Here is a 72,089-nt window from a genome sequence, read left to right as displayed (position 1 = left end):
TTTCTTTTTTTATTCCAAATCTTTTGTCTTTTCATTTTTATTCTTTTCTTATTTTTTTCACAAATTTCCTTTCATTTCTTATTTGCATTTTTAAATTATCAGACTTTTTTTGCGCACTTTCTTTTTGTTTTTATTTATATTTTTTATTAACTTTTATTTTATTTTTTTATCTTTGATTTTTTATATCTTTTTCCTATATTTGTTATATTTTTGTTGTTTTTCTTTGTATATTCTGAACTAAAAGTTTTTTTCTATTTTGTATTTGAAATTTTTATTCATTTTGTCTTTTGTATTTTTTTATTCGCTAATTTTTTAATATCTTACTTTTTTATTTTTTGCTTTTTTGGTATTTTATTTAATTTTTTCTTCCATATTAATATTTTATCTTAATTTATTTTTCCATTTATTTTTATTTATATTTTAAAAATTTTTATAAAGTTCAAAATTTTTTATTTTTATTTTTTGAATCTTTTTTATTTTATTATTTTTCTTGCTATTTTTGTCCTACTTTGTAATTTTTTAATAACTTTTTCCCTTCAAAATTTTCCTTCTTTTTACTTTTTTTTCATATGCTTTCATTTTTACTTGTTTTAATTTTTTCGTTATTTTAAAAATTTTTATTTTTCTGTTTTTTTTTTTCCAAATCTTTTGTCTTTTCATTTTTATTCTTTTTTCTTTTCTCACAAATTTCCTTTCATTTCTTATTTGCGTTTTTAAATTCTCATACTTTTTTTATTTTGCATTAAATTTTCTCTTTTTTAATTTTTTGTCGCACTTTTTATATTGTTTTATTATTAGGTCTTATATGTTTTTCAATTTTTTGTTCCTTTTTAAACTAGTTTTTTTTCATTTTGTCATTCCATTTCATTTTTGAAATTTTTCTTCAATTTTTGTCCTTTTTTATTTTCTTACTTTTTATAATTTCTTGTTTTTTTTTGTGCTTTATTTATCTTTTTTCTTTTGCTTTAATTTTCTTTCTTTCTTTTTTTATAGTTTCATAAATTTTTATTAAGTTTTGACATTTTTTATTTTTCTATCTTTTTTTCTTTTCTTTTTTTATTTTATCATTCTCGGTTATTTTTTATTGCATTTTTATAATTTTTCATTAACTTTTTCTCCTTTCAAAATTTTCTTCTTTTTTTTTATGTGCTTTCGTTTCTTTTTTCTTCACTTTTTTCTTTGTTTTAAAATTTTCTATAAATTTTTTTCTTTTTGTTTTATTTCATATTTTTGCCTCTTCATTTTTTATTTTTTTTCTCAAATTTTATTTTATATATTTTGTGTTTTCATTTTTTATTTTTTTCTTGCTTTTTCTTAAATCTTTTTGTTTGCACTTTTTTTTTTTTTATTTCTTCTTTATAATTTTAAAACCTCAAACTTCTTTTTTTGTGCACATTCTTTTATTTTTATTTATATTTTTTATTAACTTTTATTTTATTTTTCATCTTTCGTATTTTATATCTTTTTCCTTTATTTGTTGTATATATTTTTATAATTTTTCATTAATCCTTTTTTTCTTTTTCTTTTAACTTATTTGTTGATTTACTTTCATTTTTTTCTTGCTTTTTATATATTTTGTTTTTTTTATTTTTTTTCTTGCTTTTTCTTATATCTTTTTTTTCACACTTTCTTTTTATTTCTTCTTTACAATTTTAAAACCTCAAACTTCTTTTTTTGTGCACTTCCTTTTGTTTTTGTTTTATTTTTTTCTTTAAACTAAAAGTTTTTTTCTATTTTATATGTCAAATTCTTATTCATTTTGTCTTTTTATATTCTTTTCATTTGCTAATTTTTTATTTTCTTACTTTTTTTTATCTTTTTCCATTTTTTGGTATTTTTTGGTTTTTTTTTTCTTTTATATTACTATTTTTTATTTGTTTTTTATTCGTATTTTTATTTTTTGAATCTTTTTTATTTTTTCATTTTCATTTTTTTTGTTCTATGTTCTAATTTTTCAATAACTTTTTCCCTTTGAAATTTTCTTTCTTTTGCTTTTTTTTTTTTTCATATGCTTTCAGTTTTACTTGTTTTAATTTTTTTCGTTGTTTTAAAATTTTTTACATTTCTTTTTTCTTTTTTTATTCCAAATCTTTTGTCTTTTCATTTTTATTCTTTTCTTATTTTTTTCACAAATTTCCTTTCATTTCTTATTTGCATTTTTAAATTATCAGACTTTTTTTGCGCACTTTCTTTTTGTTTTTATTTATATTTTTTATTAACTTTTATTTTATTTTTTTATCTTTGATTTTTTATATCTTTTTCCTATATTTGTTATATTTTTGTTGTTTTTCTTTGTATATTCTGAACTAAAAGTTTTTTTCTATTTTGTATTTGAAATTTTTATTCATTTTGTCTTTTGTATTTTTTTATTCGCTAATTTTTTAATATCTTACTTTTTTATTTTTTGCTTTTTTGGTATTTTATTTAATTTTTTCTTCCATATTAATATTTTATCTTAATTTATTTTTCCATTTATTTTTATTTATATTTTAAAAATTTTTATAAAGTTCAAAATTTTTTATTTTTATTTTTTGAATCTTTTTTATTTTATTATTTTTCTTGCTATTTTTGTCCTACTTTGTAATTTTTTAATAACTTTTTCCCTTCAAAATTTTCCTTCTTTTTACTTTTTTTTCATATGCTTTCATTTTTACTTGTTTTAATTTTTTCGTTATTTTAAAAATTTTTATTTTTCTGTTTTTTTTTTTCCAAATCTTTTGTCTTTTCATTTTTATTCTTTTTTCTTTTCTCACAAATTTCCTTTCATTTCTTATTTGCGTTTTTAAATTCTCATACTTTTTTTATTTTGCATTAAATTTTCTCTTTTTTAATTTTTTGTCGCACTTTTTATATTGTTTTATTATTAGGTCTTATATGTTTTTCAATTTTTTGTTCCTTTTTAAACTAGTTTTTTTTCATTTTGTCATTCCATTTCATTTTTGAAATTTTTCTTCAATTTTTGTCCTTTTTTATTTTCTTACTTTTTATAATTTCTTGTTTTTTTTTGTGCTTTATTTATCTTTTTTCTTTTGCTTTAATTTTCTTTCTTTCTTTTTTTATAGTTTCATAAATTTTTATTAAGTTTTGACATTTTTTATTTTTCTATCTTTTTTTCTTTTCTTTTTTTATTTTATCATTCTCGGTTATTTTTTATTGCATTTTTATAATTTTTCATTAACTTTTTCTCCTTTCAAAATTTTCTTCTTTTTTTTATGTGCTTTCGTTTCTTTTTTCTTCACTTTTTTCTTTGTTTTAAAATTTTCTATAAATTTTTTTCTTTTTGTTTTATTTCATATTTTTGCCTCTTCATTTTTTATTTTTTTTCTCAAATTTTATTTTATATATTTTGTGTTTTCATTTTTTATTTTTTTCTTGCTTTTTCTTAAATCTTTTTGTTTGCACTTTTTTTTTTTTTATTTCTTCTTTATAATTTTAAAACCTCAAACTTCTTTTTTTGTGCACATTCTTTTATTTTTATTTATATTTTTTATTAACTTTTATTTTATTTTTCATCTTTCGTATTTTATATCTTTTTCCTTTATTTGTTGTATATATTTTTATAATTTTTCATTAATCCTTTTTTTCTTTTTCTTTTAACTTATTTGTTGATTTACTTTCATTTTTTTCTTGCTTTTTATATATTTTGTTTTTTTTATTTTTTTTCTTGCTTTTTCTTATATCTTTTTTTTCACACTTTCTTTTTATTTCTTCTTTACAATTTTAAAACCTCAAACTTCTTTTTTTGTGCACTTCCTTTTGTTTTTGTTTTATTTTTTTCTTTAAACTAAAAGTTTTTTTCTATTTTATATGTCAAATTCTTATTCATTTTGTCTTTTTATATTCTTTTCATTTGCTAATTTTTTATTTTCTTACTTTTTTTTATCTTTTTCCATTTTTTGGTTTTTTTTGGTTTTTTTTTTCTTTTATATTACTATTTTTTATTTGTTTTTTATTCGTATTTTTATTTTTTGAATCTTTTTTATTTTTTCATTTTCATTTTTTTTGTTCTATGTTCTAATTTTTCAATAACTTTTTCCCTTTGAAATTTTCTTTCTTTTGCTTTTTTTTTTTTTCATATGCTTTCAGTTTTACTTGTTTTAATTTTTTTCGTTGTTTTAAAATTTTTTACATTTCTTTTTTCTTTTTTTATTCCAAATCTTTTGTCTTTTCATTTTTATTCTTTTCTTATTTTTTTCACAAATTTCCTTTCATTTCTTATTTGCATTTTTAAATTATCAGACTTTTTTTGCGCACTTTCTTTTTGTTTTTATTTATATTTTTTATTAACTTTTATTTTATTTTTTTATCTTTGATTTTTTATATCTTTTTCCTATATTTGTTATATTTTTGTTGTTTTTCTTTGTATATTCTGAACTAAAAGTTTTTTTCTATTTTGTATTTGAAATTTTTATTCATTTTGTCTTTTGTATTTTTTTATTCGCTAATTTTTTAATATCTTACTTTTTTATTTTTTGCTTTTTTGGTATTTTATTTAATTTTTTCTTCCATATTAATATTTTATCTTAATTTATTTTTCCATTTATTTTTATTTATATTTTAAAAATTTTTATAAAGTTCAAAATTTTTTATTTTTATTTTTTGAATCTTTTTTATTTTATTATTTTTCTTGCTATTTTTGTCCTACTTTGTAATTTTTTAATAACTTTTTCCCTTCAAAATTTTCCTTCTTTTTACTTTTTTTTCATATGCTTTCATTTTTACTTGTTTTAATTTTTTCGTTATTTTAAAAATTTTTATTTTTCTGTTTTTTTTTTTCCAAATCTTTTGTCTTTTCATTTTTATTCTTTTTTCTTTTCTCACAAATTTCCTTTCATTTCTTATTTGCGTTTTTAAATTCTCATACTTTTTTTATTTTGCATTAAATTTTCTCTTTTTTAATTTTTTGTCGCACTTTTTATATTGTTTTATTATTAGGTCTTATATGTTTTTCAATTTTTTGTTCCTTTTTAAACTAGTTTTTTTTCATTTTGTCATTCCATTTCATTTTTGAAATTTTTCTTCAATTTTTGTCCTTTTTTATTTTCTTACTTTTTATAATTTCTTGTTTTTTTTTGTGCTTTATTTATCTTTTTTCTTTTGCTTTAATTTTCTTTCTTTCTTTTTTTATAGTTTCATAAATTTTTATTAAGTTTTGACATTTTTTATTTTTCTATCTTTTTTTCTTTTCTTTTTTTATTTTATCATTCTCGGTTATTTTTTATTGCATTTTTATAATTTTTCATTAACTTTTTCTCCTTTCAAAATTTTCTTCTTTTTTTTATGTGCTTTCGTTTCTTTTTTCTTCACTTTTTTCTTTGTTTTAAAATTTTCTATAAATTTTTTTCTTTTTGTTTTATTTCATATTTTTGCCTCTTCATTTTTTATTTTTTTTCTCAAATTTTATTTTATATATTTTGTGTTTTCATTTTTTATTTTTTTCTTGCTTTTTCTTAAATCTTTTTGTTTGCACTTTTTTTTTTTTTATTTCTTCTTTATAATTTTAAAACCTCAAACTTCTTTTTTTGTGCACATTCTTTTATTTTTATTTATATTTTTTATTAACTTTTATTTTATTTTTCATCTTTCGTATTTTATATCTTTTTCCTTTATTTGTTGTATATATTTTTATAATTTTTCATTAATCCTTTTTTTCTTTTTCTTTTAACTTATTTGTTGATTTACTTTCATTTTTTTCTTGCTTTTTATATATTTTGTTTTTTTTATTTTTTTTCTTGCTTTTTCTTATATCTTTTTTTTCACACTTTCTTTTTATTTCTTCTTTACAATTTTAAAACCTCAAACTTCTTTTTTTGTGCACTTCCTTTTGTTTTTGTTTTATTTTTTTCTTTAAACTAAAAGTTTTTTTCTATTTTATATGTCAAATTCTTATTCATTTTGTCTTTTTATATTCTTTTCATTTGCTAATTTTTTATTTTCTTACTTTTTTTTATCTTTTTCCATTTTTTGGTATTTTTTGGTTTTTTTTTTCTTTTATATTACTATTTTTTATTTGTTTTTTATTCGTATTTTTATTTTTTGAATCTTTTTTATTTTTTCATTTTCATTTTTTTTGTTCTATGTTCTAATTTTTCAATAACTTTTTCCCTTTGAAATTTTCTTTCTTTTGCTTTTTTTTTTTTTCATATGCTTTCAGTTTTACTTGTTTTAATTTTTTTCGTTGTTTTAAAATTTTTTACATTTCTTTTTTCTTTTTTTATTCCAAATCTTTTGTCTTTTCATTTTTATTCTTTTCTTATTTTTTTCACAAATTTCCTTTCATTTCTTATTTGCATTTTTAAATTATCAGACTTTTTTTGCGCACTTTCTTTTTGTTTTTATTTATATTTTTTATTAACTTTTATTTTATTTTTTTATCTTTGATTTTTTATATCTTTTTCCTATATTTGTTATATTTTTGTTGTTTTTCTTTGTATATTCTGAACTAAAAGTTTTTTTCTATTTTGTATTTGAAATTTTTATTCATTTTGTCTTTTGTATTTTTTTATTCGCTAATTTTTTAATATCTTACTTTTTTATTTTTTGCTTTTTTGGTATTTTATTTAATTTTTTCTTCCATATTAATATTTTATCTTAATTTATTTTTCCATTTATTTTTATTTATATTTTAAAAATTTTTATAAAGTTCAAAATTTTTTATTTTTATTTTTTGAATCTTTTTTATTTTATTATTTTTCTTGCTATTTTTGTCCTACTTTGTAATTTTTTAATAACTTTTTCCCTTCAAAATTTTCCTTCTTTTTACTTTTTTTTCATATGCTTTCATTTTTACTTGTTTTAATTTTTTCGTTATTTTAAAAATTTTTATTTTTCTGTTTTTTTTTTTCCAAATCTTTTGTCTTTTCATTTTTATTCTTTTTTCTTTTCTCACAAATTTCCTTTCATTTCTTATTTGCGTTTTTAAATTCTCATACTTTTTTTATTTTGCATTAAATTTTCTCTTTTTTAATTTTTTGTCGCACTTTTTATATTGTTTTATTATTAGGTCTTATATGTTTTTCAATTTTTTGTTCCTTTTTAAACTAGTTTTTTTTCATTTTGTCATTCCATTTCATTTTTGAAATTTTTCTTCAATTTTTGTCCTTTTTTATTTTCTTACTTTTTATAATTTCTTGTTTTTTTTTGTGCTTTATTTATCTTTTTTCTTTTGCTTTAATTTTCTTTCTTTCTTTTTTTATAGTTTCATAAATTTTTATTAAGTTTTGACATTTTTTATTTTTCTATCTTTTTTTCTTTTCTTTTTTTATTTTATCATTCTCGGTTATTTTTTATTGCATTTTTATAATTTTTCATTAACTTTTTCTCCTTTCAAAATTTTCTTCTTTTTTTTATGTGCTTTCGTTTCTTTTTTCTTCACTTTTTTCTTTGTTTTAAAATTTTCTATAAATTTTTTTCTTTTTGTTTTATTTCATATTTTTGCCTCTTCATTTTTTATTTTTTTTCTCAAATTTTATTTTATATATTTTGTGTTTTCATTTTTTATTTTTTTCTTGCTTTTTCTTAAATCTTTTTGTTTGCACTTTTTTTTTTTTTATTTCTTCTTTATAATTTTAAAACCTCAAACTTCTTTTTTTGTGCACATTCTTTTATTTTTATTTATATTTTTTATTAACTTTTATTTTATTTTTCATCTTTCGTATTTTATATCTTTTTCCTTTATTTGTTGTATATATTTTTATAATTTTTCATTAATCCTTTTTTTCTTTTTCTTTTAACTTATTTGTTGATTTACTTTCATTTTTTTCTTGCTTTTTATATATTTTGTTTTTTTTATTTTTTTTCTTGCTTTTTCTTATATCTTTTTTTTCACACTTTCTTTTTATTTCTTCTTTACAATTTTAAAACCTCAAACTTCTTTTTTTGTGCACTTCCTTTTGTTTTTGTTTTATTTTTTTCTTTAAACTAAAAGTTTTTTTCTATTTTATATGTCAAATTCTTATTCATTTTGTCTTTTTATATTCTTTTCATTTGCTAATTTTTTATTTTCTTACTTTTTTTTATCTTTTTCCATTTTTTGGTTTTTTTTGGTTTTTTTTTTCTTTTATATTACTATTTTTTATTTGTTTTTTATTCGTATTTTTATTTTTTGAATCTTTTTTATTTTTTCATTTTCATTTTTTTTGTTCTATGTTCTAATTTTTCAATAACTTTTTCCCTTTGAAATTTTCTTTCTTTTGCTTTTTTTTTTTTTCATATGCTTTCAGTTTTACTTGTTTTAATTTTTTTCGTTGTTTTAAAATTTTTTACATTTCTTTTTTCTTTTTTTATTCCAAATCTTTTGTCTTTTCATTTTTATTCTTTTCTTATTTTTTTCACAAATTTCCTTTCATTTCTTATTTGCATTTTTAAATTATCAGACTTTTTTTGCGCACTTTCTTTTTGTTTTTATTTATATTTTTTATTAACTTTTATTTTATTTTTTTATCTTTGATTTTTTATATCTTTTTCCTATATTTGTTATATTTTTGTTGTTTTTCTTTGTATATTCTGAACTAAAAGTTTTTTTCTATTTTGTATTTGAAATTTTTATTCATTTTGTCTTTTGTATTTTTTTATTCGCTAATTTTTTAATATCTTACTTTTTTATTTTTTGCTTTTTTGGTATTTTATTTAATTTTTTCTTCCATATTAATATTTTATCTTAATTTATTTTTCCATTTATTTTTATTTATATTTTAAAAATTTTTATAAAGTTCAAAATTTTTTATTTTTATTTTTTGAATCTTTTTTATTTTATTATTTTTCTTGCTATTTTTGTCCTACTTTGTAATTTTTTAATAACTTTTTCCCTTCAAAATTTTCCTTCTTTTTACTTTTTTTTCATATGCTTTCATTTTTACTTGTTTTAATTTTTTCGTTATTTTAAAAATTTTTATTTTTCTGTTTTTTTTTTTCCAAATCTTTTGTCTTTTCATTTTTATTCTTTTTTCTTTTCTCACAAATTTCCTTTCATTTCTTATTTGCGTTTTTAAATTCTCATACTTTTTTTATTTTGCATTAAATTTTCTCTTTTTTAATTTTTTGTCGCACTTTTTATATTGTTTTATTATTAGGTCTTATATGTTTTTCAATTTTTTGTTCCTTTTTAAACTAGTTTTTTTTCATTTTGTCATTCCATTTCATTTTTGAAATTTTTCTTCAATTTTTGTCCTTTTTTATTTTCTTACTTTTTATAATTTCTTGTTTTTTTTTGTGCTTTATTTATCTTTTTTCTTTTGCTTTAATTTTCTTTCTTTCTTTTTTTATAGTTTCATAAATTTTTATTAAGTTTTGACATTTTTTATTTTTCTATCTTTTTTTCTTTTCTTTTTTTATTTTATCATTCTCGGTTATTTTTTATTGCATTTTTATAATTTTTCATTAACTTTTTCTCCTTTCAAAATTTTCTTCTTTTTTTTATGTGCTTTCGTTTCTTTTTTCTTCACTTTTTTCTTTGTTTTAAAATTTTCTATAAATTTTTTTCTTTTTGTTTTATTTCATATTTTTGCCTCTTCATTTTTTATTTTTTTTCTCAAATTTTATTTTATATATTTTGTGTTTTCATTTTTTATTTTTTTCTTGCTTTTTCTTAAATCTTTTTGTTTGCACTTTTTTTTTTTTTATTTCTTCTTTATAATTTTAAAACCTCAAACTTCTTTTTTTGTGCACATTCTTTTATTTTTATTTATATTTTTTATTAACTTTTATTTTATTTTTCATCTTTCGTATTTTATATCTTTTTCCTTTATTTGTTGTATATATTTTTATAATTTTTCATTAATCCTTTTTTTCTTTTTCTTTTAACTTATTTGTTGATTTACTTTCATTTTTTTCTTGCTTTTTATATATTTTGTTTTTTTTATTTTTTTTCTTGCTTTTTCTTATATCTTTTTTTTCACACTTTCTTTTTATTTCTTCTTTACAATTTTAAAACCTCAAACTTCTTTTTTTGTGCACTTCCTTTTGTTTTTGTTTTATTTTTTTCTTTAAACTAAAAGTTTTTTTCTATTTTATATGTCAAATTCTTATTCATTTTGTCTTTTTATATTCTTTTCATTTGCTAATTTTTTATTTTCTTACTTTTTTTTATCTTTTTCCATTTTTTGGTATTTTTTGGTTTTTTTTTTCTTTTATATTACTATTTTTTATTTGTTTTTTATTCGTATTTTTATTTTTTGAATCTTTTTTATTTTTTCATTTTCATTTTTTTTGTTCTATGTTCTAATTTTTCAATAACTTTTTCCCTTTGAAATTTTCTTTCTTTTGCTTTTTTTTTTTTTCATATGCTTTCAGTTTTACTTGTTTTAATTTTTTTCGTTGTTTTAAAATTTTTTACATTTCTTTTTTCTTTTTTTATTCCAAATCTTTTGTCTTTTCATTTTTATTCTTTTCTTATTTTTTTCACAAATTTCCTTTCATTTCTTATTTGCATTTTTAAATTATCAGACTTTTTTTGCGCACTTTCTTTTTGTTTTTATTTATATTTTTTATTAACTTTTATTTTATTTTTTTATCTTTGATTTTTTATATCTTTTTCCTATATTTGTTATATTTTTGTTGTTTTTCTTTGTATATTCTGAACTAAAAGTTTTTTTCTATTTTGTATTTGAAATTTTTATTCATTTTGTCTTTTGTATTTTTTTATTCGCTAATTTTTTAATATCTTACTTTTTTATTTTTTGCTTTTTTGGTATTTTATTTAATTTTTTCTTCCATATTAATATTTTATCTTAATTTATTTTTCCATTTATTTTTATTTATATTTTAAAAATTTTTATAAAGTTCAAAATTTTTTATTTTTATTTTTTGAATCTTTTTTATTTTATTATTTTTCTTGCTATTTTTGTCCTACTTTGTAATTTTTTAATAACTTTTTCCCTTCAAAATTTTCCTTCTTTTTACTTTTTTTTCATATGCTTTCATTTTTACTTGTTTTAATTTTTTCGTTATTTTAAAAATTTTTATTTTTCTGTTTTTTTTTTTCCAAATCTTTTGTCTTTTCATTTTTATTCTTTTTTCTTTTCTCACAAATTTCCTTTCATTTCTTATTTGCGTTTTTAAATTCTCATACTTTTTTTATTTTGCATTAAATTTTCTCTTTTTTAATTTTTTGTCGCACTTTTTATATTGTTTTATTATTAGGTCTTATATGTTTTTCAATTTTTTGTTCCTTTTTAAACTAGTTTTTTTTCATTTTGTCATTCCATTTCATTTTTGAAATTTTTCTTCAATTTTTGTCCTTTTTTATTTTCTTACTTTTTATAATTTCTTGTTTTTTTTTGTGCTTTATTTATCTTTTTTCTTTTGCTTTAATTTTCTTTCTTTCTTTTTTTATAGTTTCATAAATTTTTATTAAGTTTTGACATTTTTTATTTTTCTATCTTTTTTTCTTTTCTTTTTTTATTTTATCATTCTCGGTTATTTTTTATTGCATTTTTATAATTTTTCATTAACTTTTTCTCCTTTCAAAATTTTCTTCTTTTTTTTATGTGCTTTCGTTTCTTTTTTCTTCACTTTTTTCTTTGTTTTAAAATTTTCTATAAATTTTTTTCTTTTTGTTTTATTTCATATTTTTGCCTCTTCATTTTTTATTTTTTTTCTCAAATTTTATTTTATATATTTTGTGTTTTCATTTTTTATTTTTTTCTTGCTTTTTCTTAAATCTTTTTGTTTGCACTTTTTTTTTTTTTATTTCTTCTTTATAATTTTAAAACCTCAAACTTCTTTTTTTGTGCACATTCTTTTATTTTTATTTATATTTTTTATTAACTTTTATTTTATTTTTCATCTTTCGTATTTTATATCTTTTTCCTTTATTTGTTGTATATATTTTTATAATTTTTCATTAATCCTTTTTTTCTTTTTCTTTTAACTTATTTGTTGATTTACTTTCATTTTTTTCTTGCTTTTTATATATTTTGTTTTTTTTATTTTTTTTCTTGCTTTTTCTTATATCTTTTTTTTCACACTTTCTTTTTATTTCTTCTTTACAATTTTAAAACCTCAAACTTCTTTTTTTGTGCACTTCCTTTTGTTTTTGTTTTATTTTTTTCTTTAAACTAAAAGTTTTTTTCTATTTTATATGTCAAATTCTTATTCATTTTGTCTTTTTATATTCTTTTCATTTGCTAATTTTTTATTTTCTTACTTTTTTTTATCTTTTTCCATTTTTTGGTATTTTTTGGTTTTTTTTTTCTTTTATATTACTATTTTTTATTTGTTTTTTATTCGTATTTTTATTTTTTGAATCTTTTTTATTTTTTCATTTTCATTTTTTTTGTTCTATGTTCTAATTTTTCAATAACTTTTTCCCTTTGAAATTTTCTTTCTTTTGCTTTTTTTTTTTTTCATATGCTTTCAGTTTTACTTGTTTTAATTTTTTTCGTTGTTTTAAAATTTTTTACATTTCTTTTTTCTTTTTTTATTCCAAATCTTTTGTCTTTTCATTTTTATTCTTTTCTTATTTTTTTCACAAATTTCCTTTCATTTCTTATTTGCATTTTTAAATTATCAGACTTTTTTTGCGCACTTTCTTTTTGTTTTTATTTATATTTTTTATTAACTTTTATTTTATTTTTTTATCTTTGATTTTTTATATCTTTTTCCTATATTTGTTATATTTTTGTTGTTTTTCTTTGTATATTCTGAACTAAAAGTTTTTTTCTATTTTGTATTTGAAATTTTTATTCATTTTGTCTTTTGTATTTTTTTATTCGCTAATTTTTTAATATCTTACTTTTTTATTTTTTGCTTTTTTGGTATTTTATTTAATTTTTTCTTCCATATTAATATTTTATCTTAATTTATTTTTCCATTTATTTTTATTTATATTTTAAAAATTTTTATAAAGTTCAAAATTTTTTATTTTTATTTTTTGAATCTTTTTTATTTTATTATTTTTCTTGCTATTTTTGTCCTACTTTGTAATTTTTTAATAACTTTTTCCCTTCAAAATTTTCCTTCTTTTTACTTTTTTTTCATATGCTTTCATTTTTACTTGTTTTAATTTTTTCGTTATTTTAAAAATTTTTATTTTTCTGTTTTTTTTTTTCCAAATCTTTTGTCTTTTCATTTTTATTCTTTTTTCTTTTCTCACAAATTTCCTTTCATTTCTTATTTGCGTTTTTAAATTCTCATACTTTTTTTATTTTGCATTAAATTTTCTCTTTTTTAATTTTTTGTCGCACTTTTTATATTGTTTTATTATTAGGTCTTATATGTTTTTCAATTTTTTGTTCCTTTTTAAACTAGTTTTTTTTCATTTTGTCATTCCATTTCATTTTTGAAATTTTTCTTCAATTTTTGTCCTTTTTTATTTTCTTACTTTTTATAATTTCTTGTTTTTTTTTGTGCTTTATTTATCTTTTTTCTTTTGCTTTAATTTTCTTTCTTTCTTTTTTTATAGTTTCATAAATTTTTATTAAGTTTTGACATTTTTTATTTTTCTATCTTTTTTTCTTTTCTTTTTTTATTTTATCATTCTCGGTTATTTTTTATTGCATTTTTATAATTTTTCATTAACTTTTTCTCCTTTCAAAATTTTCTTCTTTTTTTTATGTGCTTTCGTTTCTTTTTTCTTCACTTTTTTCTTTGTTTTAAAATTTTCTATAAATTTTTTTCTTTTTGTTTTATTTCATATTTTTGCCTCTTCATTTTTTATTTTTTTTCTCAAATTTTATTTTATATATTTTGTGTTTTCATTTTTTATTTTTTTCTTGCTTTTTCTTAAATCTTTTTGTTTGCACTTTTTTTTTTTTTATTTCTTCTTTATAATTTTAAAACCTCAAACTTCTTTTTTTGTGCACATTCTTTTATTTTTATTTATATTTTTTATTAACTTTTATTTTATTTTTCATCTTTCGTATTTTATATCTTTTTCCTTTATTTGTTGTATATATTTTTATAATTTTTCATTAATCCTTTTTTTCTTTTTCTTTTAACTTATTTGTTGATTTACTTTCATTTTTTTCTTGCTTTTTATATATTTTGTTTTTTTTATTTTTTTTCTTGCTTTTTCTTATATCTTTTTTTTCACACTTTCTTTTTATTTCTTCTTTACAATTTTAAAACCTCAAACTTCTTTTTTTGTGCACTTCCTTTTGTTTTTGTTTTATTTTTTTCTTTAAACTAAAAGTTTTTTTCTATTTTATATGTCAAATTCTTATTCATTTTGTCTTTTTATATTCTTTTCATTTGCTAATTTTTTATTTTCTTACTTTTTTTTATCTTTTTCCATTTTTTGGTATTTTTTGGTTTTTTTTTTCTTTTATATTACTATTTTTTATTTGTTTTTTATTCGTATTTTTATTTTTTGAATCTTTTTTATTTTTTCATTTTCATTTTTTTTGTTCTATGTTCTAATTTTTCAATAACTTTTTCCCTTTGAAATTTTCTTTCTTTTGCTTTTTTTTTTTTTCATATGCTTTCAGTTTTACTTGTTTTAATTTTTTTCGTTGTTTTAAAATTTTTTACATTTCTTTTTTCTTTTTTTATTCCAAATCTTTTGTCTTTTCATTTTTATTCTTTTCTTATTTTTTTCACAAATTTCCTTTCATTTCTTATTTGCATTTTTAAATTATCAGACTTTTTTTGCGCACTTTCTTTTTGTTTTTATTTATATTTTTTATTAACTTTTATTTTATTTTTTTATCTTTGATTTTTTATATCTTTTTCCTATATTTGTTATATTTTTGTTGTTTTTCTTTGTATATTCTGAACTAAAAGTTTTTTTCTATTTTGTATTTGAAATTTTTATTCATTTTGTCTTTTGTATTTTTTTATTCGCTAATTTTTTAATATCTTACTTTTTTATTTTTTGCTTTTTTGGTATTTTATTTAATTTTTTCTTCCATATTAATATTTTATCTTAATTTATTTTTCCATTTATTTTTATTTATATTTTAAAAATTTTTATAAAGTTCAAAATTTTTTATTTTTATTTTTTGAATCTTTTTTATTTTATTATTTTTCTTGCTATTTTTGTCCTACTTTGTAATTTTTTAATAACTTTTTCCCTTCAAAATTTTCCTTCTTTTTACTTTTTTTTCATATGCTTTCATTTTTACTTGTTTTAATTTTTTCGTTATTTTAAAAATTTTTATTTTTCTGTTTTTTTTTTTCCAAATCTTTTGTCTTTTCATTTTTATTCTTTTTTCTTTTCTCACAAATTTCCTTTCATTTCTTATTTGCGTTTTTAAATTCTCATACTTTTTTTATTTTGCATTAAATTTTCTCTTTTTTAATTTTTTGTCGCACTTTTTATATTGTTTTATTATTAGGTCTTATATGTTTTTCAATTTTTTGTTCCTTTTTAAACTAGTTTTTTTTCATTTTGTCATTCCATTTCATTTTTGAAATTTTTCTTCAATTTTTGTCCTTTTTTATTTTCTTACTTTTTATAATTTCTTGTTTTTTTTTGTGCTTTATTTATCTTTTTTCTTTTGCTTTAATTTTCTTTCTTTCTTTTTTTATAGTTTCATAAATTTTTATTAAGTTTTGACATTTTTTATTTTTCTATCTTTTTTTCTTTTCTTTTTTTATTTTATCATTCTCGGTTATTTTTTATTGCATTTTTATAATTTTTCATTAACTTTTTCTCCTTTCAAAATTTTCTTCTTTTTTTTATGTGCTTTCGTTTCTTTTTTCTTCACTTTTTTCTTTGTTTTAAAATTTTCTATAAATTTTTTTCTTTTTGTTTTATTTCATATTTTTGCCTCTTCATTTTTTATTTTTTTTCTCAAATTTTATTTTATATATTTTGTGTTTTCATTTTTTATTTTTTTCTTGCTTTTTCTTAAATCTTTTTGTTTGCACTTTTTTTTTTTTTATTTCTTCTTTATAATTTTAAAACCTCAAACTTCTTTTTTTGTGCACATTCTTTTATTTTTATTTATATTTTTTATTAACTTTTATTTTATTTTTCATCTTTCGTATTTTATATCTTTTTCCTTTATTTGTTGTATATATTTTTATAATTTTTCATTAATCCTTTTTTTCTTTTTCTTTTAACTTATTTGTTGATTTACTTTCATTTTTTTCTTGCTTTTTATATATTTTGTTTTTTTTATTTTTTTTCTTGCTTTTTCTTATATCTTTTTTTTCACACTTTCTTTTTATTTCTTCTTTACAATTTTAAAACCTCAAACTTCTTTTTTTGTGCACTTCCTTTTGTTTTTGTTTTATTTTTTTCTTTAAACTAAAAGTTTTTTTCTATTTTATATGTCAAATTCTTATTCATTTTGTCTTTTTATATTCTTTTCATTTGCTAATTTTTTATTTTCTTACTTTTTTTTATCTTTTTCCATTTTTTGGTATTTTTTGGTTTTTTTTTTCTTTTATATTACTATTTTTTATTTGTTTTTTATTCGTATTTTTATTTTTTGAATCTTTTTTATTTTTTCATTTTCATTTTTTTTGTTCTATGTTCTAATTTTTCAATAACTTTTTCCCTTTGAAATTTTCTTTCTTTTGCTTTTTTTTTTTTTCATATGCTTTCAGTTTTACTTGTTTTAATTTTTTTCGTTGTTTTAAAATTTTTTACATTTCTTTTTTCTTTTTTTATTCCAAATCTTTTGTCTTTTCATTTTTATTCTTTTCTTATTTTTTTCACAAATTTCCTTTCATTTCTTATTTGCATTTTTAAATTATCAGACTTTTTTTGCGCACTTTCTTTTTGTTTTTATTTATATTTTTTATTAACTTTTATTTTATTTTTTTATCTTTGATTTTTTATATCTTTTTCCTATATTTGTTATATTTTTGTTGTTTTTCTTTGTATATTCTGAACTAAAAGTTTTTTTCTATTTTGTATTTGAAATTTTTATTCATTTTGTCTTTTGTATTTTTTTATTCGCTAATTTTTTAATATCTTACTTTTTTATTTTTTGCTTTTTTGGTATTTTATTTAATTTTTTCTTCCATATTAATATTTTATCTTAATTTATTTTTCCATTTATTTTTATTTATATTTTAAAAATTTTTATAAAGTTCAAAATTTTTTATTTTTATTTTTTGAATCTTTTTTATTTTATTATTTTTCTTGCTATTTTTGTCCTACTTTGTAATTTTTTAATAACTTTTTCCCTTCAAAATTTTCCTTCTTTTTACTTTTTTTTCATATGCTTTCATTTTTACTTGTTTTAATTTTTTCGTTATTTTAAAAATTTTTATTTTTCTGTTTTTTTTTTTCCAAATCTTTTGTCTTTTCATTTTTATTCTTTTTTCTTTTCTCACAAATTTCCTTTCATTTCTTATTTGCGTTTTTAAATTCTCATACTTTTTTTATTTTGCATTAAATTTTCTCTTTTTTAATTTTTTGTCGCACTTTTTATATTGTTTTATTATTAGGTCTTATATGTTTTTCAATTTTTTGTTCCTTTTTAAACTAGTTTTTTTTCATTTTGTCATTCCATTTCATTTTTGAAATTTTTCTTCAATTTTTGTCCTTTTTTATTTTCTTACTTTTTATAATTTCTTGTTTTTTTTTGTGCTTTATTTATCTTTTTTCTTTTGCTTTAATTTTCTTTCTTTCTTTTTTTATAGTTTCATAAATTTTTATTAAGTTTTGACATTTTTTATTTTTCTATCTTTTTTTCTTTTCTTTTTTTATTTTATCATTCTCGGTTATTTTTTATTGCATTTTTATAATTTTTCATTAACTTTTTCTCCTTTCAAAATTTTCTTCTTTTTTTTATGTGCTTTCGTTTCTTTTTTCTTCACTTTTTTCTTTGTTTTAAAATTTTCTATAAATTTTTTTCTTTTTGTTTTATTTCATATTTTTGCCTCTTCATTTTTTATTTTTTTTCTCAAATTTTATTTTATATATTTTGTGTTTTCATTTTTTATTTTTTTCTTGCTTTTTCTTAAATCTTTTTGTTTGCACTTTTTTTTTTTTTATTTCTTCTTTATAATTTTAAAACCTCAAACTTCTTTTTTTGTGCACATTCTTTTATTTTTATTTATATTTTTTATTAACTTTTATTTTATTTTTCATCTTTCGTATTTTATATCTTTTTCCTTTATTTGTTGTATATATTTTTATAATTTTTCATTAATCCTTTTTTTCTTTTTCTTTTAACTTATTTGTTGATTTACTTTCATTTTTTTCTTGCTTTTTATATATTTTGTTTTTTTTATTTTTTTTCTTGCTTTTTCTTATATCTTTTTTTTCACACTTTCTTTTTATTTCTTCTTTACAATTTTAAAACCTCAAACTTCTTTTTTTGTGCACTTCCTTTTGTTTTTGTTTTATTTTTTTCTTTAAACTAAAAGTTTTTTTCTATTTTATATGTCAAATTCTTATTCATTTTGTCTTTTTATATTCTTTTCATTTGCTAATTTTTTATTTTCTTACTTTTTTTTATCTTTTTCCATTTTTTGGTATTTTTTGGTTTTTTTTTTCTTTTATATTACTATTTTTTATTTGTTTTTTATTCGTATTTTTATTTTTTGAATCTTTTTTATTTTTTCATTTTCATTTTTTTTGTTCTATGTTCTAATTTTTCAATAACTTTTTCCCTTTGAAATTTTCTTTCTTTTGCTTTTTTTTTTTTTCATATGCTTTCAGTTTTACTTGTTTTAATTTTTTTCGTTGTTTTAAAATTTTTTACATTTCTTTTTTCTTTTTTTATTCCAAATCTTTTGTCTTTTCATTTTTATTCTTTTCTTATTTTTTTCACAAATTTCCTTTCATTTCTTATTTGCATTTTTAAATTATCAGACTTTTTTTGCGCACTTTCTTTTTGTTTTTATTTATATTTTTTATTAACTTTTATTTTATTTTTTTATCTTTGATTTTTTATATCTTTTTCCTATATTTGTTATATTTTTGTTGTTTTTCTTTGTATATTCTGAACTAAAAGTTTTTTTCTATTTTGTATTTGAAATTTTTATTCATTTTGTCTTTTGTATTTTTTTATTCGCTAATTTTTTAATATCTTACTTTTTTATTTTTTGCTTTTTTGGTATTTTATTTAATTTTTTCTTCCATATTAATATTTTATCTTAATTTATTTTTCCATTTATTTTTATTTATATTTTAAAAATTTTTATAAAGTTCAAAATTTTTTATTTTTATTTTTTGAATCTTTTTTATTTTATTATTTTTCTTGCTATTTTTGTCCTACTTTGTAATTTTTTAATAACTTTTTCCCTTCAAAATTTTCCTTCTTTTTACTTTTTTTTCATATGCTTTCATTTTTACTTGTTTTAATTTTTTCGTTATTTTAAAAATTTTTATTTTTCTGTTTTTTTTTTTCCAAATCTTTTGTCTTTTCATTTTTATTCTTTTTTCTTTTCTCACAAATTTCCTTTCATTTCTTATTTGCGTTTTTAAATTCTCATACTTTTTTTATTTTGCATTAAATTTTCTCTTTTTTAATTTTTTGTCGCACTTTTTATATTGTTTTATTATTAGGTCTTATATGTTTTTCAATTTTTTGTTCCTTTTTAAACTAGTTTTTTTTCATTTTGTCATTCCATTTCATTTTTGAAATTTTTCTTCAATTTTTGTCCTTTTTTATTTTCTTACTTTTTATAATTTCTTGTTTTTTTTTGTGCTTTATTTATCTTTTTTCTTTTGCTTTAATTTTCTTTCTTTCTTTTTTTATAGTTTCATAAATTTTTATTAAGTTTTGACATTTTTTATTTTTCTATCTTTTTTTCTTTTCTTTTTTTATTTTATCATTCTCGGTTATTTTTTATTGCATTTTTATAATTTTTCATTAACTTTTTCTCCTTTCAAAATTTTCTTCTTTTTTTTATGTGCTTTCGTTTCTTTTTTCTTCACTTTTTTCTTTGTTTTAAAATTTTCTATAAATTTTTTTCTTTTTGTTTTATTTCATATTTTTGCCTCTTCATTTTTTATTTTTTTTCTCAAATTTTATTTTATATATTTTGTGTTTTCATTTTTTATTTTTTTCTTGCTTTTTCTTAAATCTTTTTGTTTGCACTTTTTTTTTTTTTATTTCTTCTTTATAATTTTAAAACCTCAAACTTCTTTTTTTGTGCACATTCTTTTATTTTTATTTATATTTTTTATTAACTTTTATTTTATTTTTCATCTTTCGTATTTTATATCTTTTTCCTTTATTTGTTGTATATATTTTTATAATTTTTCATTAATCCTTTTTTTCTTTTTCTTTTAACTTATTTGTTGATTTACTTTCATTTTTTTCTTGCTTTTTATATATTTTGTTTTTTTTATTTTTTTTCTTGCTTTTTCTTATATCTTTTTTTTCACACTTTCTTTTTATTTCTTCTTTACAATTTTAAAACCTCAAACTTCTTTTTTTGTGCACTTCCTTTTGTTTTTGTTTTATTTTTTTCTTTAAACTAAAAGTTTTTTTCTATTTTATATGTCAAATTCTTATTCATTTTGTCTTTTTATATTCTTTTCATTTGCTAATTTTTTATTTTCTTACTTTTTTTTATCTTTTTCCATTTTTTGGTTTTTTTTTTCTTTTATATTACTATTTTTTATTTGTTTTTTATTCGTATTTTTATTTTTTGAATCTTTTTTATTTTTTCATTTTCATTTTTTTTGTTCTATGTTCTAATTTTTCAATAACTTTTTCCCTTTGAAATTTTCTTTCTTTTGCTTTTTTTTTTTTTCATATGCTTTCAGTTTTACTTGTTTTAATTTTTTTCGTTGTTTTAAAATTTTTTACATTTCTTTTTTCTTTTTTTATTCCAAATCTTTTGTCTTTTCATTTTTATTCTTTTCTTATTTTTTTCACAAATTTCCTTTCATTTCTTATTTGCATTTTTAAATTATCAGACTTTTTTTGCGCACTTTCTTTTTGTTTTTATTTATATTTTTTATTAACTTTTATTTTATTTTTTTATCTTTGATTTTTTATATCTTTTTCCTATATTTGTTATATTTTTGTTGTTTTTCTTTGTATATTCTGAACTAAAAGTTTTTTTCTATTTTGTATTTGAAATTTTTATTCATTTTGTCTTTTGTATTTTTTTATTCGCTAATTTTTTAATATCTTACTTTTTTATTTTTTGCTTTTTTGGTATTTTATTTAATTTTTTCTTCCATATTAATATTTTATCTTAATTTATTTTTCCATTTATTTTTATTTATATTTTAAAAATTTTTATAAAGTTCAAAATTTTTTATTTTTATTTTTTGAATCTTTTTTATTTTATTATTTTTCTTGCTATTTTTGTCCTACTTTGTAATTTTTTAATAACTTTTTCCCTTCAAAATTTTCCTTCTTTTTACTTTTTTTTCATATGCTTTCATTTTTACTTGTTTTAATTTTTTCGTTATTTTAAAAATTTTTATTTTTCTGTTTTTTTTTTTCCAAATCTTTTGTCTTTTCATTTTTATTCTTTTTTCTTTTCTCACAAATTTCCTTTCATTTCTTATTTGCGTTTTTAAATTCTCATACTTTTTTTATTTTGCATTAAATTTTCTCTTTTTTAATTTTTTGTCGCACTTTTTATATTGTTTTATTATTAGGTCTTATATGTTTTTCAATTTTTTGTTCCTTTTTAAACTAGTTTTTTTTCATTTTGTCATTCCATTTCATTTTTGAAATTTTTCTTCAATTTTTGTCCTTTTTTATTTTCTTACTTTTTATAATTTCTTGTTTTTTTTTGTGCTTTATTTATCTTTTTTCTTTTGCTTTAATTTTCTTTCTTTCTTTTTTTATAGTTTCATAAATTTTTATTAAGTTTTGACATTTTTTATTTTTCTATCTTTTTTTCTTTTCTTTTTTTATTTTATCATTCTCGGTTATTTTTTATTGCATTTTTATAATTTTTCATTAACTTTTTCTCCTTTCAAAATTTTCTTCTTTTTTTTATGTGCTTTCGTTTCTTTTTTCTTCACTTTTTTCTTTGTTTTAAAATTTTCTATAAATTTTTTTCTTTTTGTTTTATTTCATATTTTTGCCTCTTCATTTTTTATTTTTTTTCTCAAATTTTATTTTATATATTTTGTGTTTTCATTTTTTATTTTTTTCTTGCTTTTTCTTAAATCTTTTTGTTTGCACTTTTTTTTTTTTTATTTCTTCTTTATAATTTTAAAACCTCAAACTTCTTTTTTTGTGCACATTCTTTTATTTTTATTTATATTTTTTATTAACTTTTATTTTATTTTTCATCTTTCGTATTTTATATCTTTTTCCTTTATTTGTTGTATATATTTTTATAATTTTTCATTAATCCTTTTTTTCTTTTTCTTTTAACTTATTTGTTGATTTACTTTCATTTTTTTCTTGCTTTTTATATATTTTGTTTTTTTTATTTTTTTTCTTGCTTTTTCTTATATCTTTTTTTTCACACTTTCTTTTTATTTCTTCTTTACAATTTTAAAACCTCAAACTTCTTTTTTTGTGCACTTCCTTTTGTTTTTGTTTTATTTTTTTCTTTAAACTAAAAGTTTTTTTCTATTTTATATGTCAAATTCTTATTCATTTTGTCTTTTTATATTCTTTTCATTTGCTAATTTTTTATTTTCTTACTTTTTTTTATCTTTTTCCATTTTTTGGTTTTTTTTTTCTTTTATATTACTATTTTTTATTTGTTTTTTATTCGTATTTTTATTTTTTGAATCTTTTTTATTTTTTCATTTTCATTTTTTTTGTTCTATGTTCTAATTTTTCAATAACTTTTTCCCTTTGAAATTTTCTTTCTTTTGCTTTTTTTTTTTTTCATATGCTTTCAGTTTTACTTGTTTTAATTTTTTTCGTTGTTTTAAAATTTTTTACATTTCTTTTTTCTTTTTTTATTCCAAATCTTTTGTCTTTTCATTTTTATTCTTTTCTTATTTTTTTCACAAATTTCCTTTCATTTCTTATTTGCATTTTTAAATTATCAGACTTTTTTTGCGCACTTTCTTTTTGTTTTTATTTATATTTTTTATTAACTTTTATTTTATTTTTTTATCTTTGATTTTTTATATCTTTTTCCTATATTTGTTATATTTTTGTTGTTTTTCTTTGTATATTCTGAACTAAAAGTTTTTTTCTATTTTGTATTTGAAATTTTTATTCATTTTGTCTTTTGTATTTTTTTATTCGCTAATTTTTTAATATCTTACTTTTTTATTTTTTGCTTTTTTGGTATTTTATTTAATTTTTTCTTCCATATTAATATTTTATCTTAATTTATTTTTCCATTTATTTTTATTTATATTTTAAAAATTTTTATAAAGTTCAAAATTTTTTATTTTTATTTTTTGAATCTTTTTTATTTTATTATTTTTCTTGCTATTTTTGTCCTACTTTGTAATTTTTTAATAACTTTTTCCCTTCAAAATTTTCCTTCTTTTTACTTTTTTTTCATATGCTTTCATTTTTACTTGTTTTAATTTTTTCGTTATTTTAAAAATTTTTATTTTTCTGTTTTTTTTTTTCCAAATCTTTTGTCTTTTCATTTTTATTCTTTTTTCTTTTCTCACAAATTTCCTTTCATTTCTTATTTGCGTTTTTAAATTCTCATACTTTTTTTATTTTGCATTAAATTTTCTCTTTTTTAATTTTTTGTCGCACTTTTTATATTGTTTTATTATTAGGTCTTATATGTTTTTCAATTTTTTGTTCCTTTTTAAACTAGTTTTTTTTCATTTTGTCATTCCATTTCATTTTTGAAATTTTTCTTCAATTTTTGTCCTTTTTTATTTTCTTACTTTTTATAATTTCTTGTTTTTTTTTGTGCTTTATTTATCTTTTTTCTTTTGCTTTAATTTTCTTTCTTTCTTTTTTTATAGTTTCATAAATTTTTATTAAGTTTTGACATTTTTTATTTTTCTATCTTTTTTTCTTTTCTTTTTTTATTTTATCATTCTCGGTTATTTTTTATTGCATTTTTATAATTTTTCATTAACTTTTTCTCCTTTCAAAATTTTCTTCTTTTTTTTATGTGCTTTCGTTTCTTTTTTCTTCACTTTTTTCTTTGTTTTAAAATTTTCTATAAATTTTTTTCTTTTTGTTTTATTTCATATTTTTGCCTCTTCATTTTTTATTTTTTTTCTCAAATTTTATTTTATATATTTTGTGTTTTCATTTTTTATTTTTTTCTTGCTTTTTCTTAAATCTTTTTGTTTGCACTTTTTTTTTTTTTATTTCTTCTTTATAATTTTAAAACCTCAAACTTCTTTTTTTGTGCACATTCTTTTATTTTTATTTATATTTTTTATTAACTTTTATTTTATTTTTCATCTTTCGTATTTTATATCTTTTTCCTTTATTTGTTGTATATATTTTTATAATTTTTCATTAATCCTTTTTTTCTTTTTCTTTTAACTTATTTGTTGATTTACTTTCATTTTTTTCTTGCTTTTTATATATTTTGTTTTTTTTATTTTTTTTCTTGCTTTTTCTTATATCTTTTTTTTCACACTTTCTTTTTATTTCTTCTTTACAATTTTAAAACCTCAAACTTCTTTTTTTGTGCACTTCCTTTTGTTTTTGTTTTATTTTTTTCTTTAAACTAAAAGTTTTTTTCTATTTTATATGTCAAATTCTTATTCATTTTGTCTTTTTATATTCTTTTCATTTGCTAATTTTTTATTTTCTTACTTTTTTTTATCTTTTTCCATTTTTTGGTTTTTTTTTTCTTTTATATTACTATTTTTTATTTGTTTTTTATTCGTATTTTTATTTTTTGAATCTTTTTTATTTTTTCATTTTCATTTTTTTTGTTCTATGTTCTAATTTTTCAATAACTTTTTCCCTTTGAAATTTTCTTTCTTTTGCTTTTTTTTTTTTTCATATGCTTTCAGTTTTACTTGTTTTAATTTTTTTCGTTGTTTTAAAATTTTTTACATTTCTTTTTTCTTTTTTTATTCCAAATCTTTTGTCTTTTCATTTTTATTCTTTTCTTATTTTTTTCACAAATTTCCTTTCATTTCTTATTTGCATTTTTAAATTATCAGACTTTTTTTGCGCACTTTCTTTTTGTTTTTATTTATATTTTTTATTAACTTTTATTTTATTTTTTTATCTTTGATTTTTTATATCTTTTTCCTATATTTGTTATATTTTTGTTGTTTTTCTTTGTATATTCTGAACTAAAAGTTTTTTTCTATTTTGTATTTGAAATTTTTATTCATTTTGTCTTTTGTATTTTTTTATTCGCTAATTTTTTAATATCTTACTTTTTTATTTTTTGCTTTTTTGGTATTTTATTTAATTTTTTCTTCCATATTAATATTTTATCTTAATTTATTTTTCCATTTATTTTTATTTATATTTTAAAAATTTTTATAAAGTTCAAAATTTTTTATTTTTATTTTTTGAATCTTTTTTATTTTATTATTTTTCTTGCTATTTTTGTCCTACTTTGTAATTTTTTAATAACTTTTTCCCTTCAAAATTTTCCTTCTTTTTACTTTTTTTTCATATGCTTTCATTTTTACTTGTTTTAATTTTTTCGTTATTTTAAAAATTTTTATTTTTCTGTTTTTTTTTTTCCAAATCTTTTGTCTTTTCATTTTTATTCTTTTTTCTTTTCTCACAAATTTCCTTTCATTTCTTATTTGCGTTTTTAAATTCTCATACTTTTTTTATTTTGCATTAAATTTTCTCTTTTTTAATTTTTTGTCGCACTTTTTATATTGTTTTATTATTAGGTCTTATATGTTTTTCAATTTTTTGTTCCTTTTTAAACTAGTTTTTTTTCATTTTGTCATTCCATTTCATTTTTGAAATTTTTCTTCAATTTTTGTCCTTTTTTATTTTCTTACTTTTTATAATTTCTTGTTTTTTTTTGTGCTTTATTTATCTTTTTTCTTTTGCTTTAATTTTCTTTCTTTCTTTTTTTATAGTTTCATAAATTTTTATTAAGTTTTGACATTTTTTATTTTTCTATCTTTTTTTCTTTTCTTTTTTTATTTTATCATTCTCGGTTATTTTTTATTGCATTTTTATAATTTTTCATTAACTTTTTCTCCTTTCAAAATTTTCTTCTTTTTTTTATGTGCTTTCGTTTCTTTTTTCTTCACTTTTTTCTTTGTTTTAAAATTTTCTATAAATTTTTTTCTTTTTGTTTTATTTCATATTTTTGCCTCTTCATTTTTTATTTTTTTTCTCAAATTTTATTTTATATATTTTGTGTTTTCATTTTTTATTTTTTTCTTGCTTTTTCTTAAATCTTTTTGTTTGCACTTTTTTTTTTTTTATTTCTTCTTTATAATTTTAAAACCTCAAACTTCTTTTTTTGTGCACATTCTTTTATTTTTATTTATATTTTTTATTAACTTTTATTTTATTTTTCATCTTTCGTATTTTATATCTTTTTCCTTTATTTGTTGTATATATTTTTATAATTTTTCATTAATCCTTTTTTTCTTTTTCTTTTAACTTATTTGTTGATTTACTTTCATTTTTTTCTTGCTTTTTATATATTTTGTTTTTTTTATTTTTTTTCTTGCTTTTTCTTATATCTTTTTTTTCACACTTTCTTTTTATTTCTTCTTTACAATTTTAAAACCTCAAACTTCTTTTTTTGTGCACTTCCTTTTGTTTTTGTTTTATTTTTTTCTTTAAACTAAAAGTTTTTTTCTATTTTATATGTCAAATTCTTATTCATTTTGTCTTTTTATATTCTTTTCATTTGCTAATTTTTTATTTTCTTACTTTTTTTTATCTTTTTCCATTTTTTGGTTTTTTTTTTCTTTTATATTACTATTTTTTATTTGTTTTTTATTCGTATTTTTATTTTTTGAATCTTTTTTATTTTTTCATTTTCATTTTTTTTGTTCTATGTTCTAATTTTTCAATAACTTTTTCCCTTTGAAATTTTCTTTCTTTTGCTTTTTTTTTTTTTCATATGCTTTCAGTTTTACTTGTTTTAATTTTTTTCGTTGTTTTAAAATTTTTTACATTTCTTTTTTCTTTTTTTATTCCAAATCTTTTGTCTTTTCATTTTTATTCTTTTCTTATTTTTTTCACAAATTTCCTTTCATTTCTTATTTGCATTTTTAAATTATCAGACTTTTTTTGCGCACTTTCTTTTTGTTTTTATTTATATTTTTTATTAACTTTTATTTTATTTTTTTATCTTTGATTTTTTATATCTTTTTCCTATATTTGTTATATTTTTGTTGTTTTTCTTTGTATATTCTGAACTAAAAGTTTTTTTCTATTTTGTATTTGAAATTTTTATTCATTTTGTCTTTTGTATTTTTTTATTCGCTAATTTTTTAATATCTTACTTTTTTATTTTTTGCTTTTTTGGTATTTTATTTAATTTTTTCTTCCATATTAATATTTTATCTTAATTTATTTTTCCATTTATTTTTATTTATATTTTAAAAATTTTTATAAAGTTCAAAATTTTTTATTTTTATTTTTTGAATCTTTTTTATTTTATTATTTTTCTTGCTATTTTTGTCCTACTTTGTAATTTTTTAATAACTTTTTCCCTTCAAAATTTTCCTTCTTTTTACTTTTTTTTCATATGCTTTCATTTTTACTTGTTTTAATTTTTTCGTTATTTTAAAAATTTTTATTTTTCTGTTTTTTTTTTTCCAAATCTTTTGTCTTTTCATTTTTATTCTTTTTTCTTTTCTCACAAATTTCCTTTCATTTCTTATTTGCGTTTTTAAATTCTCATACTTTTTTTATTTTGCATTAAATTTTCTCTTTTTTAATTTTTTGTCGCACTTTTTATATTGTTTTATTATTAGGTCTTATATGTTTTTCAATTTTTTGTTCCTTTTTAAACTAGTTTTTTTTCATTTTGTCATTCCATTTCATTTTTGAAATTTTTCTTCAATTTTTGTCCTTTTTTATTTTCTTACTTTTTATAATTTCTTGTTTTTTTTTGTGCTTTATTTATCTTTTTTCTTTTGCTTTAATTTTCTTTCTTTCTTTTTTTATAGTTTCATAAATTTTTATTAAGTTTTGACATTTTTTATTTTTCTATCTTTTTTTCTTTTCTTTTTTTATTTTATCATTCTCGGTTATTTTTTATTGCATTTTTATAATTTTTCATTAACTTTTTCTCCTTTCAAAATTTTCTTCTTTTTTTTATGTGCTTTCGTTTCTTTTTTCTTCACTTTTTTCTTTGTTTTAAAATTTTCTATAAATTTTTTTCTTTTTGTTTTATTTCATATTTTTGCCTCTTCATTTTTTATTTTTTTTCTCAAATTTTATTTTATATATTTTGTGTTTTCATTTTTTATTTTTTTCTTGCTTTTTCTTAAATCTTTTTGTTTGCACTTTTTTTTTTTTTATTTCTTCTTTATAATTTTAAAACCTCAAACTTCTTTTTTTGTGCACATTCTTTTATTTTTATTTATATTTTTTATTAACTTTTATTTTATTTTTCATCTTTCGTATTTTATATCTTTTTCCTTTATTTGTTGTATATATTTTTATAATTTTTCATTAATCCTTTTTTTCTTTTTCTTTTAACTTATTTGTTGATTTACTTTCATTTTTTTCTTGCTTTTTATATATTTTGTTTTTTTTATTTTTTTTCTTGCTTTTTCTTATATCTTTTTTTTCACACTTTCTTTTTATTTCTTCTTTACAATTTTAAAACCTCAAACTTCTTTTTTTGTGCACTTCCTTTTGTTTTTGTTTTATTTTTTTCTTTAAACTAAAAGTTTTTTTCTATTTTATATGTCAAATTCTTATTCATTTTGTCTTTTTATATTCTTTTCATTTGCTAATTTTTTATTTTCTTACTTTTTTTTATCTTTTTCCATTTTTTGGTTTTTTTTTTCTTTTATATTACTATTTTTTATTTGTTTTTTATTCGTATTTTTATTTTTTGAATCTTTTTTATTTTTTCATTTTCATTTTTTTTGTTCTATGTTCTAATTTTTCAATAACTTTTTCCCTTTGAAATTTTCTTTCTTTTGCTTTTTTTTTTTTTCATATGCTTTCAGTTTTACTTGTTTTAATTTTTTTCGTTGTTTTAAAATTTTTTACATTTCTTTTTTCTTTTTTTATTCCAAATCTTTTGTCTTTTCATTTTTATTCTTTTCTTATTTTTTTCACAAATTTCCTTTCATTTCTTATTTGCATTTTTAAATTATCAGACTTTTTTTGCGCACTTTCTTTTTGTTTTTATTTATATTTTTTATTAACTTTTATTTTATTTTTTTATCTTTGATTTTTTATATCTTTTTCCTATATTTGTTATATTTTTGTTGTTTTTCTTTGTATATTCTGAACTAAAAGTTTTTTTCTATTTTGTATTTGAAATTTTTATTCATTTTGTCTTTTGTATTTTTTTATTCGCTAATTTTTTAATATCTTACTTTTTTATTTTTTGCTTTTTTGGTATTTTATTTAATTTTTTCTTCCATATTAATATTTTATCTTAATTTATTTTTCCATTTATTTTTATTTATATTTTAAAAATTTTTATAAAGTTCAAAATTTTTTATTTTTATTTTTTGAATCTTTTTTATTTTATTATTTTTCTTGCTATTTTTGTCCTACTTTGTAATTTTTTAATAACTTTTTCCCTTCAAAATTTTCCTTCTTTTTACTTTTTTTTCATATGCTTTCATTTTTACTTGTTTTAATTTTTTCGTTATTTTAAAAATTTTTATTTTTCTGTTTTTTTTTTTCCAAATCTTTTGTCTTTTCATTTTTATTCTTTTTTCTTTTCTCACAAATTTCCTTTCATTTCTTATTTGCGTTTTTAAATTCTCATACTTTTTTTATTTTGCATTAAATTTTCTCTTTTTTAATTTTTTGTCGCACTTTTTATATTGTTTTATTATTAGGTCTTATATGTTTTTCAATTTTTTGTTCCTTTTTAAACTAGTTTTTTTTCATTTTGTCATTCCATTTCATTTTTGAAATTTTTCTTCAATTTTTGTCCTTTTTTATTTTCTTACTTTTTATAATTTCTTGTTTTTTTTTGTGCTTTATTTATCTTTTTTCTTTTGCTTTAATTTTCTTTCTTTCTTTTTTTATAGTTTCATAAATTTTTATTAAGTTTTGACATTTTTTATTTTTCTATCTTTTTTTCTTTTCTTTTTTTATTTTATCATTCTCGGTTATTTTTTATTGCATTTTTATAATTTTTCATTAACTTTTTCTCCTTTCAAAATTTTCTTCTTTTTTTTATGTGCTTTCGTTTCTTTTTTCTTCACTTTTTTCTTTGTTTTAAAATTTTCTATAAATTTTTTTCTTTTTGTTTTATTTCATATTTTTGCCTCTTCATTTTTTATTTTTTTTCTCAAATTTTATTTTATATATTTTGTGTTTTCATTTTTTATTTTTTTCTTGCTTTTTCTTAAATCTTTTTGTTTGCACTTTTTTTTTTTTTATTTCTTCTTTATAATTTTAAAACCTCAAACTTCTTTTTTTGTGCACATTCTTTTATTTTTATTTATATTTTTTATTAACTTTTATTTTATTTTTCATCTTTCGTATTTTATATCTTTTTCCTTTATTTGTTGTATATATTTTTATAATTTTTCATTAATCCTTTTTTTCTTTTTCTTTTAACTTATTTGTTGATTTACTTTCATTTTTTTCTTGCTTTTTATATATTTTGTTTTTTTTATTTTTTTTCTTGCTTTTTCTTATATCTTTTTTTTCACACTTTCTTTTTATTTCTTCTTTACAATTTTAAAACCTCAAACTTCTTTTTTTGTGCACTTCCTTTTGTTTTTGTTTTATTTTTTTCTTTAAACTAAAAGTTTTTTTCTATTTTATATGTCAAATTCTTATTCATTTTGTCTTTTTATATTCTTTTCATTTGCTAATTTTTTATTTTCTTACTTTTTTTTATCTTTTTCCATTTTTTGGTTTTTTTTTTCTTTTATATTACTATTTTTTATTTGTTTTTTATTCGTATTTTTATTTTTTGAATCTTTTTTATTTTTTCATTTTCATTTTTTTTGTTCTATGTTCTAATTTTTCAATAACTTTTTCCCTTTGAAATTTTCTTTCTTTTGCTTTTTTTTTTTTTCATATGCTTTCAGTTTTACTTGTTTTAATTTTTTTCGTTGTTTTAAAATTTTTTACATTTCTTTTTTCTTTTTTTATTCCAAATCTTTTGTCTTTTCATTTTTATTCTTTTCTTATTTTTTTCACAAATTTCCTTTCATTTCTTATTTGCATTTTTAAATTATCAGACTTTTTTTGCGCACTTTCTTTTTGTTTTTATTTATATTTTTTATTAACTTTTATTTTATTTTTTTATCTTTGATTTTTTATATCTTTTTCCTATATTTGTTATATTTTTGTTGTTTTTCTTTGTATATTCTGAACTAAAAGTTTTTTTCTATTTTGTATTTGAAATTTTTATTCATTTTGTCTTTTGTATTTTTTTATTCGCTAATTTTTTAATATCTTACTTTTTTATTTTTTGCTTTTTTGGTATTTTATTTAATTTTTTCTTCCATATTAATATTTTATCTTAATTTATTTTTCCATTTATTTTTATTTATATTTTAAAAATTTTTATAAAGTTCAAAATTTTTTATTTTTATTTTTTGAATCTTTTTTATTTTATTATTTTTCTTGCTATTTTTGTCCTACTTTGTAATTTTTTAATAACTTTTTCCCTTCAAAATTTTCCTTCTTTTTACTTTTTTTTCATATGCTTTCATTTTTACTTGTTTTAATTTTTTCGTTATTTTAAAAATTTTTATTTTTCTGTTTTTTTTTTTCCAAATCTTTTGTCTTTTCATTTTTATTCTTTTTTCTTTTCTCACAAATTTCCTTTCATTTCTTATTTGCGTTTTTAAATTCTCATACTTTTTTTATTTTGCATTAAATTTTCTCTTTTTTAATTTTTTGTCGCACTTTTTATATTGTTTTATTATTAGGTCTTATATGTTTTTCAATTTTTTGTTCCTTTTTAAACTAGTTTTTTTTCATTTTGTCATTCCATTTCATTTTTGAAATTTTTCTTCAATTTTTGTCCTTTTTTATTTTCTTACTTTTTATAATTTCTTGTTTTTTTTTGTGCTTTATTTATCTTTTTTCTTTTGCTTTAATTTTCTTTCTTTCTTTTTTTATAGTTTCATAAATTTTTATTAAGTTTTGACATTTTTTATTTTTCTATCTTTTTTTCTTTTCTTTTTTTATTTTATCATTCTCGGTTATTTTTTATTGCATTTTTATAATTTTTCATTAACTTTTTCTCCTTTCAAAATTTTCTTCTTTTTTTTATGTGCTTTCGTTTCTTTTTTCTTCACTTTTTTCTTTGTTTTAAAATTTTCTATAAATTTTTTTCTTTTTGTTTTATTTCATATTTTTGCCTCTTCATTTTTTATTTTTTTTCTCAAATTTTATTTTATATATTTTGTGTTTTCATTTTTTATTTTTTTCTTGCTTTTTCTTAAATCTTTTTGTTTGCACTTTTTTTTTTTTTATTTCTTCTTTATAATTTTAAAACCTCAAACTTCTTTTTTTGTGCACATTCTTTTATTTTTATTTATATTTTTTATTAATTTTTATTTTATTTTTCATCTTTCGTATTTTATATCTTTTTCCTTTATTTGTTGTATATATTTTTATAATTTTTCATTAATCCTTTTTTTCTTTTTCTTTTAACTTATTTGTTGATTTACTTTCATTTTTTTCTTGCTTTTTATATATTTTGTTTTTTTTATTTTTTTTCTTGCTTTTTCTTATATCTTTTTTTTCACACTTTCTTTTTATTTCTTCTTTACAATTTTAAAACCTCAAACTTCTTTTTTTGTGCACTTCCTTTTGTTTTTGTTTTATTTTTTTCTTTAAACTAAAAGTTTTTTTCTATTTTATATGTCAAATTCTTATTCATTTTGTCTTTTTATATTCTTTTCATTTGCTAATTTTTTATTTTCTTACTTTTTTTTATCTTTTTCCATTTTTTGGTTTTTTTTTTCTTTTATATTACTATTTTTTATTTGTTTTTTATTCGTATTTTTATTTTTTGAATCTTTTTTATTTTTTCATTTTCATTTTTTTTGTTCTATGTTCTAATTTTTCAATAACTTTTTCCCTTTGAAATTTTCTTTCTTTTGCTTTTTTTTTTTTTCATATGCTTTCAGTTTTACTTGTTTTAATTTTTTTCGTTGTTTTAAAATTTTTTACATTTCTTTTTTCTTTTTTTATTCCAAATCTTTTGTCTTTTCATTTTTATTCTTTTCTTATTTTTTTCACAAATTTCCTTTCATTTCTTATTTGCATTTTTAAATTATCAGACTTTTTTTGCGCACTTTCTTTTTGTTTTTATTTATATTTTTTATTAACTTTTATTTTATTTTTTTATCTTTGATTTTTTATATCTTTTTCCTATATTTGTTATATTTTTGTTGTTTTTCTTTGTATATTCTGAACTAAAAGTTTTTTTCTATTTTGTATTTGAAATTTTTATTCATTTTGTCTTTTGTATTTTTTTATTCGCTAATTTTTTAATATCTTACTTTTTTATTTTTTGCTTTTTTGGTATTTTATTTAATTTTTTCTTCCATATTAATATTTTATCTTAATTTATTTTTCCATTTATTTTTATTTATATTTTAAAAATTTTTATAAAGTTCAAAATTTTTTATTTTTATTTTTTGAATCTTTTTTATTTTATTATTTTTCTTGCTATTTTTGTCCTACTTTGTAATTTTTTAATAACTTTTTCCCTTCAAAATTTTCCTTCTTTTTACTTTTTTTTCATATGCTTTCATTTTTACTTGTTTTAATTTTTTCGTTATTTTAAAAATTTTTATTTTTCTGTTTTTTTTTTTCCAAATCTTTTGTCTTTTCATTTTTATTCTTTTTTCTTTTCTCACAAATTTCCTTTCATTTCTTATTTGCGTTTTTAAATTCTCATACTTTTTTTATTTTGCATTAAATTTTCTCTTTTTTAATTTTTTGTCGCACTTTTTATATTGTTTTATTATTAGGTCTTATATGTTTTTCAATTTTTTGTTCCTTTTTAAACTAGTTTTTTTTCATTTTGTCATTCCATTTCATTTTTGAAATTTTTCTTCAATTTTTGTCCTTTTTTATTTTCTTACTTTTTATAATTTCTTGTTTTTTTTTGTGCTTTATTTATCTTTTTTCTTTTGCTTTAATTTTCTTTCTTTCTTTTTTTATAGTTTCATAAATTTTTATTAAGTTTTGACATTTTTTATTTTTCTATCTTTTTTTCTTTTCTTTTTTTATTTTATCATTCTCGGTTATTTTTTATTGCATTTTTATAATTTTTCATTAACTTTTTCTCCTTTCAAAATTTTCTTCTTTTTTTTATGTGCTTTCGTTTCTTTTTTCTTCACTTTTTTCTTTGTTTTAAAATTTTCTATAAATTTTTTTCTTTTTGTTTTATTTCATATTTTTGCCTCTTCATTTTTTATTTTTTTTCTCAAATTTTATTTTATATATTTTGTGTTTTCATTTTTTATTTTTTTCTTGCTTTTTCTTAAATCTTTTTGTTTGCACTTTTTTTTTTTTTATTTCTTCTTTATAATTTTAAAACCTCAAACTTCTTTTTTTGTGCACATTCTTTTATTTTTATTTATATTTTTTATTAACTTTTATTTTATTTTTCATCTTTCGTATTTTATATCTTTTTCCTTTATTTGTTGTATATATTTTTATAATTTTTCATTAATCCTTTTTTTCTTTTTCTTTTAACTTATTTGTTGATTTACTTTCATTTTTTTCTTGCTTTTTATATATTTTGTTTTTTTTATTTTTTTTCTTGCTTTTTCTTATATCTTTTTTTTCACACTTTCTTTTTATTTCTTCTTTACAATTTTAAAACCTCAAACTTCTTTTTTTGTGCACTTCCTTTTGTTTTTGTTTTATTTTTTTCTTTAAACTAAAAGTTTTTTTCTATTTTATATGTCAAATTCTTATTCATTTTGTCTTTTTATATTCTTTTCATTTGCTAATTTTTTATTTTCTTACTTTTTTTTATCTTTTTCCATTTTTTGGTTTTTTTTTTCTTTTATATTACTATTTTTTATTTGTTTTTTATTCGTATTTTTATTTTTTGAATCTTTTTTATTTTTTCATTTTCATTTTTTTTGTTCTATGTTCTAATTTTTCAATAACTTTTTCCCTTTGAAATTTTCTTTCTTTTGCTTTTTTTTTTTTTCATATGCTTTCAGTTTTACTTGTTTTAATTTTTTTCGTTGTTTTAAAATTTTTTACATTTCTTTTTTTATTCCAAATCTTTTGTCTTTTCATTTTTATTCTTTTCTTATTTTTTTCACAAATTTCCTTTCATTTCTTATTTGCATTTTTAAATTATCAGACTTTTTTTGCGCACTTTCTTTTTGTTTTTATTTATATTTTTTATTAACTTTTATTTTATTTTTTTATCTTTGATTTTTTATATCTTTTTCCTATATTTGTTATATTTTTGTTGTTTTTCTTTGTATATTCTGAACTAAAAGTTTTTTTCTATTTTGTATTTGAAATTTTTATTCATTTTGTCTTTTGTATTTTTTTATTCGCTAATTTTTTAATATCTTACTTTTTTATTTTTTGCTTTTTTGGTATTTTATTTAATTTTTTCTTCCATATTAATATTTTATCTTAATTTATTTTTCCATTTATTTTTATTTATATTTTAAAAATTTTTATAAAGTTCAAAATTTTTTATTTTTATTTTTTGAATCTTTTTTATTTTATTATTTTTCTTGCTATTTTTGTCCTACTTTGTAATTTTTTAATAACTTTTTCCCTTCAAAATTTTCCTTCTTTTTACTTTTTTTTCATATGCTTTCATTTTTACTTGTTTTAATTTTTTCGTTATTTTAAAAATTTTTATTTTTCTGTTTTTTTTTTTCCAAATCTTTTGTCTTTTCATTTTTATTCTTTTTTCTTTTCTCACAAATTTCCTTTCATTTCTTATTTGCGTTTTTAAATTCTCATACTTTTTTTATTTTGCATTAAATTTTCTCTTTTTTAATTTTTTGTCGCACTTTTTATATTGTTTTATTATTAGGTCTTATATGTTTTTCAATTTTTTGTTCCTTTTTAAACTAGTTTTTTTTCATTTTGTCATTCCATTTCATTTTTGAAATTTTTCTTCAATTTTTGTCCTTTTTTATTTTCTTACTTTTTATAATTTCTTGTTTTTTTTTGTGCTTTATTTATCTTTTTTCTTTTGCTTTAATTTTCTTTCTTTCTTTTTTTATAGTTTCATAAATTTTTATTAAGTTTTGACATTTTTTATTTTTCTATCTTTTTTTCTTTTCTTTTTTTATTTTATCATTCTCGGTTATTTTTTATTGCATTTTTATAATTTTTCATTAACTTTTTCTCCTTTCAAAATTTTCTTCTTTTTTTTATGTGCTTTCGTTTCTTTTTTCTTCACTTTTTTCTTTGTTTTAAAATTTTCTATAAATTTTTTTCTTTTTGTTTTATTTCATATTTTTGCCTCTTCATTTTTTATTTTTTTTCTCAAATTTTATTTTATATATTTTGTGTTTTCATTTTTTATTTTTTTCTTGCTTTTTCTTAAATCTTTTTGTTTGCACTTTTTTTTTTTTTATTTCTTCTTTATAATTTTAAAACCTCAAACTTCTTTTTTTGTGCACATTCTTTTATTTTTATTTATATTTTTTATTAACTTTTATTTTATTTTTCATCTTTCGTATTTTATATCTTTTTCCTTTATTTGTTGTATATATTTTTATAATTTTTCATTAATCCTTTTTTTCTTTTTCTTTTAACTTATTTGTTGATTTACTTTCATTTTTTTCTTGCTTTTTATATATTTTGTTTTTTTTATTTTTTTTCTTGCTTTTTCTTATATCTTTTTTTTCACACTTTCTTTTTATTTCTTCTTTACAATTTTAAAACCTCAAACTTCTTTTTTTGTGCACTTCCTTTTGTTTTTGTTTTATTTTTTTCTTTAAACTAAAAGTTTTTTTCTATTTTATATGTCAAATTCTTATTCATTTTGTCTTTTTATATTCTTTTCATTTGCTAATTTTTTATTTTCTTACTTTTTTTTATCTTTTTCCATTTTTTGGTTTTTTTTTTCTTTTATATTACTATTTTTTATTTGTTTTTTATTCGTATTTTTATTTTTTGAATCTTTTTTATTTTTTCATTTTCATTTTTTTTGTTCTATGTTCTAATTTTTCAATAACTTTTTCCCTTTGAAATTTTCTTTCTTTTGCTTTTTTTTTTTTTCATATGCTTTCAGTTTTACTTGTTTTAATTTTTTTCGTTGTTTTAAAATTTTTTACATTTCTTTTTTCTTTTTTTATTCCAAATCTTTTGTCTTTTCATTTTTATTCTTTTCTTATTTTTTTCACAAATTTCCTTTCATTTCTTATTTGCATTTTTAAATTATCAGACTTTTTTTGCGCACTTTCTTTTTGTTTTTATTTATATTTTTTATTAACTTTTATTTTATTTTTTTATCTTTGATTTTTTATATCTTTTTCCTATATTTGTTATATTTTTGTTGTTTTTCTTTGTATATTCTGAACTAAAAGTTTTTTTCTATTTTGTATTTGAAATTTTTATTCATTTTGTCTTTTGTATTTTTTTATTCGCTAATTTTTTAATATCTTACTTTTTTATTTTTTGCTTTTTTGGTATTTTATTTAATTTTTTCTTCCATATTAATATTTTATCTTAATTTATTTTTCCATTTATTTTTATTTATATTTTAAAAATTTTTATAAAGTTCAAAATTTTTTATTTTTATTTTTTGAATCTTTTTTATTTTATTATTTTTCTTGCTATTTTTGTCCTACTTTGTAATTTTTTAATAACTTTTTCCCTTCAAAATTTTCCTTCTTTTTACTTTTTTTTCATATGCTTTCATTTTTACTTGTTTTAATTTTTTCGTTATTTTAAAAATTTTTATTTTTCTGTTTTTTTTTTTCCAAATCTTTTGTCTTTTCATTTTTATTCTTTTTTCTTTTCTCACAAATTTCCTTTCATTTCTTATTTGCGTTTTTAAATTCTCATACTTTTTTTATTTTGCATTAAATTTTCTCTTTTTTAATTTTTTGTCGCACTTTTTATATTGTTTTATTATTAGGTCTTATATGTTTTTCAATTTTTTGTTCCTTTTTAAACTAGTTTTTTTTCATTTTGTCATTCCATTTCATTTTTGAAATTTTTCTTCAATTTTTGTCCTTTTTTATTTTCTTACTTTTTATAATTTCTTGTTTTTTTTTGTGCTTTATTTATCTTTTTTCTTTTGCTTTAATTTTCTTTCTTTCTTTTTTTATAGTTTCATAAATTTTTATTAAGTTTTGACATTTTTTATTTTTCTATCTTTTTTTCTTTTCTTTTTTTATTTTATCATTCTCGGTTATTTTTTATTGCATTTTTATAATTTTTCATTAACTTTTTCTCCTTTCAAAATTTTCTTCTTTTTTTTATGTGCTTTCGTTTCTTTTTTCTTCACTTTTTTCTTTGTTTTAAAATTTTCTATAAATTTTTTTCTTTTTGTTTTATTTCATATTTTTGCCTCTTCATTTTTTATTTTTTTTCTCAAATTTTATTTTATATATTTTGTGTTTTCATTTTTTATTTTTTTCTTGCTTTTTCTTAAATCTTTTTGTTTGCACTTTTTTTTTTTTTATTTCTTCTTTATAATTTTAAAACCTCAAACTTCTTTTTTTGTGCACATTCTTTTATTTTTATTTATATTTTTTATTAACTTTTATTTTATTTTTCATCTTTCGTATTTTATATCTTTTTCCTTTATTTGTTGTATATATTTTTATAATTTTTCATTAATCCTTTTTTTCTTTTTCTTTTAACTTATTTGTTGATTTACTTTCATTTTTTTCTTGCTTTTTATATATTTTGTTTTTTTTATTTTTTTTCTTGCTTTTTCTTATATCTTTTTTTTCACACTTTCTTTTTATTTCTTCTTTACAATTTTAAAACCTCAAACTTCTTTTTTTGTGCACTTCCTTTTGTTTTTGTTTTATTTTTTTCTTTAAACTAAAAGTTTTTTTCTATTTTATATGTCAAATTCTTATTCATTTTGTCTTTTTATATTCTTTTCATTTGCTAATTTTTTATTTTCTTACTTTTTTTTATCTTTTTCCATTTTTTGGTTTTTTTTTTCTTTTATATTACTATTTTTTATTTGTTTTTTATTCGTATTTTTATTTTTTGAATCTTTTTTATTTTTTCATTTTCATTTTTTTTGTTCTATGTTCTAATTTTTCAATAACTTTTTCCCTTTGAAATTTTCTTTCTTTTGCTTTTTTTTTTTTTCATATGCTTTCAGTTTTACTTGTTTTAATTTTTTTCGTTGTTTTAAAATTTTTTACATTTCTTTTTTCTTTTTTTATTCCAAATCTTTTGTCTTTTCATTTTTATTCTTTTCTTATTTTTTTCACAAATTTCCTTTCATTTCTTATTTGCATTTTTAAATTATCAGACTTTTTTTGCGCACTTTCTTTTTGTTTTTATTTTATTTTTTTATCTTTGATTTTTTATATCTTTTTCCTATATTTGTTATATTTTTGTTGTTTTTCTTTGTATATTCTGAACTAAAAGTTTTTTTCTATTTTGTATTTGAAATTTTTATTCATTTTGTCTTTTGTATTTTTTTATTCGCTAATTTTTTAATATCTTACTTTTTTATTTTTTGCTTTTTTGGTATTTTATTTAATTTTTTCTTCCATATTAATATTTTATCTTAATTTATTTTTCCATTTATTTTTATTTATATTTTAAAAATTTTTATAAAGTTCAAAATTTTTTATTTTTATTTTTTGAATCTTTTTTATTTTATTATTTTTCTTGCTATTTTTGTCCTACTTTGTAATTTTTTAATAACTTTTTCCCTTCAAAATTTTCCTTCTTTTTACTTTTTTTTCATATGCTTTCATTTTTACTTGTTTTAATTTTTTCGTTATTTTAAAAATTTTTATTTTTCTGTTTTTTTTTTTCCAAATCTTTTGTCTTTTCATTTTTATTCTTTTTTCTTTTCTCACAAATTTCCTTTCATTTCTTATTTGCGTTTTTAAATTCTCATACTTTTTTTATTTTGCATTAAATTTTCTCTTTTTTAATTTTTTGTCGCACTTTTTATATTGTTTTATTATTAGGTCTTATATGTTTTTCAATTTTTTGTTCCTTTTTAAACTAGTTTTTTTTCATTTTGTCATTCCATTTCATTTTTGAAATTTTTCTTCAATTTTTGTCCTTTTTTATTTTCTTACTTTTTATAATTTCTTGTTTTTTTTTGTGCTTTATTTATCTTTTTTCTTTTGCTTTAATTTTCTTTCTTTCTTTTTTTATAGTTTCATAAATTTTTATTAAGTTTTGACATTTTTTATTTTTCTATCTTTTTTTCTTTTCTTTTTTTATTTTATCATTCTCGGTTATTTTTTATTGCATTTTTATAATTTTTCATTAACTTTTTCTCCTTTCAAAATTTTCTTCTTTTTTTTATGTGCTTTCGTTTCTTTTTTCTTCACTTTTTTCTTTGTTTTAAAATTTTCTATAAATTTTTTTCTTTTTGTTTTATTTCATATTTTTGCCTCTTCATTTTTTATTTTTTTTCTCAAATTTTATTTTATATATTTTGTGTTTTCATTTTTTATTTTTTTCTTGCTTTTTCTTAAATCTTTTTGTTTGCACTTTTTTTTTTTTTATTTCTTCTTTATAATTTTAAAACCTCAAACTTCTTTTTTTGTGCACATTCTTTTATTTTTATTTATATTTTTTATTAACTTTTATTTTATTTTTCATCTTTCGTATTTTATATCTTTTTCCTTTATTTGTTGTATATATTTTTATAATTTTTCATTAATCCTTTTTTTCTTTTTCTTTTAACTTATTTGTTGATTTACTTTCATTTTTTTCTTGCTTTTTATATATTTTGTTTTTTTTATTTTTTTTCTTGCTTTTTCTTATATCTTTTTTTTCACACTTTCTTTTTATTTCTTCTTTACAATTTTAAAACCTCAAACTTCTTTTTTTGTGCACTTCCTTTTGTTTTTGTTTTATTTTTTTCTTTAAACTAAAAGTTTTTTTCTATTTTATATGTCAAATTCTTATTCATTTTGTCTTTTTATATTCTTTTCATTTGCTAATTTTTTATTTTCTTACTTTTTTTTATCTTTTTCCATTTTTTGGTTTTTTTTTTCTTTTATATTACTATTTTTTATTTGTTTTTTATTCGTATTTTTATTTTTTGAATCTTTTTTATTTTTTCATTTTCATTTTTTTTGTTCTATGTTCTAATTTTTCAATAACTTTTTCCCTTTGAAATTTTCTTTCTTTTGCTTTTTTTTTTTTTCATATGCTTTCAGTTTTACTTGTTTTAATTTTTTTCGTTGTTTTAAAATTTTTTACATTTCTTTTTTTATTCCAAATCTTTTGTCTTTTCATTTTTATTCTTTTCTTATTTTTTTCACAAATTTCCTTTCATTTCTTATTTGCATTTTTAAATTATCAGACTTTTTTTGCGCACTTTCTTTTTGTTTTTATTTATATTTTTTATTAACTTTTATTTTATTTTTTTATCTTTGATTTTTTATATCTTTTTCCTATATTTGTTATATTTTTGTTGTTTTTCTTTGTATATTCTGAACTAAAAGTTTTTTTCTATTTTGTATTTGAAATTTTTATTCATTTTGTCTTTTGTATTTTTTTATTCGCTAATTTTTTAATATCTTACTTTTTTATTTTTTGCTTTTTTGGTATTTTATTTAATTTTTTCTTCCATATTAATATTTTATCTTAATTTATTTTTCCATTTATTTTTATTTATATTTTAAAAATTTTTATAAAGTTCAAAATTTTTTATTTTTATTTTTTGAATCTTTTTTATTTTATTATTTTTCTTGCTATTTTTGTCCTACTTTGTAATTTTTTAATAACTTTTTCCCTTCAAAATTTTCCTTCTTTTTACTTTTTTTTCATATGCTTTCATTTTTACTTGTTTTAATTTTTTCGTTATTTTAAAAATTTTTATTTTTCTGTTTTTTTTTTTCCAAATCTTTTGTCTTTTCATTTTTATTCTTTTTTCTTTTCTCACAAATTTCCTTTCATTTCTTATTTGCGTTTTTAAATTCTCATACTTTTTTTATTTTGCATTAAATTTTCTCTTTTTTAATTTTTTGTCGCACTTTTTATATTGTTTTATTATTAGGTCTTATATGTTTTTCAATTTTTTGTTCCTTTTTAAACTAGTTTTTTTTCATTTTGTCATTCCATTTCATTTTTGAAATTTTTCTTCAATTTTTGTCCTTTTTTATTTTCTTACTTTTTATAATTTCTTGTTTTTTTTTGTGCTTTATTTATCTTTTTTCTTTTGCTTTAATTTTCTTTCTTTCTTTTTTTATAGTTTCATAAATTTTTATTAAGTTTTGACATTTTTTATTTTTCTATCTTTTTTTCTTTTCTTTTTTTATTTTATCATTCTCGGTTATTTTTTATTGCATTTTTATAATTTTTCATTAACTTTTTCTCCTTTCAAAATTTTCTTCTTTTTTTTATGTGCTTTCGTTTCTTTTTTCTTCACTTTTTTCTTTGTTTTAAAATTTTCTATAAATTTTTTTCTTTTTGTTTTATTTCATATTTTTGCCTCTTCATTTTTTATTTTTTTTCTCAAATTTTATTTTATATATTTTGTGTTTTCATTTTTTATTTTTTTCTTGCTTTTTCTTAAATCTTTTTGTTTGCACTTTTTTTTTTTTTATTTCTTCTTTATAATTTTAAAACCTCAAACTTCTTTTTTTGTGCACATTCTTTTATTTTTATTTATATTTTTTATTAACTTTTATTTTATTTTTCATCTTTCGTATTTTATATCTTTTTCCTTTATTTGTTGTATATATTTTTATAATTTTTCATTAATCCTTTTTTTCTTTTTCTTTTAACTTATTTGTTGATTTACTTTCATTTTTTTCTTGCTTTTTATATATTTTGTTTTTTTTATTTTTTTTCTTGCTTTTTCTTATATCTTTTTTTTCACACTTTCTTTTTATTTCTTCTTTACAATTTTAAAACCTCAAACTTCTTTTTTTGTGCACTTCCTTTTGTTTTTGTTTTATTTTTTTCTTTAAACTAAAAGTTTTTTTCTATTTTATATGTCAAATTCTTATTCATTTTGTCTTTTTATATTCTTTTCATTTGCTAATTTTTTATTTTCTTACTTTTTTTTATCTTTTTCCATTTTTTGGTTTTTTTTTTCTTTTATATTACTATTTTTTATTTGTTTTTTATTCGTATTTTTATTTTTTGAATCTTTTTTATTTTTTCATTTTCATTTTTTTTGTTCTATGTTCTAATTTTTCAATAACTTTTTCCCTTTGAAATTTTCTTTCTTTTGCTTTTTTTTTTTTTCATATGCTTTCAGTTTTACTTGTTTTAATTTTTTTCGTTGTTTTAAAATTTTTTACATTTCTTTTTTCTTTTTTTATTCCAAATCTTTTGTCTTTTCATTTTTATTCTTTTCTTATTTTTTTCACAAATTTCCTTTCATTTCTTATTTGCATTTTTAAATTATCAGACTTTTTTTGCGCACTTTCTTTTTGTTTTTATTTTATTTTTTTATCTTTGATTTTTTATATCTTTTTCCTATATTTGTTATATTTTTGTTGTTTTTCTTTGTATATTCTGAACTAAAAGTTTTTTTCTATTTTGTATTTGAAATTTTTATTCATTTTGTCTTTTGTATTTTTTTATTCGCTAATTTTTTAATATCTTACTTTTTTATTTTTTGCTTTTTTGGTATTTTATTTAATTTTTTCTTCCATATTAATATTTTATCTTAATTTATTTTTCCATTTATTTTTATTTATATTTTAAAAATTTTTATAAAGTTCAAAATTTTTTATTTTTATTTTTTGAATCTTTTTTATTTTATTATTTTTCTTGCTATTTTTGTCCTACTTTGTAATTTTTTAATAACTTTTTCCCTTCAAAATTTTCCTTCTTTTTACTTTTTTTTCATATGCTTTCATTTTTACTTGTTTTAATTTTTTCGTTATTTTAAAAATTTTTATTTTTCTGTTTTTTTTTTTCCAAATCTTTTGTCTTTTCATTTTTATTCTTTTTTCTTTTCTCACAAATTTCCTTTCATTTCTTATTTGCGTTTTTAAATTCTCATACTTTTTTTATTTTGCATTAAATTTTCTCTTTTTTAATTTTTTGTCGCACTTTTTATATTGTTTTATTATTAGGTCTTATATGTTTTTCAATTTTTTGTTCCTTTTTAAACTAGTTTTTTTTCATTTTGTCATTCCATTTCATTTTTGAAATTTTTCTTCAATTTTTGTCCTTTTTTATTTTCTTACTTTTTATAATTTCTTGTTTTTTTTTGTGCTTTATTTATCTTTTTTCTTTTGCTTTAATTTTCTTTCTTTCTTTTTTTATAGTTTCATAAATTTTTATTAAGTTTTGACATTTTTTATTTTTCTATCTTTTTTTCTTTTCTTTTTTTATTTTATCATTCTCGGTTATTTTTTATTGCATTTTTATAATTTTTCATTAACTTTTTCTCCTTTCAAAATTTTCTTCTTTTTTTTATGTGCTTTCGTTTCTTTTTTCTTCACTTTTTTCTTTGTTTTAAAATTTTCTATAAATTTTTTTCTTTTTGTTTTATTTCATATTTTTGCCTCTTCATTTTTTATTTTTTTTCTCAAATTTTATTTTATATATTTTGTGTTTTCATTTTTTATTTTTTTCTTGCTTTTTCTTAAATCTTTTTGTTTGCACTTTTTTTTTTTTTATTTCTTCTTTATAATTTTAAAACCTCAAACTTCTTTTTTTGTGCACATTCTTTTATTTTTATTTATATTTTTTATTAACTTTTATTTTATTTTTCATCTTTCGTATTTTATATCTTTTTCCTTTATTTGTTGTATATATTTTTATAATTTTTCATTAATCCTTTTTTTCTTTTTCTTTTAACTTATTTGTTGATTTACTTTCATTTTTTTCTTGCTTTTTATATATTTTGTTTTTTTTATTTTTTTTCTTGCTTTTTCTTATATCTTTTTTTTCACACTTTCTTTTTATTTCTTCTTTACAATTTTAAAACCTCAAACTTCTTTTTTTGTGCACTTCCTTTTGTTTTTGTTTTATTTTTTTCTTTAAACTAAAAGTTTTTTTCTATTTTATATGTCAAATTCTTATTCATTTTGTCTTTTTATATTCTTTTCATTTGCTAATTTTTTATTTTCTTACTTTTTTTTATCTTTTTCCATTTTTTGGTATTTTTTGGTTTTTTTTTTCTTTTATATTACTATTTTTTATTTGTTTTTTATTCGTATTTTTATTTTTTGAATCTTTTTTATTTTTTCATTTTCATTTTTTTTGTTCTATGTTCTAATTTTTCAATAACTTTTTCCCTTTGAAATTTTCTTTCTTTTGCTTTTTTTTTTTTTCATATGCTTTCAGTTTTACTTGTTTTAATTTTTTTCGTTGTTTTAAAATTTTTTACATTTCTTTTTTCTTTTTTTATTCCAAATCTTTTGTCTTTTCATTTTTATTCTTTTCTTATTTTTTTCACAAATTTCCTTTCATTTCTTATTTGCATTTTTAAATTATCAGACTTTTTTTGCGCACTTTCTTTTTGTTTTTATTTTATTTTTTTATCTTTGATTTTTTATATCTTTTTCCTATATTTGTTATATTTTTGTTGTTTTTCTTTGTATATTCTGAACTAAAAGTTTTTTTCTATTTTGTATTTGAAATTTTTATTCATTTTGTCTTTTGTATTTTTTTATTCGCTAATTTTTTAATATCTTACTTTTTTATTTTTTGCTTTTTTGGTATTTTATTTAATTTTTTCTTCCATATTAATATTTTATCTTAATTTATTTTTCCATTTATTTTTATTTATATTTTAAAAATTTTTATAAAGTTCAAAATTTTTTATTTTTATTTTTTGAATCTTTTTTATTTTATTATTTTTCTTGCTATTTTTGTCCTACTTTGTAATTTTTTAATAACTTTTTCCCTTCAAAATTTTCCTTCTTTTTACTTTTTTTTCATATGCTTTCATTTTTACTTGTTTTAATTTTTTCGTTATTTTAAAAATTTTTATTTTTCTGTTTTTTTTTTTCCAAATCTTTTGTCTTTTCATTTTTATTCTTTTTTCTTTTCTCACAAATTTCCTTTCATTTCTTATTTGCGTTTTTAAATTCTCATACTTTTTTTATTTTGCATTAAATTTTCTCTTTTTTAATTTTTTGTCGCACTTTTTATATTGTTTTATTATTAGGTCTTATATGTTTTTCAATTTTTTGTTCCTTTTTAAACTAGTTTTTTTTCATTTTGTCATTCCATTTCATTTTTGAAATTTTTCTTCAATTTTTGTCCTTTTTTATTTTCTTACTTTTTATAATTTCTTGTTTTTTTTTCTTTTTTTTGTGCTTTATTTATCTTTTTTCTTTTGCTTTAATTTTCTTTCTTTCTTTTTTTATAGTTTCATAAATTTTTATTAAGTTTTGACATTTTTTATTTTTCTATCTTTTTTTCTTTTCTTTTTTTATTTTATCATTCTCGGTTATTTTTTATTGCATTTTTATAATTTTTCATTAACTTTTTCTCCTTTCAAAATTTTCTTCTTTTTTTTATGTGCTTTCGTTTCTTTTTTCTTCACTTTTTTCTTTGTTTTAAAATTTTCTATAAATTTTTTTCTTTTTGTTTTATTTCATATTTTTGCCTCTTCATTTTTTATTTTTTTTCTCAAATTTTATTTTATATATTTTGTGTTTTCATTTTTTATTTTTTTCTTGCTTTTTCTTAAATCTTTTTGTTTGCACTTTTTTTTTTTTTATTTCTTCTTTATAATTTTAAAACCTCAAACTTCTTTTTTTGTGCACATTCTTTTATTTTTATTTATATTTTTTATTAACTTTTATTTTATTTTTCATCTTTCGTATTTTATATCTTTTTCCTTTATTTGTTGTATATATTTTTATAATTTTTCATTAATCCTTTTTTTCTTTTTCTTTTAACTTATTTGTTGATTTACTTTCATTTTTTTCTTGCTTTTTATATATTTTGTTTTTTTTATTTTTTTTCTTGCTTTTTCTTATATCTTTTTTTTCACACTTTCTTTTTATTTCTTCTTTACAATTTTAAAACCTCAAACTTCTTTTTTTGTGCACTTCCTTTTGTTTTTGTTTTATTTTTTTCTTTAAACTAAAAGTTTTTTTCTATTTTATATGTCAAATTCTTATTCATTTTGTCTTTTTATATTCTTTTCATTTGCTAATTTTTTATTTTCTTACTTTTTTTTTTATCTTTTTCCATTTTTTGGTATTTTTTGGTATTTTTTTTCTTTTATATTACTATTTTTTATTTGTTTTTTATTCGTATTTTTATTTTTTGAATCTTTTTTATTTTTTCATTTTCATTTTTTTTGTTCTATGTTCTAATTTTTCAATAACTTTTTCCCTTTGAAATTTTCTTTCTTTTGCTTTTTTTTTTTTTCATATGCTTTCAGTTTTACTTGTTTTAATTTTTTTCGTTGTTTTAAAATTTTTTACATTTCTTTTTTCTTTTTTTATTCCAAATCTTTTGTCTTTTCATTTTTATTCTTTTCTTATTTTTTTCACAAATTTCCTTTCATTTCTTATTTGCATTTTTAAATTATCAGACTTTTTTTGCGCACTTTCTTTTTGTTTTTATTTATATTTTTTATTAACTTTTATTTTATTTTTTTATCTTTGATTTTTTATATCTTTTTCCTATATTTGTTATATTTTTGTTGTTTTTCTTTGTATATTCTGAACTAAAAGTTTTTTTCTATTTTGTATTTGAAATTTTTATTCATTTTGTCTTTTGTATTTTTTTATTCGCTAATTTTTTAATATCTTACTTTTTTATTTTTTGCTTTTTTGGTATTTTATTTAATTTTTTCTTCCATATTAATATTTTATCTTAATTTATTTTTCCATTTATTTTTATTTATATTTTAAAAATTTTTATAAAGTTCAAAATTTTTTATTTTTATTTTTTGAATCTTTTTTATTTTATTATTTTTCTTGCTATTTTTGTCCTACTTTGTAATTTTTTAATAACTTTTTCCCTTCAAAATTTTCCTTCTTTTTACTTTTTTTTCATATGCTTTCATTTTTACTTGTTTTAATTTTTTCGTTATTTTAAAAATTTTTATTTTTCTGTTTTTTTTTTTCCAAATCTTTTGTCTTTTCATTTTTATTCTTTTTTCTTTTCTCACAAATTTCCTTTCATTTCTTATTTGCGTTTTTAAATTCTCATACTTTTTTTATTTTGCATTAAATTTTCTCTTTTTTAATTTTTTGTCGCACTTTTTATATTGTTTTATTATTAGGTCTTATATGTTTTTCAATTTTTTGTTCCTTTTTAAACTAGTTTTTTTTCATTTTGTCATTCCATTTCATTTTTGAAATTTTTCTTCAATTTTTGTCCTTTTTTATTTTCTTACTTTTTATAATTTCTTGTTTTTTTTTGTGCTTTATTTATCTTTTTTCTTTTGCTTTAATTTTCTTTCTTTCTTTTTTTATAGTTTCATAAATTTTTATTAAGTTTTGACATTTTTTATTTTTCTATCTTTTTTTCTTTTCTTTTTTTATTTTATCATTCTCGGTTATTTTTTATTGCATTTTTATAATTTTTCATTAACTTTTTCTCCTTTCAAAATTTTCTTCTTTTTTTTATGTGCTTTCGTTTCTTTTTTCTTCACTTTTTTCTTTGTTTTAAAATTTTCTATAAATTTTTTTCTTTTTGTTTTATTTCATATTTTTGCCTCTTCATTTTTTATTTTTTTTCTCAAATTTTATTTTATATATTTTGTGTTTTCATTTTTTATTTTTTTCTTGCTTTTTCTTAAATCTTTTTGTTTGCACTTTTTTTTTTTTTATTTCTTCTTTATAATTTTAAAACCTCAAACTTCTTTTTTTGTGCACATTCTTTTATTTTTATTTATATTTTTTATTAACTTTTATTTTATTTTTCATCTTTCGTATTTTATATCTTTTTCCTTTATTTGTTGTATATATTTTTATAATTTTTCATTAATCCTTTTTTTCTTTTTCTTTTAACTTATTTGTTGATTTACTTTCATTTTTTTCTTGCTTTTTATATATTTTGTTTTTTTTATTTTTTTTCTTGCTTTTTCTTATATCTTTTTTTTCACACTTTCTTTTTATTTCTTCTTTACAATTTTAAAACCTCAAACTTCTTTTTTTGTGCACTTCCTTTTGTTTTTGTTTTATTTTTTTCTTTAAACTAAAAGTTTTTTTCTATTTTATATGTCAAATTCTTATTCATTTTGTCTTTTTATATTCTTTTCATTTGCTAATTTTTTATTTTCTTACTTTTTTTTTTATCTTTTTCCATTTTTTGGTATTTTTTGGTATTTTTTTTCTTTTATATTACTATTTTTTATTTGTTTTTTATTCGTATTTTTATTTTTTGAATCTTTTTTATTTTTTCATTTTCATTTTTTTTGTTCTATGTTCTAATTTTTCAATAACTTTTTCCCTTTGAAATTTTCTTTCTTTTGCTTTTTTTTTTTTTCATATGCTTTCAGTTTTACTTGTTTTAATTTTTTTCGTTGTTTTAAAATTTTTTACATTTCTTTTTTCTTTTTTTATTCCAAATCTTTTGTCTTTTCATTTTTATTCTTTTCTTATTTTTTTCACAAATTTCCTTTCATTTCTTATTTGCATTTTTAAATTATCAGACTTTTTTTGCGCACTTTCTTTTTGTTTTTATTTATATTTTTTATTAACTTTTATTTTATTTTTTTATCTTTGATTTTTTATATCTTTTTCCTATATTTGTTATATTTTTGTTGTTTTTCTTTGTATATTCTGAACTAAAAGTTTTTTTCTATTTTGTATTTGAAATTTTTATTCATTTTGTCTTTTGTATTTTTTTATTCGCTAATTTTTTAATATCTTACTTTTTTATTTTTTGCTTTTTTGGTATTTTATTTAATTTTTTCTTCCATATTAATATTTTATCTTAATTTATTTTTCCATTTATTTTTATTTATATTTTAAAAATTTTTATAAAGTTCAAAATTTTTTATTTTTATTTTTTGAATCTTTTTTATTTTATTATTTTTCTTGCTATTTTTGTCCTACTTTGTAATTTTTTAATAACTTTTTCCCTTCAAAATTTTCCTTCTTTTTACTTTTTTTTCATATGCTTTCATTTTTACTTGTTTTAATTTTTTCGTTATTTTAAAAATTTTTATTTTTCTGTTTTTTTTTTTCCAAATCTTTTGTCTTTTCATTTTTATTCTTTTTTCTTTTCTCACAAATTTCCTTTCATTTCTTATTTGCGTTTTTAAATTCTCATACTTTTTTTATTTTGCATTAAATTTTCTCTTTTTTAATTTTTTGTCGCACTTTTTATATTGTTTTATTATTAGGTCTTATATGTTTTTCAATTTTTTGTTCCTTTTTAAACTAGTTTTTTTTCATTTTGTCATTCCATTTCATTTTTGAAATTTTTCTTCAATTTTTGTCCTTTTTTATTTTCTTACTTTTTATAATTTCTTGTTTTTTTTTGTGCTTTATTTATCTTTTTTCTTTTGCTTTAATTTTCTTTCTTTCTTTTTTTATAGTTTCATAAATTTTTATTAAGTTTTGACATTTTTTATTTTTCTATCTTTTTTTCTTTTCTTTTTTTATTTTATCATTCTCGGTTATTTTTTATTGCATTTTTATAATTTTTCATTAACTTTTTCTCCTTTCAAAATTTTCTTCTTTTTTTTATGTGCTTTCGTTTCTTTTTTCTTCACTTTTTTCTTTGTTTTAAAATTTTCTATAAATTTTTTTCTTTTTGTTTTATTTCATATTTTTGCCTCTTCATTTTTTATTTTTTTTCTCAAATTTTATTTTATATATTTTGTGTTTTCATTTTTTATTTTTTTCTTGCTTTTTCTTAAATCTTTTTGTTTGCACTTTTTTTTTTTTTATTTCTTCTTTATAATTTTAAAACCTCAAACTTCTTTTTTTGTGCACATTCTTTTATTTTTATTTATATTTTTTATTAACTTTTATTTTATTTTTCATCTTTCGTATTTTATATCTTTTTCCTTTATTTGTTGTATATATTTTTATAATTTTTCATTAATCCTTTTTTTCTTTTTCTTTTAACTTATTTGTTGATTTACTTTCATTTTTTTCTTGCTTTTTATATATTTTGTTTTTTTTATTTTTTTTCTTGCTTTTTCTTATATCTTTTTTTTCACACTTTCTTTTTATTTCTTCTTTACAATTTTAAAACCTCAAACTTCTTTTTTTGTGCACTTCCTTTTGTTTTTGTTTTATTTTTTTCTTTAAACTAAAAGTTTTTTTCTATTTTATATGTCAAATTCTTATTCATTTTGTCTTTTTATATTCTTTTCATTTGCTAATTTTTTATTTTCTTACTTTTTTTTTATCTTTTTCCATTTTTTGGTTTTTTTTTTCTTTTATATTACTATTTTTTATTTGTTTTTTATTCGTATTTTTATTTTTTGAATCTTTTTTATTTTTTCATTTTCATTTTTTTTGTTCTATGTTCTAATTTTTCAATAACTTTTTCCCTTTGAAATTTTCTTTCTTTTGCTTTTTTTTTTTTTCATATGCTTTCAGTTTTACTTGTTTTAATTTTTTTCGTTGTTTTAAAATTTTTTACATTTCTTTTTTTATTCCAAATCTTTTGTCTTTTCATTTTTATTCTTTTCTTATTTTTTTCACAAATTTCCTTTCATTTCTTATTTGCATTTTTAAATTATCAGACTTTTTTTGCGCACTTTCTTTTTGTTTTTATTTATATTTTTTATTAACTTTTATTTTATTTTTTTATCTTTGATTTTTTATATCTTTTTCCTATATTTGTTATATTTTTGTTGTTTTTCTTTGTATATTCTGAACTAAAAGTTTTTTTCTATTTTGTATTTGAAATTTTTATTCATTTTGTCTTTTGTATTTTTTTATTCGCTAATTTTTTAATATCTTACTTTTTTATTTTTTGCTTTTTTGGTATTTTATTTAATTTTTTCTTCCATATTAATATTTTATCTTAATTTATTTTTCCATTTATTTTTATTTATATTTTAAAAATTTTTATAAAGTTCAAAATTTTTTATTTTTATTTTTTGAATCTTTTTTATTTTATTATTTTTCTTGCTATTTTTGTCCTACTTTGTAATTTTTTAATAACTTTTTCCCTTCAAAATTTTCCTTCTTTTTACTTTTTTTTCATATGCTTTCATTTTTACTTGTTTTAATTTTTTCGTTATTTTAAAAATTTTTATTTTTCTGTTTTTTTTTTTCCAAATCTTTTGTCTTTTCATTTTTATTCTTTTTTCTTTTCTCACAAATTTCCTTTCATTTCTTATTTGCGTTTTTAAATTCTCATACTTTTTTTATTTTGCATTAAATTTTCTCTTTTTTAATTTTTTGTCGCACTTTTTATATTGTTTTATTATTAGGTCTTATATGTTTTTCAATTTTTTGTTCCTTTTTAAACTAGTTTTTTTTCATTTTGTCATTCCATTTCATTTTTGAAATTTTTCTTCAATTTTTGTCCTTTTTTATTTTCTTACTTTTTATAATTTCTTGTTTTTTTTTGTGCTTTATTTATCTTTTTTCTTTTGCTTTAATTTTCTTTCTTTCTTTTTTTATAGTTTCATAAATTTTTATTAAGTTTTGACATTTTTTATTTTTCTATCTTTTTTTCTTTTCTTTTTTTATTTTATCATTCTCGGTTATTTTTTATTGCATTTTTATAATTTTTCATTAACTTTTTCTCCTTTCAAAATTTTCTTCTTTTTTTTATGTGCTTTCGTTTCTTTTTTCTTCACTTTTTTCTTTGTTTTAAAATTTTCTATAAATTTTTTTCTTTTTGTTTTATTTCATATTTTTGCCTCTTCATTTTTTATTTTTTTTCTCAAATTTTATTTTATATATTTTGTGTTTTCATTTTTTATTTTTTTCTTGCTTTTTCTTAAATCTTTTTGTTTGCACTTTTTTTTTTTTTATTTCTTCTTTATAATTTTAAAACCTCAAACTTCTTTTTTTGTGCACATTCTTTTATTTTTATTTATATTTTTTATTAACTTTTATTTTATTTTTCATCTTTCGTATTTTATATCTTTTTCCTTTATTTGTTGTATATATTTTTATAATTTTTCATTAATCCTTTTTTTCTTTTTCTTTTAACTTATTTGTTGATTTACTTTCATTTTTTTCTTGCTTTTTATATATTTTGTTTTTTTTATTTTTTTTCTTGCTTTTTCTTATATCTTTTTTTTCACACTTTCTTTTTATTTCTTCTTTACAATTTTAAAACCTCAAACTTCTTTTTTTGTGCACTTCCTTTTGTTTTTGTTTTATTTTTTTCTTTAAACTAAAAGTTTTTTTCTATTTTATATGTCAAATTCTTATTCATTTTGTCTTTTTATATTCTTTTCATTTGCTAATTTTTTATTTTCTTACTTTTTTTTTATCTTTTTCCATTTTTTGGTATTTTTTTTCTTTTATATTACTATTTTTTATTTGTTTTTTATTCGTATTTTTATTTTTTGAATCTTTTTTATTTTTTCATTTTCATTTTTTTTGTTCTATGTTCTAATTTTTCAATAACTTTTTCCCTTTGAAATTTTCTTTCTTTTGCTTTTTTTTTTTTTCATATGCTTTCAGTTTTACTTGTTTTAATTTTTTTCGTTGTTTTAAAATTTTTTACATTTCTTTTTTCTTTTTTTATTCCAAATCTTTTGTCTTTTCATTTTTATTCTTTTCTTATTTTTTTCACAAATTTCCTTTCATTTCTTATTTGCATTTTTAAATTATCAGACTTTTTTTGCGCACTTTCTTTTTGTTTTTATTTATATTTTTTATTAACTTTTATTTTATTTTTTTATCTTTGATTTTTTATATCTTTTTCCTATATTTGTTATATTTTTGTTGTTTTTCTTTGTATATTCTGAACTAAAAGTTTTTTTCTATTTTGTATTTGAAATTTTTATTCATTTTGTCTTTTGTATTTTTTTATTCGCTAATTTTTTAATATCTTACTTTTTTATTTTTTGCTTTTTTGGTATTTTATTTAATTTTTTCTTCCATATTAATATTTTATCTTAATTTATTTTTCCATTTATTTTTATTTATATTTTAAAAATTTTTATAAAGTTCAAAATTTTTTATTTTTATTTTTTGAATCTTTTTTATTTTATTATTTTTCTTGCTATTTTTGTCCTACTTTGTAATTTTTTAATAACTTTTTCCCTTCAAAATTTTCCTTCTTTTTACTTTTTTTTCATATGCTTTCATTTTTACTTGTTTTAATTTTTTCGTTATTTTAAAAATTTTTATTTTTCTGTTTTTTTTTTTCCAAATCTTTTGTCTTTTCATTTTTATTCTTTTTTCTTTTCTCACAAATTTCCTTTCATTTCTTATTTGCGTTTTTAAATTCTCATACTTTTTTTATTTTGCATTAAATTTTCTCTTTTTTAATTTTTTGTCGCACTTTTTATATTGTTTTATTATTAGGTCTTATATGTTTTTCAATTTTTTGTTCCTTTTTAAACTAGTTTTTTTTCATTTTGTCATTCCATTTCATTTTTGAAATTTTTCTTCAATTTTTGTCCTTTTTTATTTTCTTACTTTTTATAATTTCTTGTTTTTTTTTGTGCTTTATTTATCTTTTTTCTTTTGCTTTAATTTTCTTTCTTTCTTTTTTTATAGTTTCATAAATTTTTATTAAGTTTTGACATTTTTTATTTTTCTATCTTTTTTTCTTTTCTTTTTTTATTTTATCATTCTCGGTTATTTTTTATTGCATTTTTATAATTTTTCATTAACTTTTTCTCCTTTCAAAATTTTCTTCTTTTTTTTATGTGCTTTCGTTTCTTTTTTCTTCACTTTTTTCTTTGTTTTAAAATTTTCTATAAATTTTTTTCTTTTTGTTTTATTTCATATTTTTGCCTCTTCATTTTTTATTTTTTTTCTCAAATTTTATTTTATATATTTTGTGTTTTCATTTTTTATTTTTTTCTTGCTTTTTCTTAAATCTTTTTGTTTGCACTTTTTTTTTTTTTATTTCTTCTTTATAATTTTAAAACCTCAAACTTCTTTTTTTGTGCACATTCTTTTATTTTTATTTATATTTTTTATTAACTTTTATTTTATTTTTCATCTTTCGTATTTTATATCTTTTTCCTTTATTTGTTGTATATATTTTTATAATTTTTCATTAATCCTTTTTTTCTTTTTCTTTTAACTTATTTGTTGATTTACTTTCATTTTTTTCTTGCTTTTTATATATTTTGTTTTTTTTATTTTTTTTCTTGCTTTTTCTTATATCTTTTTTTTCACACTTTCTTTTTATTTCTTCTTTACAATTTTAAAACCTCAAACTTCTTTTTTTGTGCACTTCCTTTTGTTTTTGTTTTATTTTTTTCTTTAAACTAAAAGTTTTTTTCTATTTTATATGTCAAATTCTTATTCATTTTGTCTTTTTATATTCTTTTCATTTGCTAATTTTTTATTTTCTTACTTTTTTTTTATCTTTTTCCATTTTTTGGTATTTTTTGGTATTTTTTTTCTTTTATATTACTATTTTTTATTTGTTTTTTATTCGTATTTTTATTTTTTGAATCTTTTTTATTTTTTCATTTTCATTTTTTTTGTTCTATGTTCTAATTTTTCAATAACTTTTTCCCTTTGAAATTTTCTTTCTTTTGCTTTTTTTTTTTTTCATATGCTTTCAGTTTTACTTGTTTTAATTTTTTTCGTTGTTTTAAAATTTTTTACATTTCTTTTTTCTTTTTTTATTCCAAATCTTTTGTCTTTTCATTTTTATTCTTTTCTTATTTTTTTCACAAATTTCCTTTCATTTCTTATTTGCATTTTTAAATTATCAGACTTTTTTTGCGCACTTTCTTTTTGTTTTTATTTATATTTTTTATTAACTTTTATTTTATTTTTTTATCTTTGATTTTTTATATCTTTTTCCTATATTTGTTATATTTTTGTTGTTTTTCTTTGTATATTCTGAACTAAAAGTTTTTTTCTATTTTGTATTTGAAATTTTTATTCATTTTGTCTTTTGTATTTTTTTATTCGCTAATTTTTTAATATCTTACTTTTTTATTTTTTGCTTTTTTGGTATTTTATTTAATTTTTTCTTCCATATTAATATTTTATCTTAATTTATTTTTCCATTTATTTTTATTTATATTTTAAAAATTTTTATAAAGTTCAAAATTTTTTATTTTTATTTTTTGAATCTTTTTTATTTTATTATTTTTCTTGCTATTTTTGTCCTACTTTGTAATTTTTTAATAACTTTTTCCCTTCAAAATTTTCCTTCTTTTTACTTTTTTTTCATATGCTTTCATTTTTACTTGTTTTAATTTTTTCGTTATTTTAAAAATTTTTATTTTTCTGTTTTTTTTTTTCCAAATCTTTTGTCTTTTCATTTTTATTCTTTTTTCTTTTCTCACAAATTTCCTTTCATTTCTTATTTGCGTTTTTAAATTCTCATACTTTTTTTATTTTGCATTAAATTTTCTCTTTTTTAATTTTTTGTCGCACTTTTTATATTGTTTTATTATTAGGTCTTATATGTTTTTCAATTTTTTGTTCCTTTTTAAACTAGTTTTTTTTCATTTTGTCATTCCATTTCATTTTTGAAATTTTTCTTCAATTTTTGTCCTTTTTTATTTTCTTACTTTTTATAATTTCTTGTTTTTTTTTGTGCTTTATTTATCTTTTTTCTTTTGCTTTAATTTTCTTTCTTTCTTTTTTTATAGTTTCATAAATTTTTATTAAGTTTTGACATTTTTTATTTTTCTATCTTTTTTTCTTTTCTTTTTTTATTTTATCATTCTCGGTTATTTTTTATTGCATTTTTATAATTTTTCATTAACTTTTTCTCCTTTCAAAATTTTCTTCTTTTTTTTATGTGCTTTCGTTTCTTTTTTCTTCACTTTTTTCTTTGTTTTAAAATTTTCTATAAATTTTTTTCTTTTTGTTTTATTTCATATTTTTGCCTCTTCATTTTTTATTTTTTTTCTCAAATTTTATTTTATATATTTTGTGTTTTCATTTTTTATTTTTTTCTTGCTTTTTCTTAAATCTTTTTGTTTGCACTTTTTTTTTTTTATTTCTTCTTTATAATTTTAAAACCTCAAACTTCTTTTTTTGTGCACATTCTTTTATTTTTATTTATATTTTTTATTAACTTTTATTTTATTTTTCATCTTTCGTATTTTATATCTTTTTCCTTTATTTGTTGTATATATTTTTATAATTTTTCATTAATCCTTTTTTTCTTTTTCTTTTAACTTATTTGTTGATTTACTTTCATTTTTTTCTTGCTTTTTATATATTTTGTTTTTTTTATTTTTTTTCTTGCTTTTTCTTATATCTTTTTTTTCACACTTTCTTTTTATTTCTTCTTTACAATTTTAAAACCTCAAACTTCTTTTTTTGTGCACTTCCTTTTGTTTTTGTTTTATTTTTTTCTTTAAACTAAAAGTTTTTTTCTATTTTATATGTCAAATTCTTATTCATTTTGTCTTTTTATATTCTTTTCATTTGCTAATTTTTTATTTTCTTACTTTTTTTTTATCTTTTTCCATTTTTTGGTATTTTTTGGTATTTTTTTTCTTTTATATTACTATTTTTTATTTGTTTTTTATTCGTATTTTTATTTTTTGAATCTTTTTTATTTTTTCATTTTCATTTTTTTTGTTCTATGTTCTAATTTTTCAATAACTTTTTCCCTTTGAAATTTTCTTTCTTTTGCTTTTTTTTTTTTTCATATGCTTTCAGTTTTACTTGTTTTAATTTTTTTCGTTGTTTTAAAATTTTTTACATTTCTTTTTTCTTTTTTTATTCCAAATCTTTTGTCTTTTCATTTTTATTCTTTTCTTATTTTTTTCACAAATTTCCTTTCATTTCTTATTTGCATTTTTAAATTATCAGACTTTTTTTGCGCACTTTCTTTTTGTTTTTATTTATATTTTTTATTAACTTTTATTTTATTTTTTTATCTTTGATTTTTTATATCTTTTTCCTATATTTGTTATATTTTTGTTGTTTTTCTTTGTATATTCTGAACTAAAAGTTTTTTTCTATTTTGTATTTGAAATTTTTATTCATTTTGTCTTTTGTATTTTTTTATTCGCTAATTTTTTAATATCTTACTTTTTTATTTTTTGCTTTTTTGGTATTTTATTTAATTTTTTCTTCCATATTAATATTTTATCTTAATTTATTTTTCCATTTATTTTTATTTATATTTTAAAAATTTTTATAAAGTTCAAAATTTTTTATTTTTATTTTTTGAATCTTTTTTATTTTATTATTTTTCTTGCTATTTTTGTCCTACTTTGTAATTTTTTAATAACTTTTTCCCTTCAAAATTTTCCTTCTTTTTACTTTTTTTTCATATGCTTTCATTTTTACTTGTTTTAATTTTTTCGTTATTTTAAAAATTTTTATTTTTCTGTTTTTTTTTTTCCAAATCTTTTGTCTTTTCATTTTTATTCTTTTTTCTTTTCTCACAAATTTCCTTTCATTTCTTATTTGCGTTTTTAAATTCTCATACTTTTTTTATTTTGCATTAAATTTTCTCTTTTTTAATTTTTTGTCGCACTTTTTATATTGTTTTATTATTAGGTCTTATATGTTTTTCAATTTTTTGTTCCTTTTTAAACTAGTTTTTTTTCATTTTGTCATTCCATTTCATTTTTGAAATTTTTCTTCAATTTTTGTCCTTTTTTATTTTCTTACTTTTTATAATTTCTTGTTTTTTTTTGTGCTTTATTTATCTTTTTTCTTTTGCTTTAATTTTCTTTCTTTCTTTTTTTATAGTTTCATAAATTTTTATTAAGTTTTGACATTTTTTATTTTTCTATCTTTTTTTCTTTTCTTTTTTTATTTTATCATTCTCGGTTATTTTTTATTGCATTTTTATAATTTTTCATTAACTTTTTCTCCTTTCAAAATTTTCTTCTTTTTTTTATGTGCTTTCGTTTCTTTTTTCTTCACTTTTTTCTTTGTTTTAAAATTTTCTATAAATTTTTTTCTTTTTGTTTTATTTCATATTTTTGCCTCTTCATTTTTTATTTTTTTTCTCAAATTTTATTTTATATATTTTGTGTTTTCATTTTTTATTTTTTTCTTGCTTTTTCTTAAATCTTTTTGTTTGCACTTTTTTTTTTTTTATTTCTTCTTTATAATTTTAAAACCTCAAACTTCTTTTTTTGTGCACATTCTTTTATTTTTATTTATATTTTTTATTAACTTTTATTTTATTTTTCATCTTTCGTATTTTATATCTTTTTCCTTTATTTGTTGTATATATTTTTATAATTTTTCATTAATCCTTTTTTTCTTTTTCTTTTAACTTATTTGTTGATTTACTTTCATTTTTTTCTTGCTTTTTATATATTTTGTTTTTTTTATTTTTTTTCTTGCTTTTTCTTATATCTTTTTTTTCACACTTTCTTTTTATTTCTTCTTTACAATTTTAAAACCTCAAACTTCTTTTTTTGTGCACTTCCTTTTGTTTTTGTTTTATTTTTTTCTTTAAACTAAAAGTTTTTTTCTATTTTATATGTCAAATTCTTATTCATTTTGTCTTTTTATATTCTTTTCATTTGCTAATTTTTTATTTTCTTACTTTTTTTTATCTTTTTCCATTTTTTGGTATTTTTTGGTTTTTTTTTTCTTTTATATTACTATTTTTTATTTGTTTTTTATTCGTATTTTTATTTTTTGAATCTTTTTTATTTTTTCATTTTCATTTTTTTTGTTCTATGTTCTAATTTTTCAATAACTTTTTCCCTTTGAAATTTTCTTTCTTTTGCTTTTTTTTTTTTTCATATGCTTTCAGTTTTACTTGTTTTAATTTTTTTCGTTGTTTTAAAATTTTTTACATTTCTTTTTTCTTTTTTTATTCCAAATCTTTTGTCTTTTCATTTTTATTCTTTTCTTATTTTTTTCACAAATTTCCTTTCATTTCTTATTTGCATTTTTAAATTATCAGACTTTTTTTGCGCACTTTCTTTTTGTTTTTATTTATATTTTTTATTAACTTTTATTTTATTTTTTTATCTTTGATTTTTTATATCTTTTTCCTATATTTGTTATATTTTTGTTGTTTTTCTTTGTATATTCTGAACTAAAAGTTTTTTTCTATTTTGTATTTGAAATTTTTATTCATTTTGTCTTTTGTATTTTTTTATTCGCTAATTTTTTAATATCTTACTTTTTTATTTTTTGCTTTTTTGGTATTTTATTTAATTTTTTCTTCCATATTAATATTTTATCTTAATTTATTTTTCCATTTATTTTTATTTATATTTTAAAAATTTTTATAAAGTTCAAAATTTTTTATTTTTATTTTTTGAATCTTTTTTATTTTATTATTTTTCTTGCTATTTTTGTCCTACTTTGTAATTTTTTAATAACTTTTTCCCTTCAAAATTTTCCTTCTTTTTACTTTTTTTTCATATGCTTTCATTTTTACTTGTTTTAATTTTTTCGTTATTTTAAAAATTTTTATTTTTCTGTTTTTTTTTTTCCAAATCTTTTGTCTTTTCATTTTTATTCTTTTTTCTTTTCTCACAAATTTCCTTTCATTTCTTATTTGCGTTTTTAAATTCTCATACTTTTTTTATTTTGCATTAAATTTTCTCTTTTTTAATTTTTTGTCGCACTTTTTATATTGTTTTATTATTAGGTCTTATATGTTTTTCAATTTTTTGTTCCTTTTTAAACTAGTTTTTTTTCATTTTGTCATTCCATTTCATTTTTGAAATTTTTCTTCAATTTTTGTCCTTTTTTATTTTCTTACTTTTTATAATTTCTTGTTTTTTTTTGTGCTTTATTTATCTTTTTTCTTTTGCTTTAATTTTCTTTCTTTCTTTTTTTATAGTTTCATAAATTTTTATTAAGTTTTGACATTTTTTATTTTTCTATCTTTTTTTCTTTTCTTTTTTTATTTTATCATTCTCGGTTATTTTTTATTGCATTTTTATAATTTTTCATTAACTTTTTCTCCTTTCAAAATTTTCTTCTTTTTTTTATGTGCTTTCGTTTCTTTTTTCTTCACTTTTTTCTTTGTTTTAAAATTTTCTATAAATTTTTTTCTTTTTGTTTTATTTCATATTTTTGCCTCTTCATTTTTTATTTTTTTTCTCAAATTTTATTTTATATATTTTGTGTTTTCATTTTTTATTTTTTTCTTGCTTTTTCTTAAATCTTTTTGTTTGCACTTTTTTTTTTTTTATTTCTTCTTTATAATTTTAAAACCTCAAACTTCTTTTTTTGTGCACATTCTTTTATTTTTATTTATATTTTTTATTAACTTTTATTTTATTTTTCATCTTTCGTATTTTATATCTTTTTCCTTTATTTGTTGTATATATTTTTATAATTTTTCATTAATCCTTTTTTTCTTTTTCTTTTAACTTATTTGTTGATTTACTTTCATTTTTTTCTTGCTTTTTATATATTTTGTTTTTTTTATTTTTTTTCTTGCTTTTTCTTATATCTTTTTTTTCACACTTTCTTTTTATTTCTTCTTTACAATTTTAAAACCTCAAACTTCTTTTTTTGTGCACTTCCTTTTGTTTTTGTTTTATTTTTTTCTTTAAACTAAAAGTTTTTTTCTATTTTATATGTCAAATTCTTATTCATTTTGTCTTTTTATATTCTTTTCATTTGCTAATTTTTTATTTTCTTACTTTTTTTTTATCTTTTTCCATTTTTTGGTATTTTTTGGTATTTTTTTTCTTTTATATTACTATTTTTTATTTGTTTTTTATTCGTATTTTTATTTTTTGAATCTTTTTTATTTTTTCATTTTCATTTTTTTTGTTCTATGTTCTAATTTTTCAATAACTTTTTCCCTTTGAAATTTTCTTTCTTTTGCTTTTTTTTTTTTTCATATGCTTTCAGTTTTACTTGTTTTAATTTTTTTCGTTGTTTTAAAATTTTTTACATTTCTTTTTTCTTTTTTTATTCCAAATCTTTTGTCTTTTCATTTTTATTCTTTTCTTATTTTTTTCACAAATTTCCTTTCATTTCTTATTTGCATTTTTAAATTATCAGACTTTTTTTGCGCACTTTCTTTTTGTTTTTATTTATATTTTTTATTAACTTTTATTTTATTTTTTTATCTTTGATTTTTTATATCTTTTTCCTATATTTGTTATATTTTTGTTGTTTTTCTTTGTATATTCTGAACTAAAAGTTTTTTTCTATTTTGTATTTGAAATTTTTATTCATTTTGTCTTTTGTATTTTTTTATTCGCTAATTTTTTAATATCTTACTTTTTTATTTTTTGCTTTTTTGGTATTTTATTTAATTTTTTCTTCCATATTAATATTTTATCTTAATTTATTTTTCCATTTATTTTTATTTATATTTTAAAAATTTTTATAAAGTTCAAAATTTTTTATTTTTATTTTTTGAATCTTTTTTATTTTATTATTTTTCTTGCTATTTTTGTCCTACTTTGTAATTTTTTAATAACTTTTTCCCTTCAAAATTTTCCTTCTTTTTACTTTTTTTTCATATGCTTTCATTTTTACTTGTTTTAATTTTTTCGTTATTTTAAAAATTTTTATTTTTCTGTTTTTTTTTTTCCAAATCTTTTGTCTTTTCATTTTTATTCTTTTTTCTTTTCTCACAAATTTCCTTTCATTTCTTATTTGCGTTTTTAAATTCTCATACTTTTTTTATTTTGCATTAAATTTTCTCTTTTTTAATTTTTTGTCGCACTTTTTATATTGTTTTATTATTAGGTCTTATATGTTTTTCAATTTTTTGTTCCTTTTTAAACTAGTTTTTTTTCATTTTGTCATTCCATTTCATTTTTGAAATTTTTCTTCAATTTTTGTCCTTTTTTATTTTCTTACTTTTTATAATTTCTTGTTTTTTTTTGTGCTTTATTTATCTTTTTTCTTTTGCTTTAATTTTCTTTCTTTCTTTTTTTATAGTTTCATAAATTTTTATTAAGTTTTGACATTTTTTATTTTTCTATCTTTTTTTCTTTTCTTTTTTTATTTTATCATTCTCGGTTATTTTTTATTGCATTTTTATAATTTTTCATTAACTTTTTCTCCTTTCAAAATTTTCTTCTTTTTTTTATGTGCTTTCGTTTCTTTTTTCTTCACTTTTTTCTTTGTTTTAAAATTTTCTATAAATTTTTTTCTTTTTGTTTTATTTCATATTTTTGCCTCTTCATTTTTTATTTTTTTTCTCAAATTTTATTTTATATATTTTGTGTTTTCATTTTTTATTTTTTTCTTGCTTTTTCTTAAATCTTTTTGTTTGCACTTTTTTTTTTTTATTTCTTCTTTATAATTTTAAAACCTCAAACTTCTTTTTTTGTGCACATTCTTTTATTTTTATTTATATTTTTTATTAACTTTTATTTTATTTTTCATCTTTCGTATTTTATATCTTTTTCCTTTATTTGTTGTATATATTTTTATAATTTTTCATTAATCCTTTTTTTCTTTTTCTTTTAACTTATTTGTTGATTTACTTTCATTTTTTTCTTGCTTTTTATATATTTTGTTTTTTTTATTTTTTTTCTTGCTTTTTCTTATATCTTTTTTTTCACACTTTCTTTTTATTTCTTCTTTACAATTTTAAAACCTCAAACTTCTTTTTTTGTGCACTTCCTTTTGTTTTTGTTTTATTTTTTTCTTTAAACTAAAAGTTTTTTTCTATTTTATATGTCAAATTCTTATTCATTTTGTCTTTTTATATTCTTTTCATTTGCTAATTTTTTATTTTCTTACTTTTTTTTTATCTTTTTCCATTTTTTGGTATTTTTTGGTATTTTTTTTCTTTTATATTACTATTTTTTATTTGTTTTTTATTCGTATTTTTATTTTTTGAATCTTTTTTATTTTTTCATTTTCATTTTTTTTGTTCTATGTTCTAATTTTTCAATAACTTTTTCCCTTTGAAATTTTCTTTCTTTTGCTTTTTTTTTTTTTCATATGCTTTCAGTTTTACTTGTTTTAATTTTTTTCGTTGTTTTAAAATTTTTTACATTTCTTTTTTCTTTTTTTATTCCAAATCTTTTGTCTTTTCATTTTTATTCTTTTCTTATTTTTTTCACAAATTTCCTTTCATTTCTTATTTGCATTTTTAAATTATCAGACTTTTTTTGCGCACTTTCTTTTTGTTTTTATTTATATTTTTTATTAACTTTTATTTTATTTTTTTATCTTTGATTTTTTATATCTTTTTCCTATATTTGTTATATTTTTGTTGTTTTTCTTTGTATATTCTGAACTAAAAGTTTTTTTCTATTTTGTATTTGAAATTTTTATTCATTTTGTCTTTTGTATTTTTTTATTCGCTAATTTTTTAATATCTTACTTTTTTATTTTTTGCTTTTTTGGTATTTTATTTAATTTTTTCTTCCATATTAATATTTTATCTTAATTTATTTTTCCATTTATTTTTATTTATATTTTAAAAATTTTTATAAAGTTCAAAATTTTTTATTTTTATTTTTTGAATCTTTTTTATTTTATTATTTTTCTTGCTATTTTTGTCCTACTTTGTAATTTTTTAATAACTTTTTCCCTTCAAAATTTTCCTTCTTTTTACTTTTTTTTCATATGCTTTCATTTTTACTTGTTTTAATTTTTTCGTTATTTTAAAAATTTTTATTTTTCTGTTTTTTTTTTTCCAAATCTTTTGTCTTTTCATTTTTATTCTTTTTTCTTTTCTCACAAATTTCCTTTCATTTCTTATTTGCGTTTTTAAATTCTCATACTTTTTTTATTTTGCATTAAATTTTCTCTTTTTTAATTTTTTGTCGCACTTTTTATATTGTTTTATTATTAGGTCTTATATGTTTTTCAATTTTTTGTTCCTTTTTAAACTAGTTTTTTTTCATTTTGTCATTCCATTTCATTTTTGAAATTTTTCTTCAATTTTTGTCCTTTTTTATTTTCTTACTTTTTATAATTTCTTGTTTTTTTTTGTGCTTTATTTATCTTTTTTCTTTTGCTTTAATTTTCTTTCTTTCTTTTTTTATAGTTTCATAAATTTTTATTAAGTTTTGACATTTTTTATTTTTCTATCTTTTTTTCTTTTCTTTTTTTATTTTATCATTCTCGGTTATTTTTTATTGCATTTTTATAATTTTTCATTAACTTTTTCTCCTTTCAAAATTTTCTTCTTTTTTTTATGTGCTTTCGTTTCTTTTTTCTTCACTTTTTTCTTTGTTTTAAAATTTTCTATAAATTTTTTTCTTTTTGTTTTATTTCATATTTTTGCCTCTTCATTTTTTATTTTTTTTCTCAAATTTTATTTTATATATTTTGTGTTTTCATTTTTTATTTTTTTCTTGCTTTTTCTTAAATCTTTTTGTTTGCACTTTTTTTTTTTTTATTTCTTCTTTATAATTTTAAAACCTCAAACTTCTTTTTTTGTGCACATTCTTTTATTTTTATTTATATTTTTTATTAACTTTTATTTTATTTTTCATCTTTCGTATTTTATATCTTTTTCCTTTATTTGTTGTATATATTTTTATAATTTTTCATTAATCCTTTTTTTCTTTTTCTTTTAACTTATTTGTTGATTTACTTTCATTTTTTTCTTGCTTTTTATATATTTTGTTTTTTTTATTTTTTTTCTTGCTTTTTCTTATATCTTTTTTTTCACACTTTCTTTTTATTTCTTCTTTACAATTTTAAAACCTCAAACTTCTTTTTTTGTGCACTTCCTTTTGTTTTTGTTTTATTTTTTTCTTTAAACTAAAAGTTTTTTTCTATTTTATATGTCAAATTCTTATTCATTTTGTCTTTTTATATTCTTTTCATTTGCTAATTTTTTATTTTCTTACTTTTTTTTTATCTTTTTCCATTTTTTGGTATTTTTTGGTTTTTTTTTTCTTTTATATTACTATTTTTTATTTGTTTTTTATTCGTATTTTTATTTTTTGAATCTTTTTTATTTTTTCATTTTCATTTTTTTTGTTCTATGTTCTAATTTTTCAATAACTTTTTCCCTTTGAAATTTTCTTTCTTTTGCTTTTTTTTTTTTTCATATGCTTTCAGTTTTACTTGTTTTAATTTTTTTCGTTGTTTTAAAATTTTTTACATTTCTTTTTTCTTTTTTTATTCCAAATCTTTTGTCTTTTCATTTTTATTCTTTTCTTATTTTTTTCACAAATTTCCTTTCATTTCTTATTTGCATTTTTAAATTATCAGACTTTTTTTGCGCACTTTCTTTTTGTTTTTATTTATATTTTTTATTAACTTTTATTTTATTTTTTTATCTTTGATTTTTTATATCTTTTTCCTATATTTGTTATATTTTTGTTGTTTTTCTTTGTATATTCTGAACTAAAAGTTTTTTTCTATTTTGTATTTGAAATTTTTATTCATTTTGTCTTTTGTATTTTTTTATTCGCTAATTTTTTAATATCTTACTTTTTTATTTTTTGCTTTTTTGGTATTTTATTTAATTTTTTCTTCCATATTAATATTTTATCTTAATTTATTTTTCCATTTATTTTTATTTATATTTTAAAAATTTTTATAAAGTTCAAAATTTTTTATTTTTATTTTTTGAATCTTTTTTATTTTATTATTTTTCTTGCTATTTTTGTCCTACTTTGTAATTTTTTAATAACTTTTTCCCTTCAAAATTTTCCTTCTTTTTACTTTTTTTTCATATGCTTTCATTTTTACTTGTTTTAATTTTTTCGTTATTTTAAAAATTTTTATTTTTCTGTTTTTTTTTTTCCAAATCTTTTGTCTTTTCATTTTTATTCTTTTTTCTTTTCTCACAAATTTCCTTTCATTTCTTATTTGCGTTTTTAAATTCTCATACTTTTTTTATTTTGCATTAAATTTTCTCTTTTTTAATTTTTTGTCGCACTTTTTATATTGTTTTATTATTAGGTCTTATATGTTTTTCAATTTTTTGTTCCTTTTTAAACTAGTTTTTTTTCATTTTGTCATTCCATTTCATTTTTGAAATTTTTCTTCAATTTTTGTCCTTTTTTATTTTCTTACTTTTTATAATTTCTTGTTTTTTTTTGTGCTTTATTTATCTTTTTTCTTTTGCTTTAATTTTCTTTCTTTCTTTTTTTATAGTTTCATAAATTTTTATTAAGTTTTGACATTTTTTATTTTTCTATCTTTTTTTCTTTTCTTTTTTTATTTTATCATTCTCGGTTATTTTTTATTGCATTTTTATAATTTTTCATTAACTTTTTCTCCTTTCAAAATTTTCTTCTTTTTTTTATGTGCTTTCGTTTCTTTTTTCTTCACTTTTTTCTTTGTTTTAAAATTTTCTATAAATTTTTTTCTTTTTGTTTTATTTCATATTTTTGCCTCTTCATTTTTTATTTTTTTTCTCAAATTTTATTTTATATATTTTGTGTTTTCATTTTTTATTTTTTTCTTGCTTTTTCTTAAATCTTTTTGTTTGCACTTTTTTTTTTTTATTTCTTCTTTATAATTTTAAAACCTCAAACTTCTTTTTTTGTGCACATTCTTTTATTTTTATTTATATTTTTTATTAACTTTTATTTTATTTTTCATCTTTCGTATTTTATATCTTTTTCCTTTATTTGTTGTATATATTTTTATAATTTTTCATTAATCCTTTTTTTCTTTTTCTTTTAACTTATTTGTTGATTTACTTTCATTTTTTTCTTGCTTTTTATATATTTTGTTTTTTTTATTTTTTTTCTTGCTTTTTCTTATATCTTTTTTTTCACACTTTCTTTTTATTTCTTCTTTACAATTTTAAAACCTCAAACTTCTTTTTTTGTGCACTTCCTTTTGTTTTTGTTTTATTTTTTTCTTTAAACTAAAAGTTTTTTTCTATTTTATATGTCAAATTCTTATTCATTTTGTCTTTTTATATTCTTTTCATTTGCTAATTTTTTATTTTCTTACTTTTTTTTATCTTTTTCCATTTTTTGGTATTTTTTGGTTTTTTTTTTCTTTTATATTACTATTTTTTATTTGTTTTTTATTCGTATTTTTATTTTTTGAATCTTTTTTATTTTTTCATTTTCATTTTTTTTGTTCTATGTTCTAATTTTTCAATAACTTTTTCCCTTTGAAATTTTCTTTCTTTTGCTTTTTTTTTTTTTCATATGCTTTCAGTTTTACTTGTTTTAATTTTTTTCGTTGTTTTAAAATTTTTTACATTTCTTTTTTCTTTTTTTATTCCAAATCTTTTGTCTTTTCATTTTTATTCTTTTCTTATTTTTTTCACAAATTTCCTTTCATTTCTTATTTGCATTTTTAAATTATCAGACTTTTTTTGCGCACTTTCTTTTTGTTTTTATTTATATTTTTTATTAACTTTTATTTTATTTTTTTATCTTTGATTTTTTATATCTTTTTCCTATATTTGTTATATTTTTGTTGTTTTTCTTTGTATATTCTGAACTAAAAGTTTTTTTCTATTTTGTATTTGAAATTTTTATTCATTTTGTCTTTTGTATTTTTTTATTCGCTAATTTTTTAATATCTTACTTTTTTATTTTTTGCTTTTTTGGTATTTTATTTAATTTTTTCTTCCATATTAATATTTTATCTTAATTTATTTTTCCATTTATTTTTATTTATATTTTAAAAATTTTTATAAAGTTCAAAATTTTTTATTTTTATTTTTTGAATCTTTTTTATTTTATTATTTTTCTTGCTATTTTTGTCCTACTTTGTAATTTTTTAATAGCTTTTTCCCTTCAAAATTTTCCTTCTTTTTACTTTTTTTTCATATGCTTTCATTTTTACTTGTTTTAATTTTTTCGTTATTTTAAAAATTTTTATTTTTCTGTTTTTTTTTTTCCAAATCTTTTGTCTTTTCATTTTTATTCTTTTTTCTTTTCTCACAAATTTCCTTTCATTTCTTATTTGCGTTTTTAAATTCTCATACTTTTTTTATTTTGCATTAAATTTTCTCTTTTTTAATTTTTTGTCGCACTTTTTATATTGTTTTATTATTAGGTCTTATATGTTTTTCAATTTTTTGTTCCTTTTTAAACTAGTTTTTTTTCATTTTGTCATTCCATTTCATTTTTGAAATTTTTCTTCAATTTTTGTCCTTTTTTATTTTCTTACTTTTTATAATTTCTTGTTTTTTTTTGTGCTTTATTTATCTTTTTTCTTTTGCTTTAATTTTCTTTCTTTCTTTTTTTATAGTTTCATAAATTTTTATTAAGTTTTGACATTTTTTATTTTTCTATCTTTTTTTCTTTTCTTTTTTTATTTTATCATTCTCGGTTATTTTTTATTGCATTTTTATAATTTTTCATTAACTTTTTCTCCTTTCAAAATTTTCTTCTTTTTTTTATGTGCTTTCGTTTCTTTTTTCTTCACTTTTTTCTTTGTTTTAAAATTTTCTATAAATTTTTTTCTTTTTGTTTTATTTCATATTTTTGCCTCTTCATTTTTTATTTTTTTTCTCAAATTTTATTTTATATATTTTGTGTTTTCATTTTTTATTTTTTTCTTGCTTTTTCTTAAATCTTTTTGTTTGCACTTTTTTTTTTTTTATTTCTTCTTTATAATTTTAAAACCTCAAACTTCTTTTTTTGTGCACATTCTTTTATTTTTATTTATATTTTTTATTAACTTTTATTTTATTTTTCATCTTTCGTATTTTATATCTTTTTCCTTTATTTGTTGTATATATTTTTATAATTTTTCATTAATCCTTTTTTTCTTTTTCTTTTAACTTATTTGTTGATTTACTTTCATTTTTTTCTTGCTTTTTATATATTTTGTTTTTTTTATTTTTTTTCTTGCTTTTTCTTATATCTTTTTTTTCACACTTTCTTTTTATTTCTTCTTTACAATTTTAAAACCTCAAACTTCTTTTTTTGTGCACTTCCTTTTGTTTTTGTTTTATTTTTTTCTTTAAACTAAAAGTTTTTTTCTATTTTATATGTCAAATTCTTATTCATTTTGTCTTTTTATATTCTTTTCATTTGCTAATTTTTTATTTTCTTACTTTTTTTTATCTTTTTCCATTTTTTGGTATTTTTTGGTTTTTTTTTTCTTTTATATTACTATTTTTTATTTGTTTTTTATTCGTATTTTTATTTTTTGAATCTTTTTTATTTTTTCATTTTCATTTTTTTTGTTCTATGTTCTAATTTTTCAATAACTTTTTCCCTTTGAAATTTTCTTTCTTTTGCTTTTTTTTTTTTTCATATGCTTTCAGTTTTACTTGTTTTAATTTTTTTCGTTGTTTTAAAATTTTTTACATTTCTTTTTTCTTTTTTTATTCCAAATCTTTTGTCTTTTCATTTTTATTCTTTTCTTATTTTTTTCACAAATTTCCTTTCATTTCTTATTTGCATTTTTAAATTATCAGACTTTTTTTGCGCACTTTCTTTTTGTTTTTATTTATATTTTTTATTAACTTTTATTTTATTTTTTTATCTTTGATTTTTTATATCTTTTTCCTATATTTGTTATATTTTTGTTGTTTTTCTTTGTATATTCTGAACTAAAAGTTTTTTTCTATTTTGTATTTGAAATTTTTATTCATTTTGTCTTTTGTATTTTTTTATTCGCTAATTTTTTAATATCTTACTTTTTTATTTTTTGCTTTTTTGGTATTTTATTTAATTTTTTCTTCCATATTAATATTTTATCTTAATTTATTTTTCCATTTATTTTTATTTATATTTTAAAAATTTTTATAAAGTTCAAAATTTTTTATTTTTATTTTTTGAATCTTTTTTATTTTATTATTTTTCTTGCTATTTTTGTCCTACTTTGTAATTTTTTAATAGCTTTTTCCCTTCAAAATTTTCCTTCTTTTTACTTTTTTTTCATATGCTTTCATTTTTACTTGTTTTAATTTTTTCGTTATTTTAAAAATTTTTATTTTTCTGTTTTTTTTTTTCCAAATCTTTTGTCTTTTCATTTTTATTCTTTTTTCTTTTCTCACAAATTTCCTTTCATTTCTTATTTGCGTTTTTAAATTCTCATACTTTTTTTATTTTGCATTAAATTTTCTCTTTTTTAATTTTTTGTCGCACTTTTTATATTGTTTTATTATTAGGTCTTATATGTTTTTCAATTTTTTGTTCCTTTTTAAACTAGTTTTTTTTCATTTTGTCATTCCATTTCATTTTTGAAATTTTTCTTCAATTTTTGTCCTTTTTTATTTTCTTACTTTTTATAATTTCTTGTTTTTTTTTTCTTTTTTTTGTGCTTTATTTATCTTTTTTCTTTTGCTTTAATTTTCTTTCTTTCTTTTTTTATAGTTTCATAAATTTTTATTAAGTTTTGACATTTTTTATTTTTCTATCTTTTTTTCTTTTCTTTTTTTATTTTATCATTCTCGGTTATTTTTTATTGCATTTTTATAATTTTTCATTAACTTTTTCTCCTTTCAAAATTTTCTTCTTTTTTTTATGTGCTTTCGTTTCTTTTTTCTTCACTTTTTTCTTTGTTTTAAAATTTTCTATAAATTTTTTTCTTTTTGTTTTATTTCATATTTTTGCCTCTTCATTTTTTATTTTTTTTCTCAAATTTTATTTTATATATTTTGTGTTTTCATTTTTTATTTTTTTCTTGCTTTTTCTTAAATCTTTTTGTTTGCACTTTTTTTTTTTTTATTTCTTCTTTATAATTTTAAAACCTCAAACTTCTTTTTTTGTGCACATTCTTTTATTTTTATTTATATTTTTTATTAACTTTTATTTTATTTTTCATCTTTCGTATTTTATATCTTTTTCCTTTATTTGTTGTATATATTTTTATAATTTTTCATTAATCCTTTTTTTCTTTTTCTTTTAACTTATTTGTTGATTTACTTTCATTTTTTTCTTGCTTTTTATATATTTTGTTTTTTTTATTTTTTTTCTTGCTTTTTCTTATATCTTTTTTTTCACACTTTCTTTTTATTTCTTCTTTACAATTTTAAAACCTCAAACTTCTTTTTTTGTGCACTTCCTTTTGTTTTTGTTTTATTTTTTTCTTTAAACTAAAAGTTTTTTTCTATTTTATATGTCAAATTCTTATTCATTTTGTCTTTTTATATTCTTTTCATTTGCTAATTTTTTATTTTCTTACTTTTTTTTATCTTTTTCCATTTTTTGGTATTTTTTGGTTTTTTTTTTCTTTTATATTACTATTTTTTATTTGTTTTTTATTCGTATTTTTATTTTTTGAATCTTTTTTATTTTTTCATTTTCATTTTTTTTGTTCTATGTTCTAATTTTTCAATAACTTTTTCCCTTTGAAATTT

The sequence above is a fragment of the Durio zibethinus genome, chromosome 23, assembly GCF_047325235.1.
Source record: "Durio zibethinus cultivar Kanyao isolate XHJ-2024 chromosome 23, ASM4732523v1, whole genome shotgun sequence".
NCBI classification, from domain to species: Eukaryota; Viridiplantae; Streptophyta; class Magnoliopsida; order Malvales; family Malvaceae; genus Durio; species Durio zibethinus.
This window is presented reverse-complemented; position numbering follows the sequence as displayed.